Source organism: Oxyura jamaicensis, chromosome 20 (assembly GCF_011077185.1).
Source record: "Oxyura jamaicensis isolate SHBP4307 breed ruddy duck chromosome 20, BPBGC_Ojam_1.0, whole genome shotgun sequence".
Lineage (NCBI taxonomy): Eukaryota > Metazoa > Chordata > Aves > Anseriformes > Anatidae > Oxyura > Oxyura jamaicensis.
Genome location: NC_048912.1, coordinates 4,789,440 through 4,857,765, shown reverse-complemented (window position 1 = coordinate 4,857,765; position 68,326 = coordinate 4,789,440). Strand labels below are relative to the sequence as shown.

Here is a 68,326-nt window from a genome sequence, read left to right as displayed (position 1 = left end):
TGATGCTTCCTACTCCCTCTCCACCCCAGCTATGCCTTTTTTAGTAAGAGGAAGGAGCTCAGCCCTCTTTGCCTGCAGTGCTCGCTGGCTGTGCAGTCAGGAGGCAAGGGCTGGCCTCGCAGGGCCGCAGGGTGGCAAGGCGGGGCTGGGGGCTGGTGGGGCTGTTCTGCCACGACCCTGCTTGCGCTAACGGGACGGCGTCCTTGCCTACCTGGACGTACGCTGGCTTTTCCACAGGATTCCTGCCTTGTCTGGCACCTGGCACCAAGGAGGCTCAGGGATCCGACGAGCTTTTCATGATGCGTGGTGTTTTTTTTTTCCTTCATCAGCTGCTTGCTGTCCGCAGGTACTGCGTAGCTCCAAGCCTTGCAGGAGGCCAGCTTTGGTTCTGGCTGCCTCACAGGGACAGGAGGGCGAAGCCCCTCTGCTTTTTTTGAACCCAGAACAGAGTTCATCACAGGAACAACCCCTCTCTTGGACTATTTGCAGCTGTCCCCAGAGGGCTGAAGCTCCAGGCCCCTTGGCAGCAGCTGCACCAGGGGCACGTGGGGCAGAGAGGCCAGGAGAGGGCCTGCTGAGACATGGGGGGGCTGGGCACTGAGACGTGAGGGGGATGTCTGCACTGAGCGCTTTGTGACCTGGGGGGGAAGAGGTGCTGCAGAAGCAGCTCCTGGGTCTCATCAGGTCCAGGACCCAGAAATGGGGCTGGTTCCCCAGCCCAGGGGTGCGGGGCAGTGCCTGCCTCCTCCAGCCTCCCTCCCCGCTCCGTCCTTCTCCCACAGGTGCTTTCTCAGCGTGCTGCAGCTCCATCTCCCTGGTGCTGGACAGGAGATGGGGAAGGAGCAGCCCTCCTTCAGCCCTTGAGGCAGAGGTGATGCCCTACACCCCTTCCTGGTGCTGAGCACAGCTCCTGAACTCATGTGGCTTTTTATCTTTCTAATACAGCTTTTAAAAATACACTGGGGGGCTCCAGACAATCCTCTGAGACCCTGCTCACCACAAGTATTTCTCCCAGAGCAGCCCCACCATCTAACAAGAGTGGTTTTTTTTTCTTGCAGCAATGTGGACACGGAGAAGCTGTGTGGTGAGTCAGCCGACCTTCCTCGGGGTGGGCTTTGTCTCCTGCGGGTCTGCAGCGGGGTTTGTGCCCACCTGGGCAGGGCAGGGCAGGGCTGGGTGGCTCAGGGGTGCCAACCCTGCGTGTGAGTCCCTCTGGGGAGCGTATCCCAGGGTGTCTGTGCTTTCCTCCAGGGAGGAGACGTTTTGTCAGGGGAGGAGCAGAGGGCTTTCCGCCTGCTGCCAGGCAGGAGGGGTGACCCCTGGGAGAGGGACGTGAGTGCCCCGAGCAGTGCTGGGGGCTGCTGGCACAGGGGAGGCTGGGAAGGAGCTGCTCTGGGAGCTCACTGTGGTCTTCTCTCCCACTTCAGATTATTTCTCAGCGTATCTTGGAGAGTACAGGAACGTGCTTTCTGCACTGGAAACGCTCAACTCTGCTGTCCTGGCAGCAATGGACAAAACCAAGCTGGTAAGGACGGGGCAGGAGGGTGATGGGGCAGGTGGGGGGGTAACAGAGGTGAGCTCAGCTCCCTGATCAGTGTTAGGCTTGGGCTGCAGGAGCCACAACCGTGGTGCCTCCCGGGTGCACCGGGATGCCTGCTGCAAAGAGACGTGACACGGGTGGGTTACAAGAGGGTCAGTCCTGCTGCAGGCAGCTTGGGCTCATCGCAGCCTGTGCGCGTACCCGTGGGGACAGGAGCTGCTGTAGGGACAGGGCTGCTTTGGGAAGGTGCCAGACGGTCAGAAGGAAAGAAATGGTGAAATGCACCGACTGCTGGCTTTGTGCTGTGCCCATCCCTGCTGCGAATGCCTTCCCTCTTCCTGCAGCTCGCGCTGGCGGGAGGCAGATCTGAGGCTGCTAATTAGGCCGAGCAGCGTCCTGCCTTGTGAACCTTCCTGCGGGCACGCTGCAGGGCAGGGGCTGTGGCACCCAGCGCTGCAGCTGACATACGGCTGTGGGAAACGCTGCAAGGGCCCCCCGTGGGTACCAGCATCCTGTTGGCATCTGGAGCGTATGAAATGGTTCAGCTTTGTGTCTGGGTCCTGCTCTGTTCTGTGACTGTGGGAAGGGCTGGCCCTTTCTTTCCCTTCCGTCTTACTGATGCTCAGTGTGAGGCGGATGAACCTGTGGGACGTGCCAGAGGGAGGTTCAGGGGGCAAGGACGTGCCTGTGGGAGCAGGAACACGAGCAGGACCTTGCCCTGAGCAGCATGGCCCCTGGAGCAGCAGGGCTCTTGTGGCTGAAGCGTGAGGTAGACGTGCCTGCGCTGCTCTTCTCTTCTTGGCAGAGGTGGGAGAGGGAGCAGCGGGGCTGAGCAGCGCTCCACATGCCCCTGTCTCAGCAGGCAGGTGGGGGTATGGAGGCTGCAGCCCCAGCCCTGCACCACCTGCAGCTCTGGCAGGTTCCTGCTTTGGGCTGCGCTGGGCCAAAAGGCTGTTTGTGAGACCCTGGCGGGCAGCAGGTGACCCGCCGTGCTGCCCGGCGCTGCTGCGGGTGGCAGAGCCAGCGTGTCCCTGCCCAGCAGGGCGGCCGCAGCTCTCTGCTGGCTCTTCGTGACTTCGTTAAGAATCACCTCAGTTCCAGGCAGGGTGAGTGAAGCACCCACAGCTCGAGTTGTCCTGAACTTCACAGGAGGAAGTTTGGACCCAAGTTTCCATGTACCTGCTACGAGCTGTGTTTTTCTGGGGGAGTTACGGCAAGGCTGAATCGGCCATCGTGAGGAAGGTGAATAGGGAAGAGGGGCAGCTACCCGCCGAGCAGAGAAGCAGAGGAGGGCCGGTCCTGCTGCTGGCTCTGCCGAGCAGCCCTCAGTGGTGTTTACATCTCTGTAAAGCCACCCGGGATCTTGCCCCCTGAACCTCCCCCTGGCCGTATCCAGCCTCAGCAGCGTCTCCCTGTACAAGTTTATTAAATGCAAGTCCAAGGGGAGAATGATTCATCTGGAGGGAGCCGTGCTTTATCTGAATTCTTTTCTGCCTTATTTATATATTTATTTTAATAATGAGTTCATTGTATATTCATGCGTTTCTCCAAAGTACAGCACAATTAGTGTCTGCTCCGCAGCATTGGCGTGATGTATTCATTCATTTAATGGTTCCTGCTGTAAACATCCCAGGGAGCTCCGTTATAATTACACGTCGCTCTGCAGCCCTGTTCAGCACGTACCTTGAACTAATCATTTTCTTAAATTAACTTCTCATTTTTATCTCCTGGCCCTTTCCTTGGGCTCGAGGAAAGAAAAAACCTGCACTGGGTTTGGTGTTTAGGTTGTAAGACCTTGGATGCAGCTGCTAGGAAATGGAGCTGGGCAGGGACTTCAGGTGTCACTGCCTTGCCCTGGAAAAGGGGAAGCCGGTTTCCCCTACTGAAACATTTCTGCGGACTTTTTTTTCTACCTGTGATGGCTCTGCCCAGAGCTAGGAAGAGGAGGACAGGTCGGGTGGGCATTTGCAGCACTGCTCTCACCCGTGGCTCAGCCCCAAGCTCCTGGGTGCCCCGGTGCAGGTGCTGACCCTCCCGGGGCTCTGCTCCCTGCACTTGCCCGCTCAGGCAGGCTCTGCACTGGGGAGGAGGCAGGAGAAGGGCAATGCTGTGGCTCTGTAGCCATGGCTTGTGCTGGAGCTGTGGGAAATCTGTCTGTGCTGGAGGCTGGCAGAGATACAACGCTGCTTCCTTACCTGCTGTGACCTGGATGCACACCCGTGTTTGTATTTCCAGATCAGGATTGGTCTTGGGCTATTCTGGGGTTATAGGGTTGGACGGGAAGACTTTGGCCAAAGCTCACACCTCTCAGAGCCAGAGGAAAGGACAGAGATTTCCCATCCTACGTGTCTGCCTGCCACCTCTGTTAATTCAGACTCCCCTAACGGCCCTGGGGCTGAGGACCAAGAGCTGCGGTTTGTCAGAGGAGCAGCCCTCCTGAATGAAACCTCACCCTGGGGGTTCTGCTGGAGGTACTGAGCGCTGGGTGCTGAGCAGGCTGGAAGGGATCTGCCCACTGACGTGGCCCTCTCCATAAAGCTCTGCTCAAGGAGCAGGGCTGCGGGGTCAACAGAAGATAACTTTCATTCCCTGCCTGGTTTTCCCCAGGCTGTATTTAAGAGAGCTTCCTGTGATGCCCGAGGAGGCAGCGATACCCGTACCAGCTAAAGGAAGACGGGCATCTCCAGCGTGGCCTGGCTCTCACCAGTTAAACCATGGCATCTCTTGGTTAGGGCACCAGCAGCTCCTTACCTCTGCTGCCAGAGGATTGCCCCCCCCCCCCCCCCCCCCCCGCGCCTACACTGCAGCTGTAGAAAGTCTCATGTGCATACGAGCCCACTTCACAAGACGAAAACCAAGCAGAGCGTGAGGTGCTGTGTTAGCACAAGGGAAGCGCTCAGGCAGCGTCAGGACAGTGCTGCGGCGGGGTGAGGCAGGGAAACACGGAAACCAGAGCTCGGGGAGTACGCTGAGGCCGTGCTGGGAGCCGTGGTTTGGAGCAGTGCCGCTGAAAGTCCTTGCAGTGGCCGGGATTCCCACCTCTCTGCGTGCCACCGCTGTCGCTGCGGGCCAGGAGTGCCGGTGTGGCTCAGCAGCGTCGCTCAGAGAGGGCTCGGTGCCCTCTGCCAGGCTGCTCGGCCCCGTGCCTGCAGCACACCTTGTCGCAGCGCTCCCCAGCAGCCTGCGAAGCACGGGAAGTGGGAGCCAGGTTCATCCTCGCCGCCTCCGAGGCTGCGCTTCCTGCAGGAAGCAGTGCTTGTGTCGCTTCTTGTGAGTCCCCGGCTGGCAGAACAAAAGCAAACTGTCAGTGGTTTGTGGCCGTTCTTCATTGCTGAAGACATGGTAAAGGAAGATGCCTCTGCAAGAAGAGGTGTTTTGTTTTTGTTTTGTTTTGTTTTACCAAATTCCATCATTTCCTTAGGTATTGTTAAAATATAACTGCTGCTAGCTCTGCCAAATATGCTGAATGTACCTTATTCCGTGGCTAAACTTTGCGGGTAGGGTGTAACAGTTTCAGAGTAAGGACCCCATATTTATTCCCATAAATATGGGAATACCTCGGGAAGCAGTCTGATATTTCTCTCAGGAGCCCATGTGCTAGAATCTTCTCATTCCCTAGCTTGCCGTCGCTGCACGCTAAGCTATAAATACCTCTCCAAGTCAGATGCTCTTCCGTCTCCACTGGCAGGAATTGTGTGTTCACCTATTCCGTTCTGTGAGCATCATCACGAGAAACTAATGAAACCTCTCAAAGCACCGTTGCAGCAGCTCTTGGCAGCTCTGGGCTTTTCAGTTGGGTCACCGGAGCAGAAATCCCGCTCTGCAACCAAAAAACTTCTCCTGTGCCTGCCGAGTTATTATTTACAGCTTTCCGGGGGTCTTTGCCGGGAGCAAAAAATGCTGCGTGCTCGGTGAGACACGGTGTTACGGAGAATGCGTTTCAGGGGGTTGGAGCTGCTCGCTGCACTACCCGAGGAGGGTTTTGCTCTGCCGGGAGCTGAGCGAGCACAAAGGAGCTGCACTGGGGAGGGCGTCGGTGCCAAAGGGCGAAGGGGAGGGCAGACGGAGCGGCAGGGTCCCTGCCCGGGGTCCGCAGCCCTGTGCCATCCATCGTCTGCAGGTGTGGGACAGCCCCGGGGGCGTTTCTGGCCCCCCAGTGCAGAGTGAGGGTGAGGATAGTGGGGGGATCGGGGGGGGCAGTGACTTCATTTCTCCCACGTAGGTGTCGAGCCTGCCCTCTGGGGCGGGGGCTGCTGGCCCCGTGCCACCCCTGTCCCCCAGAGAGCCTGGCTTGGAGCCCCAGCCCCAGGAGCGGGCTGGCCCCAGGTGGGGCCTGGGCCTTGCACCGCATTTTTGGCACCGGCGTTAAGAGTGAAGTCCAAGTGCTTTTACACAGAACTTCAGGAATTTGGGATCCTCGGTTCTTCTGCCTGTTGCAGGGAAACAGAGTAGGAATTGGAAGTGTTTGACCTTAATAAGGCAGTCGCATCACTGGAGGCTGTCTTGGAGAGGGGAGAGGGAGCTCGCAGTGCCTGGCGCAGGGGTGGCAGCCTGGCTCCTGCGGCGGTGGGCAGGGGTGAGGATGCCGCAGGGCAGGTGGGGTGGCTCAGGTCCGGTCTGCCTGGTGGTCTCCTCGAGGAAAGGGGTTGTCCCCTCCTGCTGGATGTTCCTGCAGACCAGGCAGCTCTCCTGCATCAGGTGGGGACTCCCTCCGTGGCCTCCTACCACCCAGCCGTGTCTCTGGGAATGCTCACAGCAGTGCACCGTGGCTTCTCTGTCCCTCGAGAGTCTTAAATGCTGGGCACGGGGCCTGGCCTCAGAGGGCTGCTCCCCTTTGCCACCTCCGTTCCCTGTCTGACCCTGTGCTGAGCTGAGGCACCCTGCTAATGCCACAGCAAAGACCGGTGAGCTCTCTCGTGACAGTGCAGTGAAATCTGCCAGCTCCCCAGGGTGCCAAAAGGCCTTTGTACCAAAACTGCCAGCCGTGAGTTCAGGTTTCTGGTTTTCGTCAGCTCGTGCTCTGTACCCGGCGCTGAGCTGCCGTGGTGTCAAGGTCAGGACCCACCTCTCGGGGTGAAGTTGCTGTCATACAAGCACCGTGTTCATTCGTTCTCCCCAGCTCCCGTGTTCTGCCCTGCACCCTCCCCTCACGACAGATCCCGCTGCCTCTTCTCATCGTGCTGCAGAGCCCCTGCCCCGCGTGCTCCTGCGAGCCCTGCTGCAGGCCGGGCAGCACCCCAACAGGCAGGAGGCAGCAGAGGCTGCCCTGCCCACCCCAAAGCCCCCCCTGCGGCTGGGGTGTTTCCACAAGCAGCCTTCACCCGCGGGCTCGTGCGTGTCCATCGCTGCTTCCCCACAGTTCCTGGCCTCCCCTGGGGCCGTGCCCCCCGGGCTGTGGGTCAGGCAGAGCGGGGCGGCAGCCTGCCCTCCCTGCTGGGACCTAAAAGTCTGACACCAAAAAACTTGGTTGGCATCCACCCCGCTGGGGCCGGTAGAGGTGAGGCAAACCCTCGTGCCTTTCCTCAAGCCCTCCCTGAGCCTGCCTGCTGGCACCAGCAGCTGAGGACTTGTGTCTGCAAGGGCCAGCCCCGTCCAGGTGCGTCTCGGCTCCCTCACAGCAGGCACCTGACGTTTCCTCCCCGCTTCCCCGCAGAGGTACGAGACCTCCTCCAAGACTGAGCAGTTCCTGACCCGCTTCCTGCTGCGGGAGACCATGCACCAGCTGCAGTCCCTGCAGGGCTCGCTCGAGTGTGCCGTGGACACCATGGAGGAGCAGGCGGGGCGGGAGAGGTAACGGGCGCCCGGTGGGACGCGCTGCCCCTCCAGCACCCAGCGCGGGGCCGCGGCGCGGGCAGGGCTCACAGGACCCCTGGGAGGGACGGCGGGGAGCAGGATCTGCCCTTTGCAACCTTAGCTGGCCCCGCCGAGGAATGGCTGCAGCTGCCCTGTTGTGTTTTATTCGTTCAGGAAGGACATAAAGAAGCCGGAGACCTCCGTGGGCCTGAGGGCAGGGAGGCGAAGTGGGCGCAGAGGACAGAAGAACGTCTGTCTGTCCCCGACGGACCCCTACTCCGGGATGCTGACCACAGGTACCGCGGCCTGGCCACCCCCGGGGCTGCGAGGGTCGGGGCGTCCGCCCCTGCTCCGCTGCAGCCCAGGCTGGGTGCGAGAGCAGCGACGTGGGGCAGGGGGGTCTGGTCTGCAGCGGGGTCAGGACCGGTGTACCCAGAAGCGGCCACCCTGACCACGGCAGGATTTCATCCTGGGCGGTGGGAAGAGTTTCAGGAGAAAATTAGTTTCTTGGTTTCAGAGTTTAGAAGCTTTGGCGGTTTTCTGAGTTTGCAGCAAGCCTTCTGCCTTCCCCTGCGCAGGCGTTTGTGTCGAAGCTGACAGCCAGTGGATGGCCCAGATCGCCAGGCTCCAGCAGCTCATCGAGAAACTGGAGTGCAAGGTGCGTGGGGGGGGGGTTGGGGGGCTGCCCCCCGCCTCGACGCCTCTCAGGTCAGCACGAGGACCTCTCCCTGGGACAGCGGCCCAGGTGTGAACGTCTCTGGGGCCGTGCCCGCCTCACACCGAGCCGTGCTGGGCTGTGGGTGCCTCTCGTTTGGCTTTGTTCCCCAACGCCTGCAGCTAACGGTGGTTTTGTGAAACGCAGAGCCCGCGCCTGGAGCCCCTGAAGGAGGACGCAGCGTGCAAAGGACGAGATGAGGTAAGTGCCGGTCCCACCTGTGTGTGCAGCACCTGGTGTGCACGCGGATTGCCTCTCACACACCTCTGTGCTCCGGGACGGGCCGCCTGCGTTAGCTGCTGCCTTTGCTGTGGGTGGGAGCCTTGCCCAAGGCACACGTGGCTTCTTCGGGGGCCGTGGGTGCTCACGAGCAGGCCGAGGAAGGCAGCCCCCTGCTCGGGAGTGCCCAGAGCTCCCGGCTTCTCTCCGAGCCCCTGCAGGCCGTGCACAGCCCCAGCAGGAAGACCCCAGGGCCCAGGTGCCCCTCTGGGCTGGCAGGGGACACGGGGACGCGCGGCAGTCCCGGAGCAGGGCCCCGGCACCAGGTGGAGCACGAAGCCCCGACCTTTGCGGGCGCCGTCTGCTCTAACGGGGACATGCCCAGCTCGGCAGAGGACACGTTGGCTCTGTTCCCGGCGTGGCGGTGCCAGCCCCGTGTCACTGCCGTGCTGCAGCGGGGTGGGAGGAGGGCAGGCAAGGGGCCGGCTCTGCCTGCGGTGCCCCCCCCCGCCTGACCGCCTGTCCCCCGCAGCACATCCTGGTGGCCAAGAGGCAGATCTCGGTGGCGAAGAGCGGCGTTGAGGAGTTCCGCCAGGCGTTCAGGTCCTACACCGAGGTCACCGCCGGGCAGAGCAACTGCCTGCAGTAAGTGGGGCAGGGGGCAGGGCTTGCCCAGAACGGGGGGGGGGGCCTGTCCCTGGGGCCTGTAACGCTGCACCCCGACGGGCAGAAGGGCTCTTTGTAGAGCAGGGTGTCCCTGCTCGGGGGGGGGGGATGCAGCACCGAGCAGCACAGCCACTTGCACGTGGGGCTCGCCCAACCTCTCAGCACTCCTGGGCTGCAGGGAGGTGCTGTTAGGCAGGGGGGGCTCCCCAGGACAGCAGGGCCATAAGGACAGGCCTGGGGAGAGGGGCCCTGGCTCCGCTTCTCCCATGTGCCAGCCCTGGGGAATGAGGGGCAGGGCAGCCCCTCGTCCCCCGCGCTGGTCACAGCGGCACAGGGTTGGGCTGGGCAAGGAGGGGGGGTTACACCGACAGTGAGGGAGGTGGTGTGCACGTGTGAAAGGGCGCAGCATTGCTCCAGCACTGAAGGACTTAAGAGGAGATAGAAGTCAGGGGAGAGCTCACGTCACGGCATTGCCTCATTTAAAACGTGTGCAATGCTGGTGGGGAGCATCCCTGACCACCTAAAGCTGCCCCCCCCCCGCGTGAGGCCAAGGCTGTGCCCCCAGCACCACTCCGCAGCCGGGGCAGGGCGAGGATGGAGCCCCATGTTGGGCGTCGTGGCCCTGCCAGATGCCCCTGGAGATCACGCAGCTGCGCTTGGAGAGGCTCTCTCCTTCTCCCACGGGAGACTTCAAGGCACTTGCAGAGGGAGATATTCGTACTGTTCCCATTCAGAAGTGTCAGCTTCCAGCTCTTCAGCTCCAACCGTACAAAATTGCATTTCCAGGCCAAACAAAAGGAAGATACTTGTTTTGACATGTGGCAGAGAGAATGATGGTTTTCCTGTGGAGCTGACGGGCTTGTCTGTCGTGAGAGCTGCCCGTGTGACAGCCGGGCTCCCTGGTGGGACAGAGCTGGGCTGAGGTGTGGGGGCACTCGGCTCAGCTTCACGCCGGGGAGCTGCGAGGCACGGTGCGGCATCGCAGCCCTGTGCGTGGGGACGCAGCCCCCAGATTAACAGCTGTAAAGCTCCCGGCTACAGGAGCTGATTCGGGTGAGGGGTCCCCTGGAGCAGCCAGCAGTTGTGGCTGCGCCCAGAGGTCGCTGCTGCCCCTCGGGATCCCGGTGTGGGGCTGGCGTGCGGATCTGCACCCCTTGCTCCCAGGCGTCCCCAGCTCAGGGTTGCTCCTGTCCCCGCAGCGTGTCTGCCTGCAAGCTGACGGACGAGGCCTGCTTCATCCTCTACGAATTCTGGCAGGACGTGACTTCGTGGAGGAGGTTGGAGCCTTTCCTTTTGCGTGGTGGTGGTGTGGGTCTGGGTGCTCTCAGACACGCTGGGGGGTGGCTAAAAGGGCTCCCCTGGGACTCCCCAGTGGATCCCGCTCGCCCCATTCTTGCACAGCCTGTGCTGCTGCTTGCACTGCCCTGCCTGGCACGCTCGTCCCGGTGCCCCAGGGACATTTGCAGTGGAGGGGGATGAAAGCCCAGGCAGGGGTGGGGAGCGGGGCAGAAGCAGACAGCCTTGTGCTGGGGCACAAAACCTCTCCTACAACGGAGGGGCACGAGCGAGCCCTGTCCCCGGGGCTGGAGCAGAACGGCCTCCTCGCCCCGTGCTGCCCTCACCCTGCACGCTGCCTTACAGCCACCTGCAGTCCAGCTACAGCAAGACTTTCCAGCGCGCCATCATCAGCTTGCTGGAGTCCCCGGAGCTGCTGACCACCATGCTCTTCCCAGGTGAGCGGGGCGCGAGGTGCCGGCCGTGCCGCACTGCTGCTCCGAGGGGGTGCCTCGTCCCACTCGGGGGCAGGAAATTGGCTTGGGGGTCACTTACATCGTGTTTCCTAGCATGTTCTCTGGCCTGGGTAGCCAAGCAGCTGGGAGCATTTCCCAGATGTGCTGAGTCCCACTGACAGCAGCCCGAGCCCTGGCTCGAGCACACTTCACGCCTCATTTTTCTTCCCCAGATCCCTGAAACCCCTCTGCGAAGTGCTGGCCCTCCTGGGCCACTCCCGGTGGCTGTGCCCCAGCTGCATTTTTAAGGCTGAGTGGTGCAGAGGCAGGGGAGAGACCCAGTCAGGGAAGATGCATGTTCCCTGGGGTAGCAGCAGCAATCTGACCAAGACGTAAGGAACGGGGAGAGCGTCGAGAGAGATGAGACCAGATCGAGCCCCAGCTTAGGGTGTCTGTTGGGTTTACTGTCAGCACCTGTGGAGGTGGGCACTGGTGCTTCAGAGCCCAGTGCCCACCAGAGAATATCAGTTCTTGCTGAGCAGGGCAGAGCCGTGGTCTCCATCACTCCCAGCTTACCCAAAGCACCCCGTATGATGCCCTCCTGCCTGCCGCTGCCCCCTCACCCCTCCCCTGTATCTCTCCCCAGCATCCTGGTGGATCATGAACAACAACTGACCCCGGCGAACAGCAGCTCCCAGGACGCAGCTGGCACGCAGAAGGATGCAGAGCCCCCTGCACAGCCACCGCCTTCGCTAGCGTTTGTCACCTCCGCCTCCCTGCCCTGCGTCCTGTGCAGCGTGCTCACCTCCTGCAGCCTGGGGGCTGCCCCTCAGCTCTGGCAGTTTTACCCTTTTTGCTCGTTTCGCGTAATTTATTTATTCCTCTTCCTCCTGGTGCCAAGGACAGCGTGCAGGGACGGGCTGGGGGACATGGCACGGCAAGGGTGGCTCTGGCCCCGTCACATCCCTGTCCCTGACCCCTCAGAGCCACCCGTGGGTGAGCAGTGGTTTTGTCCAGGGAGCTGGGCTGGCTCATGCTGTGAACAGTGTTTTATAGGAGAAAAGAAAAGGATTCAGCAAAGGCAAGCGGAGTGTGTTTCTGGACAGGAGTGCCAGCCGCAGCCTGCACAGCCAGTGCTGGGGTTTTGGGCAGCCTGTGGGTGTGCTCCCACCCCACGTGCCAAAGGCTGCGTGCCCCAAGGCACAGCCGTGCCCCAGGCACCCCACAGCCGGGGGGATGGGAGCGGGTGAGGGTGGCGCCGGGGCTGCCACCCGCTGCCTGCGGGGCCGCCACCTCCCCTCCAGCTGCCCCCCTTCGTCCTGCAGCTGAGTGACCCTAACCCAGAACTGGCCCCAAGTGGGGGACACGCAGAGGTTGTAGCCTTTCAGCTGAATGCCCAGCGGGGCGGCTTGGGGCATGCAGGGAGCCAGGAGAGCCCCTCGGGCTGGAGCAGCACAACGCCCGCCCCATCCTCGCCTTGCAGAGCAGGGAGGACAGGAGCTGCCCTGCATGGTGTGCAGCAGCTGCCACTGAGGGCAAACGGGGCTGGGCACCGCTGTCACAGACCTGTGCGGTGCCCAGGCAGGACGCGCAGTGCTGTCCTCCTGCCACCCTGCCCAGCTACACACGGGTACCTGCCCCCCGTGCTCCCTACCCCCCATCTTTTCCCACCCCCCAAGGGATGCTGCAGCCCAGCAGCACCCCCAGAGATGCAGCGAAACGTGAATTGGACCGGTTCTCCCCAAATGCACTCACTCTGGGGCTGAAGGGGCAGTGGGGCGCAGCGCTTGCTTCGGGGGCGGGGGGGCTCTGCCTGCCGTGGCCACGCAGACACGTGCATCGGGTCACTGGGGCCAGGCTGGGGGCCAAGCAGCCCCCTGGGCGTAGGAGGTGATGGACGGTGGCTCCCTGCACGGCTCGGGGTCATGCGGAGCAGTGCTGAGGCTGGGAGCTGCCAGCCAGCACCCCGCCACGCTGCTGCAGGGGGTCACCAATGCTGGGAAGGGCCTGAAACCCCCTGGGATTCGCCCCGTGCTGGTGGGTGGCAGCAACCAGGGGCTCCCTGCTTGGATGGGGTGCAGGAGGGGACCCAGCTCATCCCTGGCCACAGAGACGGGGTCAGGAGAGACCCTTGGCAGGGGAATAGCAGCAGCTGCTGCCAGCTTGCAGCCCCAGCAGCCCAAACCCCCACTCGTGCCATCGAACCCAGCTGCTGCCCAAGCAGGTAGGGAGTGCGCAGCCTGGCCCAGCTCCCAGCTGGGCCCCACCCTGCTCATTTGCCTGATTACATCAACGGCCTCTGATTGCCCCAGCCAAAGGAGCAGGGTGCTGGGAGCAGGGGGATGGCCCCTGCTGGAGCCATGCATGAAGAGACCAGGGGAAGGTTGGGGGCTGGAGCTGCTCACCCCTGATGGACCGAGGCAAAGTGCAGCCAGAAGCCCCAGGGCAGCTCCTGTGTTAACTTGGCTCCTGCTGGGCCCGGGGCTACGTGCAGCCACCCCCAGCTTTGGGCAGCCCCGTTTCCCAGCCCAGAGCTTGCCCTCAGCGGCACCACCCTGCTGCCAGCCCCCCATGACCGCAGCACCCAAGCTCCAGGGCCCCCCGGCTGCCAGGACCCCCCCGGCCACGGGCAGTGGTGTGCTTTGTCCCTGAGTTCTGCATTTATTTCAGGAGGGTGGGGGCACTGCTGAGATGCTCCCTGCTGCTTCTCTCAGCCCCCCAGTGCAGAGGGGCCAGGCTCTGGGGTCCCCCCATTGCCCCCCAGGTGCTGGGGAGCAGGCAGCAAGGGGTTGGCACTATGAGCCCACCCCCGCCCCCCCCCAGCATGCTGCAGGCTCCTCTGTGCCCCAGCCCAACAACGTGCTCAGAAAGAACAGGCTGAAAAGCGAATGGAAAGAGAACCAACGTTCCCCAGTACCTGACTCACGTCCAGCTCTGCAGAAACCCCGGCAGCTGCCTGGGCACTGCCATAAAGCGCTGGTCCTGTACAGAAAGGGCGATGAGGAGCTGTATGATGAATATAGTCTTTTTATTGACTACTTTTGAGTAGAACAAACTAAATACATCTGTAACAGTTTGGGTTCCTTTATACAGTACATTAAATAAGTTATGCACAGGAATGAAGTAACAAATTCCTATTACAGAATTAAATGTCAAAAAAAAATAGAAAACTCAACCCAACAAGTCTTCTTCCCATGTCTGAATTTCACATTGATCATTACAATTTTTTTAAAAAAGCAATCGTTCTAATCATGACCGTTAGTACTTCATTCATTTACACTGGGGTTAATTTTAATACACAGCCAAAGTTGCATGAGAATTATGGAAGACAATCTATTTACAAGCAATTTATCCCAGCACTGCACTGCGCTCGTTCCTTTCTCAGCCGCTCTGGCAGCGCCCGGCCCCCGCTGACCCCCGGCGTGCGGCCAGGGCTGCAGGGAACCGCCGAGGCGCCGCAGCCCCGTGTCAGGTACCTGAGGCAGCTCCGAGTTCTCGTGCGTTGTGCTGCGGACACGGGACAATCCCAGCTGCCACTTGAGAGCTTTCGTGAAAACCAGGAGACTTGGTGGCTTTTTTTCAGACTAAAACCTCGCCGATGCAGGACTCACCCACTCTATTCCCCGACAGCAGCTTCCAAAACGCTCCCCGAGGGACAGAGCCGGTTCGCTGGGTAACTCGGTTATCCCTGGGCACACCACGGACAGCCAGCAGGCTGCTACACCACGGCAAACTCGGTGCCTATTCATTACATCTCTATTATTCACCTCCAATTGAAAAAGTGATCAAAAATAATTTGGGAATTACTTGCCTCATTGGGCTCCAACCCAGCAATCATACCAAAACAGTCACGGAAACACAGCTCTGCTGAATAGATGGTTTCCTAGATCCCATTTGTGCACAGCATGTGCAATCAGCGTGCATCCCCGAGGGCACGCTCCGATGCCTCCCATCAGCGGCGCCGCCTCCGAGGGGAGACCTCAAAGGAAGCGCCGGAGCCGAGCCCCGTGCACCCGGCGCCCCGCAGTAGCCGTTCACGGGTCAGCGCTCTGCAGGCTGCCCCCGAGCCCCCCGCCGCACCGAAGCAGGGGCTCTTCTCCCACAGCAGCCTCCTGGGGCTGGCGCTGGGTCCCTGCTGCACCCCGCGGTTTTGGGTTGGGCTCTGGGTGCCGACAAGGCGGGGGCAGCTGCACGGGGCCCCCGGGAGGGCCGCGCGTCCCCGCGCACCTCCAGTGGGGTCAGGGATCCCCGGGGTGGGTAGGAACCGGCACAGGGTGCCGAGTCCTGCAGGGTTTGGCACGGGGAGAGAACGGGCTGTAAATAATCCGCTGCAATCACGTTGGGATCTTTGTGGTTAAAAACCCCACCAGTAACTCTCAAACCAACAACTTCCATGCAATGAAAAAATGCTTCCTGCACAGCAAAATAATGGTAGCCAGGTGGAAAGAGCAACAACCGCCCACAAGGAATCCAGGCTTGGTCTGCACATTTTCACTCAGCAAAGGTCCAACCCCGAGTATCGCGCAACTGCCTGTCCAGTTACAGAGAGGGATTAATAACGGGCCCTCCAGAAGTGACCAGCTGTACTTCCCTGGTACTGGCATTTGGTTTAGAGCTCTCCTCAGCAGATGTGTCCTCTCCTCAGCCTCCGCAGCCTGGAGCCACCACCCGCCGCAGGCAGAAGAGAAGCTCCACCATCCCCAAGCAGCGACGTGTTTGTCATTGCACTAGAGAATGAGATGCTCTTGCTGGAAAATCGGCTCCGGTCTGTTCGAAGCAACAAAGAGCCAGCACGGCTAACTGAGCAACCACTGTCTGGGAGCAAGATTAAAAAAGAAAAGATGCATATTATGGAAAAAAGGTAGCTGAATGAGGAGGCAGTTCAGACACCTCAGGGGAAGAGCCTGAGCGTGTTTGACCCTTGAGAACACGGCTCCTTGGCTGGGCACCGCTCACTCTGCATTTCCTGCCGGCGCTCCGTGGAGGCCAGGTTCCCCCGAGCGAGTGCCCGGCCTCCCCCGGGTCCCAAGCGATGCTCTGGGGCGACCCTTCGGAGAGAGCAGCACGGAGGCACCTTGAGCGAGGCCGACCCAAGTCCTTTATGAGCCTGAAAAAAGGCAGAACGAGATGGCAAAGCCCAAGTGCCGGTGCTCCGGAGGAGGCGGCGTGGATTTGTCAATCATGTCAAGTGACAGAAGTTTCTGTGGTGGTTTTTTCTTTTCCAAAGTAAAAAAAAAATAACTCGGGAAAACTAATCACATGGACAGAACCAAAACTTCCCTTTTAGAGTCCGTTCGTTTCTATTGCTGTCACAGATGCAGGAGTGGAGGATCGAGACGTGGCTGCCGAAGTCTTCTCGAGGGCCGGGCTGGCCACGCCGTCGATGGCCTTGGCGGCTGCGGAGCGCCCCGCGGGCAGAGCCAGCGGCTTGCTCTGGCTGTGCAGGCTTTGGCCGCAGATCCGGTGGTGCCTCTCCCAGTCCTTGTGCTGGCAGAAGGAGCCGCAGTACCGGGCGATGTTGCAGCCACTGCATGTCTCGCTGGCCTTGCGGCCGCAGTTCCAACAACTCTGAAAGGACCCAAGACACCACACTTCAGAACGGGTTTGGTTTCCAGAGCTGTAGGGCAGTGCTGACTCGACAGCTCTGGAGGGGACGTTCATCCCCCTCTGGCCCGGATTTAGTAATGTTAAGCTGAGCAATCCATTAATTCTTGCTACTTCACAGACCTTTGCCAAGGGTACTAACCCCTACTCCTCTGCCCTACAAAAGCCTGCCAGACTGCGCTGCACACATCCTCTCCCCTAGATCCACCCAAACGCACACAGGAAACAGCAGGCAAGGACTGAAAAACACGCCACAGATGCTGCTATTTGGTCTTTTTATTTCCTGTTTTAAGCAGCTCTATTTTGGTACCGCTCCCAGCCAAGCGCTCTCCGCGGGGATTACAGCGCTGCACAGGCACCATTTGCTCTGCACCCTGCCTAGCTGCACAAGAGGTCAGAGCCGGCTAATTTGGAAAAGAAAAAGCCCATTTGAAAGCCTCCCAGCCAGGTGGAAGCGCTGCCAGCGCGCAGGCTTCAGTCTGGAAGAGGAGCAAAGCCCCTCTGGACGGCGGGGGAGGCGTCAGCTGGTGGGCTCGCAGCCCGCGCCGCTCGGCGCGAGCACGGGGGCAGGGGGCCAGCGCCGGGAGCTGCGGCCGCAGCTGCTCCGAAGAGGGGAGCGGGAGGATTAGCTTCCCTGCAGCTGGACCCGGGCATTAGCAAACGCCTACTGGGAGGGCAAGTTCAGCTGTGAAAGAGCAGCCCCTGCCAGAGCCCCGGGCCTCTCTCACCCTGCCCAACGGGGCACATTTCGCCGGCTGCCGCTGCCGCGAATGCAAGAGGAAGGCTGCCGGGGCAGGCAGGCGGCACGGCGCGCCCCACGCGCCCACCGACAGGGTCTGCGCCCCCAGAGACTTCGGGGCTGCCAAAGAGCCCGAGCGAGCTGGTCGGGAGCGGGGAGCTGCTGGGAGAAGCAGGACTCGCAACCAAGAGAAGCCCCACGGCAGCCTACAGTAACTGGGAGAGCTGGGACACCGCTGTGCGGCTCTGTACACTTGGAGCAGCAGCTTCAGTCGTATTGCCGGGGTTCCCCGGCACACCACAACACGCGCCAGCTTGCGAACGGGGCCCCTGGGGAAACGGGCCAGGGATACGGGGTTCACGGGGTGCTCACTCGGCTCCCAAGGTCCTGCACTGCTCCCACCCACCCGTCCTGGGGACGGACGGACAGGAGGAGGACGCTCCTCTGGTATTCCCCTACAGAGAGATCATTGCTTATCTCATTCCTTCCCCAGCACTTCCACCCACTCCCACCGTGTGTTTGCTGCCTGCTGCATTTGTCCTTCAGCGATTTAATAACGGGAAGTACCACAGCACGTCCACCCCTGCAGTAACACCTGATGCCTACATGGCTCCTGCCGTGCGGGGTGACCTGAGCGTCCCAAACCCCGCGGGAGAAGGGAACCGGACTCGCTGCCCACGAGGCTTGAAGCAACACGAAGCCCTCACTCCCATCAGATTTTTGGTCAGCAGGGACAGAGGCAAAGCCCAAAGCGTTTGTGCAGAGAAATGAAAGCAGTAAGCCAGCCACAAGTGGCTGTGACAGCGCAGCGCAGGAATTAACCGAGCAATTTGTGCTCAGTCCAGCTGAGATCTCCAAAACTTAGTGAAATGTGCTTCCAGTTAAAGAACAGTGAGAGTAATAGTGAATGACTGAGGGGTGGCAAGGAACTCCCTGAGGCACCCACTCAGCAGGTGCCGCTGCCTGTGACAAACCAGGAGCCGGCCGTTCCTTTCTGAGAGGCAAAAACCTCGTTGGGTGTCACCAGCCGTCTGCGGGGCAGGCACAGCTGTCCCACACACAGGTTTCTCCCTGATCTCACGGGATCAGAGGAGCAGGAGCACTGCGGGGCCTGGTTCTGGAGAGAAGCTAACACACGCTGCCCGGGCACGTGTTTTGGGAGCTAACACACCGACAAGGTGCAAGGCAGTAAGCACCATGCTGCTCAGCACCAGCGCAGGGTGTGATTACAGACCATCGAGAGCTGGGTAATTCTGACCTCTCATGGGACCCAGTTTCTACCCTGCGCTGTTTTAAAGCCCGCAAACTGCAATTCCTTATCTGCGCCCATCAGGTACTGCACAGCAGCAGATTTCTGAGCGAAGTGGCAAGCCGTATCCACCAGCACCCTTTTCTCTTTGCTCTCAAAATGCACGGAAATCCCTGGTGGCTACCTTGTGGCCAGCTAACGCTGCCCAGCTGCGCCCTCCCGCAGCCGCACCGCACCCAAGGGAGCCAGAGGCTCTTCCAGAGGGGAATCAGTTTAGGCTGATTCCTCTGCCAGTGAAATAAAAGTTAAAGTTTTCTTTTTTACAGTATCAGTGCATCCTTTTAGTTACTGACTGGAGAGAGGCTTTTAAAAGGGAAAAAGGATGAGGGACCTGCAGGCTCCAAGCCATCCCTGGGCAGGACCCAGGGCCTTGGTGAGTCCCTGAAGCTCCCCGCTGGGGACGTCCCCGCAGCTGGACCGGCCCTGGCACCGTACCTCTGTAGACTCCTCCTGCTCGTTGATCACAAGGAAAGCGTCCTCAGTCGCCTGGCGCTTGGCGTCCGCAATGGTCTGCTCCATGCGAGCCCTCTCGGAGGCGATCATCTCAAACGCCTTCTGCTCGGCCTCGGCCACGGCCTTCTGCACCTCCGACATGGCCTGGCGCTTCACCTCGTTCACGGCTTCTTCTGGAAGGGAACAGCAGCCTCAGCAGCCTGCCCGAGCCTCGGGGGGACGCCAGCCTGGGCACGACGGGGGCACGGAGCTGCGGTGCCGCGTCCCCTCTAGACTTGGGACACCCGCGGGTGGGGGACAAGGGCTCGGTTGGCGCCGCTGCCACGGCTGCTCCCGCCAGCAGCAGAGCCAGGCTCAGCCCGGCGGGCTCACCGCTGACACCGTACGAAGCAGCACCCTTGGCAAAGCCGGGGCCGGGGGTGCGGGCAGCCAGATGTGCACATCCTGGGGCTTTCCTGCAGCTGGGCTCCTCCAGTTGCTGCGGAGCGACGTGCAGCATCTGTGTTTACCTCAAAGGATCTGGCAGCGTCCCTTGCCAAGGTTCCTAACAAACACTTACCAGCTTTTTTCCATATCTCTTCAGTGACGTAGCCCGTTCCCGACCTGCTGCTGAACTCCCGCAACGAATCTGTTGGAATAAGGAGCAGAGGAGGGGTTGGCAGAGCCCCATCCCGGCCCACAGCCGGCCGCGGGGGGGCTGGGGAATGCCCGGCTGTGTCTGGGGACCTGGCACGGACGTCGGCCAGGCAGGGGAGGGTTAACGGGCTAAAACTTGAAACAAAGGATTCCTACAGTTAGGCCATTCATCAAACACTTAGATGATAAATTACAACATTTAATTAGCGCCCTGCATAATTTATGATGCAGTATAACCCATTTCCATCTCCCGGTGCTTTATAACAACAAGCAGTACTTATAAATACACGCCATCAAACATCTGCACTGCCCACTGACTTGGAACATCAATCTATAGGAGCAGCCGTTTACATTAAAGGCAGCACTTTCCATTCCCAGGGGCAATTCAAAGACTCGACTGGATGGACAAAGCGTCCTGCAGGCTCTCTTGCAGTGAGAGGTGTATACATTCCCCAGCACCCGTAAGCCCCCAGGGAGCCACCGTGACAGATGGGGACGCTCATCCGAGGATCTAAACACAGAAACCTTGTACTGTCTTCTATCCACAGCCCTTTTTTTAACACTTCAGAGGAACTTTCTGAAGGCTCAGATGGCACCGGCGGAACGAAAGCTGATTCATGTCAGGGGCTGGGAGGTTATTTAAGCTCGTGGCAGTCTGCAGCGCGCCCGGGGAAGCTTCCTGACATTTAACTGCACCTCCTTGCAACAGCGAGAGTTTGGGAATTGGCCCCGGGTTCCCAGGAAGGGAGAAAACATCAACAAGGCTGTGATAAAAACAGAAATGGTATCGCCTTCAGCAGCACGGGGCTGTAAGTATCTGGGCTGTGCTACACCCAGGTGCTGCAGGGCTAGGGGCTGGCTGTGCTCCTTGGGTCCTTACCCTCAGCAAGCGGCTGGCGCCCAGCGCGCTTGGTTCCCCTCTCCCTGACCTCAAGCTCTGCACGCTTTTCTTATCCTCGCCGCTCTTCACAGTTCTAGAATTGTTCTCAAAGAGGCCTTCAAGCTACTGCAGAATTTATTTATTGTTAACCAAAGTTGTTACCTCCTTTCTGTGGAACTTCCGAAGCCATTCATAATTTCAAATCTGAAATTCAGATCGTGATATTCCCAAAGCAGGGCAAGGGCTGATTTAGAAGCAGGAGGGTTTTTTTTTTTAATTTATTCTTCCTTCCATTTACGCACTTGCTCCCACACTGAAGTTTCCACATACACAATCCTCCCTGTTGCTTCTGTTTAGAAGTGCTATGACTGAAATCAAACTGAGTTAAAACCCTAAGGGTAAGTTAAGATTTAAAGCTGCGAACTGCAAATGCTCACTAACATATTCTATTTCAGTCGCTTTTGCTCGTGTACTTGTTATTGTTTTCCTATGAAATACTCATTCTCACTGCCTGAGAACTATCAAAACGTGTTCAATTGCAGCTAAATCGAAGCTGGACCCAAATTCAGGTGCTCTTTTGACATGCAGGAAGCTTCGCTCTCTTTATGTCACATATTCGACTCGTTTGTATTACAGCAAATCGACATTTGAGCTTGACATCGATTATTACTGGTAGAAAACATCTATTTTCCTTACTGAATGAATGGTTTTTTATTCCCAGCATTTGCAGCAAATGCTTTTGGATGGAGATGAGAATTCCCATCCAAATGCATAAAATCAGCACGTCGAGCTTGGATTTTGTGAAGGGTAAAAAGCCCTTGAATATTGGAGGGGGAAAAGTATCCAGTGGCAATGAAGTTAATTGGCTCACGACAGAAAAAAACTAAGTGTTAATAACTTGAGCTACAGGTAGCAGTAGCTCTGACACCAGCCTTCAGTATTCTCAGGATTAGCAGGTCGTGCCCTTTAAAATCCTTTATGCAAGACAGGCTGGAAGCAGAAGAGGAAGGGAACCAACAACTTCTCCTGCCCAGCTGGGTTCTCAGCCTTGGAGGATCCCGGTGTCGAGCTGCACCTGCTGACCAAAGCCAGCCGAGGAAGATGCTCTCCTGGCACCGGCAGAAGCTGCTGCCAAAAAGTGCCTTCACACTTCAGCAAGCGCTGCTTCCAGGAGCTCCCACACGGTCAATGACTCGTCTCTCCGCAAAGCTTTGAGAACAGTTACGCACTGATCTTTTTTTTTTTTAATTCTTCAAGGTCAGAAATAGTTTGGGTTTCAGTGACAATTGTGTGTTCTTGACTGGGGAGAGTAATGGCAGCTTTTCATCTACAAGGTAATGCTCAAAATTGCCACCATGATAGATGAATTATCGCAGAAAGTGATTTACCAGCGTGAGTTTTTCCCTGTAATTTCGTTAAGGGAAGTCAAGCTGATCTTTTCAGTATGTTCTATTTAGCAACTCATTATCAGTCTAAAGAGTTTTAGAGCCAGCATTTGGTCACCACGCTGGAAAGAAGAAATCATTACCCTTTTTTTTTTGTAAAGTAAAAAGTTTACAATTAACATGGAATCTTTTGAAATTAAAAATTCCCATATACTCTTCTGTTTTCTTCTGCATAGCAGGTATTAAGAAATATCAGCGCGAGGCACAGAGGTGGGGCTTACCGCTGCCGATGGAGTCGGAGCTGCTGGGGCTGTGCTGCCTCGAGACGAGCTCGCCGCCCGCCTTGCGCGTCTCGGCCGTCTCGCTGCAGCGCCTCTTCCAGTAGTTGAGCTCCTCCCGGTCCGCCTCCTGGCAGCGCCGCAGCACGGCCATGGAGCGCCTCGTCTTCTCCACCATCTCCATGATGCAGTTCAGCGCCTGCAGGGAAGGACGGGCTTTCAGTTTTTCTGCCCGCCGACGTGGGCTGCTCCGGGATTTCTCGTTGGAGGTACCCGGGGGGCTGTGCCGGGAAGGTGAAACGCGAGGCCGTGCAGAGGAACGGGCTCTGAGCGCGGTGTTCCCGAGGGAGCAGTGCCCAGCCAGGCAGGGGAGGTGGGTCCCGTACCCGTGCAGGGAGTGGAGGTGAGCCTGGACACAGCACGAGCTGGGAAGGAGGTGGTCACACCCCCACCGTTTGGCTTTGGTCAACATCAGGTGTGGCTGATGGGGCCGTGCTCCTGAAGGTGGAGGTGAGAGCAAACCGCTTTGCTAAGGGAACAGTGTGTCCATGCAACACGCTGTTGGCTGGGGGCATGTTTTTATGACTTTTATGACACCTGTCTCTGACCTAGAGGAATTGGGCTTGGTACCAGCTCTACACAGCCACATCCCAACTCACAATATTCAGCTCTGGGGCTTGACACCCACACAAAACATCAGCTTTTGGGTATAAGCAAGCACGGGGTCCCTCTGCGTTTGTGATTAAAGCTGAATTTCAATCCCCTCTCTGTAGGGAAAACGCTCCAGTGAAGAGCTTGGACCAGCAGCCTTGCTCAGTGCAGAGTCTGCCAGAAGTACCAAGTCTTGTCCATACCCAGCTGTGACCCATAGAAGGCTGGCAACCCAGGAAAAAAAGCTTTTAAAAAATAATGATGGGGTTGGTTATTCTGCAGATTGCAAATACTTGCTGCACATAACACATCTGCATGCTTGTTGGTCCCGTGCTGGCCTGGGCAGCTGCAGAAAAGACCTTTACAGGGACAAGGTTGGGCTTGATGGCTCTGAGAGCCATGCTCTGAAGGAGAAACTCCCCAGCTCAAGCACTGAGTCCAGACTGGGTTTGGCTTCCACTGACCACGGGCAGAAGAAAAATACCAGGACACTGCTACTGCTCCCATGTGCCCTCCCCACCATCGACCTTCCTGTGGTGGCTGGTTCATCTGCTCGGAAAGCCTGGATATGGTATCAGCAAGAAGAAAACCACAGCCTGGGGCAGGCGAGTGCTGGGTTGTGTCGCCCAGAGCTTCCCACAGCTCCCAGTGTTCCTTACATGATCCAGATGCTTCCACTCATCAGCCCACTCTCTCTCTGTTAAGCGGTGGTCCACCAGCTCGTCCTGGTACCCTCCATTCAGACCTGCAACAAACCGCAGCCACAACAGTGGTTAGATGGACCAAGTGCTTTCCGAGCTGGAGAGGTCATGTGGCCCTGAAGCAATAAACAGAGCCGTGTTTCTGACCATGTATGGCTGTGATTTTAAGCACTTCTCAAAGAGGAGGCTAATTGAATACTCGTGCTTTTACCCATGTTGTGTCACCATCTCACAAGTGCTACAGTCCCCTCACAGGTTCGGACCTGACTCGCTTGGGAGGGCAGTTCCCTTTTTATAAAGCCGTAGGAGCTCAGAGCTCGTGATTCAGGCTGCCCTGCTGGAAACAGAGAGCTCACCTACACACCCCCACCAGGGCTGGGGACAGAGGAGGGGGTCAAGCTCCTTTCTCTCCAGGCTTCACCCATCTCCCGGCTGAGTCACCTCTGAAAAGTTCAGTTCTGTTTCCATGGTCTTCGTCTCTGCCTGCTGGGTTGGCTACGCTCAACACAAACACCGGGTCCTTCCTCCTCATCCTCGGTGGCTCCACCCTTTATACACACAGAGGGAAATACCACCTCTGCCTCTCAACCTTCCTGTTTTAAACCTTTCAATGTTAGAAGTTTCCTCTGAATTCCCTACTCTCATCTTCCTGTTGGGGACGTGCCTGGAATTACCCAGCTTCGGGTGGGAGTGGCTGAGCAGGGGCTAACCAGGGACGGACAGCTCAGCTCCATGCTGGACCTCGCAGCTCCTACCACCCGTCAGACCCTCTCACCGAGGCTGCTGTGCCTGTCCCGAATCTCCCTGTGCTCCAACATCTTGCTGGGGTCTCTGTACAGATGGGAGGTGGCGATGTCTTCCAAGGTGTAGTGCTGGAGGGGCGGCGGGGTGGGGTGGAACTGCCCGCCGGGGTTCATCAGGGGGATGCTGAGGGCCGGGCTGTGCCGCGGCGCGGGGCTGATGGTGCACACCCGCTTGGCCGGAGGCTCCGTCGGCAGCGTCTCTCTCTCGAAGCTGTTGTCTTCTCTTCTGCAACCACACCGACAGACAGGATTCGTTAGCACGGCGTCAACGTACTCAGAAAGGGAAAGATGCAGATTTTGGGCAATGATGATTTTACTGGGGGGTAAGAGCAGGAAGCTAAAACAAACACGCTCAACTTGTGAACATATCCACGAAATGACCTCGTTAAAAAAAGTTCAAAATGCCTGAGTGTTGTGATTCATCCTTCCAAGCATGACCAAATTAAGATTTCACAGTTTTTATAAATTTGATGTGTGCTCCACATAATTACATAACGACTTTTTCTTGGAATAAAAGTAGTGAAAATGAGCTGTATCCCTCCTAGCACTGACAGTGCCGCCGCTCTCCACCTTCCCAGCCCAGGCATTTCAGTGACCATCTAGTGAACTATTCCCTCCAGGACAGAATCTGCCTGAAAGCCCTCAGAAAGGATCCCCAGCTGAGTTCTCAGTGCAGGAGTACCGTGAGGAGAAGCTACAGCCACGGACAGTCAGCACCATCTCATTAACATAATTGGTATGAGTGCTAAGATCTTGTGGTTTGGTCCCGGATACCGCTTCAAATTTTGTTTCACCTGTGCTGCTGTCTAAAAACCCGTCTTCAGGAACTTGGCAGTGGTAAAGGCTCTTCTTACCTGTCCGGGCTGTGCCTCTTCCCGTTGCCGTTCACCTCGATCAGCAGCTCGGAGGAGTCGGCTGGGGAGGCGGTGGTGGTGTTCAGCAGGATGTGCTCGTGCTGCGCCAGGTACTGGGACGGCGTCTGCTTGGCAGCCCGGGCGCAGTGCAGCAGCTCGCGCTGGAGCAGAGGGAGGTTGGCCTGGAAAACAGGCAGGGCTCTGCTTCACGCGGGCTGCACGGGCATTTGCTCCATACACAAAACCCCTCAGAGCAATAAAGGAAGGAGCCTGGGCCCCCCGCTCAGTGTGATCCCTCCTGCACCGTGCAGATCTCCCTGCGTGCCCTCAAGGGCCGAGCACGACCCGAAGCTGGCGCACGTGAAAACAAAGCGCTGGGGGAAGCGCTGCGCGCTTCCAGCACCTAACTGCTCCAGGCACGCTCCGTGTGCCAACACCCCAAATATTCCAGATCTGAGCACAGGCAAATAAGCTTATAGGATCAGAAGGCGCAGCATGGAGCTTGGTTTGTCTCACTTATCCCTGACACACAAGCAGACATATGTGGCACTCATTACAACGTTAGCTTCCCGTGAGCCAGTCGCACATGGCGATCGCTACGGTCTGCGCCGTCTGTCTTGGACTTCAGCGAAATTGTTCTGGTGCTTGAAACGAGAGCTTTGCTAGTAGTGACACGCTGCCAAGTAGCACAGACCAACACACAAATTGTTAGCAAGCCCCATCAGCTCACTGTCACCTTCAGGAAGGGGATCACAAACGGCCTTAGGGGGAAGTTCGTCGCCTCTTGCAGCTTGCAGTGAAATTCCTCAATTGTCACCGTTGAGTTCTGAGAAAAGAAATTAAGAAATGAAATGACAATTTGTTCTTATTTTTAGATGCTTGGGAAACAGCTCAAAATGAGCAGAACTGGAAGGGAGACCGCATCTGCCATGACAGGACCGACAACGTTTGCATCGGATCCCGCCTAGCACAGCCAAAAAGACTCAGGTCAATGGAGCAGAAAGATCTACCACACCAGGCAAGGGGTGAACGTGGCACGCAGCCAGGCGCTCCCAGCTCTGGGGTGGGAGGCAGCAGGACCCAGCTGCCACCTCCTGCACCCTGCCCAGGTGGCCTAGGGCAGGCCAGGGGAGCCAGGCAATGGCTCCAGCTGCTCTGAGCTGCTCTCCTTCCCTCCCTTCCTTCCTCCCTTTCAGCTCAGCTCGTCTGACCGATCTGCCATCCTCGAAGTCACCGCCAGCCTGCTGCTCACCCCAGTGGCACGGGCTCCCCCACGGCTGTTTAGGCTGTGCGCTCCCTGGACACGCAGCTTTTGATACGCTGCACCTACAAAGCTCGTCCCTGCAGCAGTAATTGCTGTCAGGGCTGAGAATGATGAGCAGGGGAACCTGAACGGCTTTTAATTTCCCCTCCAAAGTGGTAAGCTAAGATACTGCCTTACACCCATGGAAATATACAGGGCTGCCTTCTTTCAGAGGCAGCATTTTGCATCCAGTGCTTAAGTGCTGTGAAATCCCGAGGCTGCATACAACCCCGTTTGTTCTGCCCATGCCAATCTGGGAAGCAGAAACACTCCATGCCTGCATTCCAGCCCCATTTGCTGCACGCTGAGCCTCAAGAGCAGGCCTGCCAAAAAGCAGAGCCCAGCTCAGGAGCTGTGCTGGGTAATGGTGCAGCTGGGCAGGTGGCTTGGTGCTGTGCTCCAGGGCCTTGGCTAGGCTTGCACGGGGATTGCACAGCCATTTCTACCAGTGCATTTGTGAATCTGCAAGTCTTGGACGCAATCCTGCAGCAAGAGCCATTCTTTTCTTTTCTGAAGGACGCTTTCAGCTCTCCGAAGACGCAAAGGGGCAGGAGGCTATACATCTACTGCTTGTGCATGCACGCACCACCACCGACCTCTGCTATTGCAAATCCAAGGGCAAAAGCTGCACAGGGGTTATTTACCAAGCCCCTTCCTGTCTTTGCACCCTCAGACTGTCCTAAGCACGAACATGACTGAATGACAGCTTGCACAGCCACTCATTTCTTTGTTAACGCAGGCGAAGCAGCAGAGTATCAGAAGCTGAGGCCTCCAGCTGCAATAGCACATGTCCCATCTCGGACAGACCTCAGCCAGAGTTAACACCGCAGTGCTGGTGGGGCTGCGTTAAGCTGTGCGGGACAGCCCATGAAGAGGAAAGAAGCCTATTAAATACACACCGTGCCCCGCACCGCCTGGCAGAACTGAAATGCTTGAAGCATCATGACATTCTCCACACACTCAGGACTTAGAACTGGACTTCTGAAAAGGAGCAGACGCAGCCACAACCCCCCCTCCCCCCCACGGCATTTCCAGAAGCCCCAGAATTCAGCATCGCCCTCTTTCCCCTCTAAAAGATGTGCCTTCAACGCCCCCACAACGTACTGCAGGAAATAGGATGGGGCCCTGGGCATGGCAGGCTCACCAGTTACCCACAACGCGGCTTTTTGGAAACAGCACACAAGCCGTTGGTTTGCAGTCAGAGGCGCTCTCAGACAGAGCAGCTTTCAACTTCCAGCTACCAACTTTCCAGAAGTCGTAAATCCCTTCTACTCTAGGCTTACAGGGTGCAAGGAATAAAATGTTTCCCTAGCAGAAAACTACAGCCTCCTCTGAACTGTGTGGGAGTTTCACCTACAACAGCAAACCAGGAAGCACAGCACAGCCAGAGCTTCCAGCAAGGACGGCAAAAAGCCCCAGACATGCAGCTTTAGTCCAAAATCTTCTAGGTTTCCTTAAGCTCAGCTGCAGCCGGGCTCATGTCAAAGCAACGCAACCGGCCAAAGAGCTTTTGAAACCCACTGAAGACAAGAAAAAAAAAAAAAAAGCGAGTTTACCAGAAAGCATAAACATCGCAGGGTCGTGCTTAGTCAACAGCCCTGCTTGTAAAGACACACACGGTTGTGCAACGCCGGCACGTGGCGGCTGCCAGGACCCCATCACTACGACGCTTTTGCCACGGCCGAGCCCCCCGGCCGCCGTGTGGCTGTGCCTGGCGGTGCTTACCACTAAGGCCAGGACGAGGGTCCGGACCTTCTCCCCGATCTCTGGAGAAATGTCATTGCCAAACTGCTGGAGGGTGGTGAGGAAGCGCTTCAGCTTGCTGAGCTGCCGGGCGCCGCACGTGGCTGGGAGCTGCTGGTTGGTCAGGGAGGAGGAGGAGGAGGAGGCAGGGCCGTTGCTAAACCGCTGGGGTGGCGACGGAGCCCCGTTGAGCGTCGGGGGGGAATGGTTTATCCCGTTGGGCACTGCAAGGCAGAGACAAAAGCGTTATCGGAGTGAGGCGGGCATGTCCCCAGGGCTGCTGTTTAAGAGGATGGAGATGGTCACCAGCAACGCCCCGTCCCTTGCTCGGGGCGATGTTCTGTGGGGGCCCTCGTGCACGAGTCCCCCTCGTCCAGCTCCGGTGTCCCCCCAGAGTTAGGGTTCGGACGATGACAGACCAGGTGCCCCTCGGTCTGCGTTTGAGGCAGCTCAAGGGGACGGGGGTCAGGCTGCACGAAGCTGATGCCACGGCAGCCCACATCGTGCCGTACGCTCAGCCCAAGGAACTGAACGTGCTTGCTCCCAAGGTTTACAGCCCTCGGCAAGAACTACCAAGCAGTGTTTCTCTGTCTGTGTCGTGCAGAAAATGACCCCAGCTGATCCAACAATCCCTCCCAGCCGCATCGCTTACAGGCAGCCCGCAGTGCTCGCCGCAGCCTGGGACCTGCTGACAGGCACCGAAGCTCAGGTGCCGCGGAGGGCTGGCGGCACGTCCTGAGGGGTGCCTCCTGCCCCGCGCACCCAGCCGCGCGCCTCTCCAGGCACTCACAGGGCGTTTCGCAAACACGCTTGTTTTCCCAACCTGGTCCCATCTGCGCCTTCGCCTCCTCTGAGCAGAAAGCATGTTGAAACAGACTTCGGTTGGGGAAGTTTGGGAAGTCCGCAAGGGATTAGAATAAATTGTTGACATCCCCACACTGCCGTTGTGCAATCTGAAGTCGTGTCTGGGAAATGGAGGAGAGCAGCTGTGCGCTTGGGGCCCAACTCCACACAAACCCAGAATTTTAGAGGTGAAAAGTACATCTAAGTACAGCTCTAGCTGACACGCTGGGTTATCCTTAAAAGCCCAGACCCAAACCCTTTGTGAACACGAGTGCTGAAGGACACCGGAGCCATTGCTCTGCCAGAGCTGCCCTCGCACCCTGGCATGCCCGGGCAGGGGAAGGCGTTTGCTGCTCCTGAAGGAGCGCAGCACGTAAAAGACGCAAAAACTTCCACCGTGGTTTCACAAAGATTGCTTCTTGGCTCTTCCAAAGAACACCACCGGGTAGGGGGTTTCGGAGAAAAATACGGGACGTACTCGAGCAGTTAAACCGCCCTGGGGCACACCGAGGCTGTGCAGGCTCCACACACCTGGACCTGCCGTGGGGAGCCCGGGGAAGATGAACCACAGTCAGTTAAGATCCAAGGGAAAGATAAGGCTGAAGAGACCTTCAAAGCTGGCTCGTGCTAACCAAGGGGTGAAAGGCTTTTCTGGGGCATAACAAAGACACATCCCTTTGTACGCACAGGGACGAGGAAATGAAGGTAAATTCTCGTTGCAGACTGTGAGGACAGAGGTGTAAAGGCAAAACGAGCTCGTGCCTCCTGTTATGGATCAATGCCACTCGAGAACTTCTTGTCCACACCGGCTTCCCCGAGCCAGTAAAGGAGCAGAGATGTCCTGCAGAGACACTGCTCGCACCCACAGGATTAGCACCACGGCGTGTACCAGCAAGCACTGAGCGAACTTGAAAGGTAATGACAAATCCTCATAGTGAGCATTTAATTCATGATACAAATGTTATAAATATGGGACAAAGCCACCCAGGAGGAGCTCCTCTCAAGCCGAGGCGGGCTGCTCAGCTCTGCGCTCTCTGAAGCCTGCGGCCGAGGCGCTTTGCCCCATTCTCTGTTTCTCTTCCTCTTTTCTTGCCCAGGGAAGAGGAGGAGAGCACAGGCTGCTCTGTGTGCAGGCAGGAAGAAGCCGGGGCTGCAGGGGCAGGGAGCCGCCCAGGGCAAGAGGCAGCGGTTGATGAACTCGGGCGCTGCTGCGGTAGCCCAGCAGGCCGGGGCTGTCTTCAGATGGACGCAGCTCCGGTAACTGCTCTCAGCATTTTGAGGCTCACCCTGCCTGACCCTCTTGCAAACGGGATTACCGCAGAGCAGCTGGCAGTTATCTGATCCTGCCTATCTCCAGGATCTGCTCAGCCACAGACCACGGAGCCGTACCAGGTCCTGGGCTCCAGATGAGAAAGCAGCGCTGAAGCAAGCGAGTGCGGGGCTGGGGAGGCGGCGCACAGACCCTGGTGGAATTACAGGTGTGAGGAGGAACGGAAAAGTCATCGCCTAGGGCTACACCATTAAAATCTGCTTTAGGTACCGAACAGTCTAAGGCTTTCCTTGTTTTTCCAACCCTTCTGTTACTGATTTGCTGCCTGCATGCAGGCAAAGCCTTCCTCTAGTGTGCTCCTCCTCGCTTTCCCACGCTGCGGGCTTTTACAGGGCAGGGTAAGCGCAGGGTGGCTCTGACCAGGACCCTTAGGCACGGCTGAGAAGTTAAAAAGCAAGAGTAAACTTTGTCATGGGTTGTAGCTCTCATCTCTCTTGAAAAGAGGCAATTAAGTCATCTGGAAACAGCAGATTCAGGCTACTTGGACCTTAACAGTGTGTCAAACAACCTGATTGGAAAAATTAATTTCTGTCACTTTGCTAATGGCCTTTTTCTGCCTCCGCAAAAGGAGAGCCATTAAAAAACCCTCAGCGTATAAAGCTGGGGACAACGTGTCTGGCGGGATAACCCAGTGATTAGCGTTACTGCCAGCATCACTCAATACATTAGTGAGTGTCCTGAAAGAGAGGCTGGATTGTAAATCTGCGCAATCCCCCGCCAACACGGAACTGTGAGATATCCCAGACACCGCTGTGGATAGCAAAGCGATACAAAAGCAGCTAGGGAGACCGTCAGCACGGGGAGTAAAAGGCAGGCAGAGCCTGAAAAATCCCTACGTGCCACGTGTGGGGGTAGGATAACTTCAAGCCCAAGTGTTAAGTAAAATTGCTTTGCCCTGGAATAAGGCTTTTAAAAGATGACGGCTTAAATGTTGTGTAAGGGGGCAAAAAAAGAGGGTGTGCTCTTTCTAGGATGTGAGAAAAAGGCCGTGTGGGGAAGCCACCTCCAAGCAGCACCCTGCTAGGTGAAGGAAGCTGCTGGCGTGTGTGAGGCTGCTCTGCGGCTGGGCAGGGCAAGGATGAAGTGTAACAGGCAAGATTACAAAGCAAACGTGGAGAAAAGAGAATTTGGATGGACAGCAAGGAATTTCTGAGGCTGGGAAATTAAAAGACGAAAACTTTCTAATCTCAGCTGCAGAAATGCTGTCTGCAAAGCAAGATAGAGCAGAGTGGGAATTAACTCCTCCAAAGATAGAGTGAAGAGCCCTGCTCTTGGCTCCTTTGAAGCCAACCTGATAAAAGACTTCAACTTCTTAAGGAGTTTATTGCAGAAATCAAGGCTGCACCTGCAAGGAGAGTGACTTGAAGCAACTGCAACAGCACTGGGGCCAAAGCAGGAGCTGCCAGGTGTGGGGGGGGACATCACAGACCCCATCTCACGTCCTGCATAAGCAGCGAAGCAGCAGGATGCCCCCAGCCCTCGCTCCATTACCACTGCGCGGCACTGCCAACGCTCGCCATGCTGGCTAGCGGCCCTGGCAAAGAGCTGAAACCCCAGCAGTGACTTCTACACGCCAAGTTCCCTCCCCGCTGGATTTAGTCTCGGGGACAAGCAGTGTTACTGGCGTCTTACGTGCGGCTGGGGTGAAGGACACGGGCCGGGGGCCGCCGGGGTTGACGGGGGGCAGCGGCGGCATGTTGGGAGGAGAGGATCTGGACTGAATCTTCACTTCCACAGGCGATCCGGGCATCACTGGCACCCTCTTCTCACCAGCAACTGTACAAAGAGAACGTGGTAACGTTATTGACAGTCACAGATGAGGATTTCCCCACCGAGCTCGCAAAGCAGAGTTGCCGTGGTGAAGGTGAGAGGAAGGACAGCCACACAAGCCTGCCCGGCTGCTCTGCATGGAGGAAGGGGCAGGGTACGGACCTGTGCAGGTGGCCACACACCCGGGGTGCAGTGGACACCCCAAGACCCTGACAGACAGGCTCAGGATGCTGATGTTCACCATCAAAGTCCCTCGACCGTATTTTCCCACCCCTCAAGCCCCAAAAACACTTCCACAAACGTTTTCCTGTTTGCTTTGCTTCCCCCTGTCCTTTAAATCCCCTCGGTACTCCCAGGTACGCCCACCACGGACCACGGGTTGGCTGCACGTTTGGTTTTTAAAAGCAAACTCACAAATTGAGTGTTTGTGCCCCTTCTCTCCCTCGTGAACGCCGAGCGCAGCCTCCCCGCGCTGCACAGACGCGACCGCACGCGCACGCATGAGCAAGCCCGCGCGGCAACGCAGTTCCTGGCCCAGAAGGAAGCGGCTGTGTGCCTGGAGGCAGCGCCAGCCCCTGCTGCAACCACAGCCCCTGCTGGAACCACAGCCCCGGCCCTTCGCCTCCCGCCTGCTGCCAAAGGCTGGGTGCCCGGGCAGCGCGCACCGCCCCGTGGCTGCTGCGCCTGGCCCCGAGATGACTTCTCCAAAACCACTGCCAGGTCCGAGCTGTGAGGCGGGCGGCATCCACGCTAGCAAGCTACCGAAATTGTCAAAGTGTCTTGAAAACAGCTCAGCACAAGGCATCTGCAGTCGCTCTCCCGTGTGGGGTCTCCGGTGCCTAACGCAGCTCGGCTGGTGGCTGCACTCCTCGCTCCAGCATCAGGCCCCAAATTCACCCTCGGAAGGAAACGAGACAGAAATAGGAAATATGTGCTAATGCAAGCCTTTTGTTTTTGTTTTGTTTTTAAATCCAGACAGAAAATCCTTCTGACAGTATAAACGAAGCCTGAGCATCTCCGAAGAGCAGCCAAAACCTCCCCGGGAGGCACTGGGCACCGCAGCCTCAGCTGAGCAGCGCGGGGCCACCCGGCGCGAGCCATCCCTTCGGTAACGTGCTGACCACTTTCTGCTCCTCCGAGCGACGCCTGTCTCATTTGATTAGCTCACTAACGAGTTGTGACTGCGTTCCAGCATGCCCTTCACCAAAACGTTGACAGGTTTCCAGCATGTCCATCTGTGCCCTGGTTTGGGGGCGGCGTGGGGAGGGAAGGGGCTGCCAGTTGTCTTCCCCTTCCCTCCCTTGCGTGCAGCCCGGAGGACGCCACGCTTCGGGCCACCTGCTTTTTGGGCGATGGAGCTGAGGGCCCAGAGGAGCAGCTCGATGCGGTGCAACCATCAGCACCCGGCACTGGCCAGCAGCAGGAGTCCAGCGGGAGAGCTCCCCTTTGATCCAGCTGAGAAGAGACGAAACTGCGAGGCTTCGATGCTTCCAGAGGGTGAAATGGAGCGATTTTCTTAGACTGCAGTTGGCAAGCGGAGACGTCTGGACCTGCAAAATGGGTTTGAGCTCCCAGGAAAGCAAACGCCGCCGCTCAGCACGCTGCCAAAGGAGCTCGCAGCGCGTCACAGGGACGGAGGCAGGCAGCAGAGCGACACGTGCGTGCCCCTCCCTGCCAAGCAGGGCTTTTCTGCCCGGGTCTCCTCCGCCGCGTGCAGCTCTGCTGGCGAGCTCCCCGCCGCGCGATGCCCCTGCCGAACGGGTGCTGGTCGTTCCTAGCATCTGCTTGGGGCTCCTGCCCCTTGCGCAGCCCACATCTGAGTGCTTCCAAATCCACCGCTGGAAAAACCAACACAGGGCAGCCACCGTCCTGACCTGCGCCGGGGACAGCTGGCTCCTGTAGCTAAGGGCAGGCGATGCCTCTTTAAAGTGCTGTTAGACAGACCGCACGCCGTAATCAGCTGCTGGTGGCCTGGGAACGCACCCATGCCACACGACACCGCTGCTTTTACAAATACCTATCCGCTGCGAGAAAACCAGCTCTCAAATTCTGGCAGCTCCTACGAAACGCTGCGTTCCCACAAAGAGAAGCACTGAGCGGGCAGCGAAGCCTTCTCGGGAACACCGGCACCAAACCTGCTCCTTCGCCGCTCCTGACAACGAAGCTGCCGCCTCCGGGAGCGCAGCCGCAGCGAGCTGGCAGCCGCTGGCCAGGAATCTGCTGGGCGAGGCACGAGCACCTGCCTTGCCCCCGCGCGCCGTGCACGAGCTGGCTCCTTTACTTCCCTTACGGCGCGTCCCCGCTAAAGCCAGCGAGGTAACAAAGTCAGTTCCTTATTCCTAGTGGGGTTTTTTCCTGGTTGCAGGGCTACCTGGGGGAGGCAGGGGCAGCGATGAATGCATGCAGAGGAGCCGTGTTTTCCTGCCACCTGAGCACAGCTGGAGTACCTGGGCTGGTGGGGCTGGCATCGCCATCAAACCCGTGCCCGTGGTGCTCCCACGGCAGCCGGTGCGTGTCTCCGCTTCAGCCTGCCTCCCAAGGCCAGAACTTGCTAGGCTTCGCTACCGCGAACAAAGCGGAGAGATACCAAAGCCACGGGGAACCGCAATTAATTTTATCACACCAACGTACTAACGACGTTAACACGGTACCGCCAACTGCTCAGGCGCGTTTGGTCCCACTCACGATTCGGCACTGACGTGCCTCTCCCTGCCACACGCATGCACAAACGGCCTTGGTACAACCAACAACACGCGGCCGTAGGCAGACCACCAGGCTCGTGCGCACAGGTAACGTGCCAGCGGGTGGATTTACGGCAGGGGCTGGAGGAAAACAACCCCCTTCTTTCCTCCCACCCTACGCAAGAGGAGCAGGATAGCCAGAGTCAGAGCCTGGTCTGAGTTCGCTTGCTCCACCGGGGAAGAGAGAGCAATCCTTCAGGTCTCTCCTCCCTCCTCCTAACGCAGTCCTAGGGCACGTTAAAGACGGCGCCGGAGCACCCGCAAGGAGAGCAGAGCTAATTAAGTTAATTTGCAGCGGCGGCGGGGGGAAGTCAGATGGAGTTTGTTCCCCCAAAATAAAGCCAGTCACCACCGCGCTGCTGCACGAGGCACCGAGCGCAAGCCCCGGGAGAAGCCAACACCTCCTCTTCCCGGCGCGCTGACAGACAGGCAAGAAGCAAACAGGCCTGTTAAATTTAAAAGCTTCCTGCTAATGACCCGGGGCATCTATAAACACAGATAAAAACCATCTTTCTAAAACTCCCCATTTGTAGCCCAAGCACATCCGTTTCATGAGAGTCACGAGAGCAAAGCAGACCGTGGACGAGGACCCCAGACAGCCTCCCGTTGGCCCGGGGCTACAAAGGAGCCAGGGGGTCTGTCCCTGGAGGCACGACGCCTTCCCCAGCTCTTCCTTCCCCGTTTCAGCGATGGATATATTTACTTGCTCACCAATGGCAACATCCAGATGCACAGAGGACGTGAGAAGCTCCTCAAAACGCCTGCAAGTCCCGCCAGGACGTCCGCCAGCCGAAACCGCGCTTCGGTGCCACGGGGGCAATTTGGGTCACACCGCCAAGAAGAGTCTTGTCCATGACCGAACGCTCCGAGTCTCAGAGCAGGACGTCTGCCTACACTGGAAACGTTGAGGGGTTCTCCATCAAAAAGGCTTCCCTCCAACCCCCACCGAGACCTCGGTGCCGGCCGCGCAGCCACCCCGGGCTCCTCACAGCCGCCGTCCCTGCCGAAGGGGGCTGGGCTGGAAGGTTTGCTCTCGTGGCGTCTCCTTCTGAAACATTTACAAATGTTGTGTTGTTATTTTTCCAACAGAGCCTGCAGGACGCAGATTGAGCGTGTTTATGGCACAACGCTTTTGCCATCGCGCTGCCAACCACCGAGGCTTCGCAGCGCCACGCGCTAACGTGGCGCCCAGAAACAGCAAACGTCAACTTGGGAAGAGGATGAAGCGGCGTGGCCACGCGGGGCAGGTGGGAGAGCCGCCTTCACGGCCCGGCAAGCGCTGGAGTTCCACACGGGGAGATGATTCACTCGGAGCAAAGCAAAACCCGAGCACGGAGATGCTGTTTTAGTCTTGGCTTGGTGCGAGAATTTCATATTCTCAAAAAGCTGATGAAGTCTGAGGAGCAGATTTCACAGCCATCGGAGCTACAGATTTCCGATGCTGCAAAGCTTCTGGCTGCATCGGGGACAGCTGGAGGCATATTTAGGTTTATGCCGCGCGCCCTACATATCGCGCGTCCCAGTTACGGACCCAGGTGTACACGAGACCACGAGGTCCCCTGCGTGGGGAGGAGGAAGAGCCAAGCCGCGCAAGGCAGGGGGAAAGCCGGGGCTCCGAGCGGTGCTCGGGGAGAAGCCCCACTCCTTGCTCACCAAGGGCTGAGCTCCCTTGAGCTGTGCAACACCGGGACATGCCTTGGAGCAGGCAGTCTGAACACCCAGACAGATTTCACTGGGTTTATTTTCTTTAAAGAAGTCTTCTGGCTATCGTGTTTAGTATAAAGAGAGTGTTGCTATGACGGGTAACCTCAGAAGAATGGCTAACATTTGCTCCCATTGTAAACTGTATAAAGAAGCCGCTTTATTCAGCTCCTTGTGCTCGCGGGCTTGGGAAAAGGAAAAAGGCACGAGTAAAAACAGTCACACGTTAGGGACTACCTCAAAGACTCTGCAACTGGGATTAATTCTTAAATGCCTTCAGCAACTAGAGAGCAAACTAAGTAAAGAAAAGAGAGAAAAACGCTGCGTGATGGAAGCAGGACGTTACCTTCCCCAGCAAAGCAGGGCCAGGAGGAGCCCGAGGACAGCCACGGGTGCCCGGGGAGGCAGGCGGACAGCCCAGCGCGCCCGGCGCTCTCCTCTTGGCTCTGCAGAGCGATGCCAAAGCAGAACCCTTGATCCGGCGGCACCAGCTGAGCCCCGAGTTTGCAGAGACCAAAGGGCACAGGAAGAGAGACAGCCACCGACAGGACACAGAGAACGCAGAGCTGCACACAAATTTACATAGTAACGTTTATACGGGCACCACTAACGGCATCCAGCAACCCCGTGTGAGCACGGCGAGTACGTGCTGGCTCTTAAACCCTGCTGCCAGCTCAGAGCAAAGCCTTTCCTCCTCCTTCACACGAAAGCGACTTAGTCCAGCGGCTGAGTGTTTGGAGGGCGCACACAGCACGGACATCGGTATCTCCAGGTGTTTTTGATGCAGGTGTAGGATCCCCTCGGCTCTCTGTCGCCAGCTCAGGAGGCAGGAGGAACCTGCCTGCGCTGGCACCGACGCTGTGGCTCCTGCCAAGAGCCGCACGGAGCCTCAACTGTTTCTCACGAACCCCTTTGGTAGCGGCAGGCACTCTAGCTTATCGTGCTCCAGCTTTTTGGAGAAGTCAAAACACAAAACACGTTGGAAGAGATAAGGAAGAAGCACACTGACTGGGACACGGCGCCGCACAGCTAGCTTTTTGCTTCTGCAGCTTGCAGGATGGAGAGAGCAGCCTCAAAACGAGACCCCGTCAGCACGGCCTGGGCCCTGACAAGGTTTTGCTTTTAGTCGATGTCTTCTGACCACATCCCTGCCCACAAAGGGTTTGTCGAGGGGTTCAGAGTCGGGGCTGAAGTAGGTAACGGCTTCAGGCAAAGAGCAGAGGTTTAATTGGAGCCTTTCATACAGAATAGGCAGAACGTGCCCCATACCTAACAAGCCACCCCAAAGAGCCACTCCTCGCCTCAGAACGAAGAGCCCCAGGTTCAGCCCTGCCTCCCCGGCTGCTGTCCCCGAGCAGAGCCCAAGGTCAGGTCTGGCACGACAAAGCCGTCGGGCACGCGGGTGCTCGCTTGGAGCCGGCCACGCAGGCGCCTTCTGGAGCCCACTGAAAGGCAGAGCCCTCCGAGGGCAGCTCGGCCCGTCCTCAAATATTCATCAAAGCGGGTGAGATGAGCCACGCTCGAGATGTGTCTCCATTTGCAGCGGCCCTAGCACCTGAGACGACCGCTCAGACTAGAGGCATAAATTATAAAATGCCTACAGGTCAGCCAGGCCAACCCTTCTAGAAACAGCCCTTTGAAGCAGAGGCTCATTCCCTCCCCTCATTTAAATGGGTAAAGGGCCCAGGTTTAGGATAAAGCAACACAAAGCTTGTCTAAATGCTAACAGAGACCGTTCGCAAAAGGGAAGCCGAGGACCCCGGTGCCCTCTCCGGTGGCTGGCGGGACCCTGCCGATGGTCACGGGGAGTTCCTTTGACGTAACCGAACCTCAAACGTTGTCCTGGAGAAAAGGCCGGGGAAACGGCCCCAAAACCTCCCTTCCAGCCCGAACGTGTCTGTGATTACCCGGGCCCGCTGCAGCCGGCTTGCTTTGCAGGGTTCCCTGTTGATAATCTGAATGCAAACAAGAGGCAGCATCAGCGTAACCTGACCCGATAATGTAAATAGGGTGAAATGAAATATGGTTCGCCACCTCCCCAGCTTTGGCGAATGTTTATTTTGAATAACATGCTTATCTGCTCCAACTGCTCACCATCTGTTTTCAGTCTCCACCAAGCTAATATTTTTCACATTTAGGAACTGCGAAATGGGAAGAATTACATTTAAATTTTATTAACATCTTTCCTCTGCTCTAAGGTTGCCTTTCCCTCCCCTTGACAGCTCTAAGCCATCTGCAGAGCACCTTTGCGGCTCTCTAAGGCTTGCAGATAACCTCTCATCTGCATGCAAAGCAACAGTGCCGCCACTCCGACTTCCAGCAGACGCTGTTCACGGCTGCTCCATCGCAATCTCTCCATCACCTGCTTCCAGGCAGCTCCCCAAAGCTCACAACGAAGTCACGTCGCCTAGGAAAGACCCGATGTTTTATCTTCTTGCGGCATTCACCGCATCAGGCGGCGACGAAAGGGAAAGGCAGAGGATAAGCATCGGAAACGAGGCAGCTGACGCAGCAGCCCCAGGAAGACAAGGACTGGGCTAAGTCCTCACCGGGGGGACAGGGAGATGGGAGGAGGGAGAGCGAAGAGGTCTGAAGTTCGGAGGTTACATTTCTCCACAAATACTGGCATCTATTCGCATCCAGGGTGGCTTCCAGAGGTCTCCACTTGCTCGAGTCAATAAATGAGAACTTACAGCCAGAACTGGGGGACACGAGCATGAAACGGGTCAGCGGCAACGCTGGTCAGCTGGGTCCACCCGCTCCTGTCCGCCTGCCTCCGCGCCGAGGCGGGGAGTTGTATAAGACGATACTCCAGCATCTGTTGCAGCGGGTAACTTATGTTCCTGCGGGGATACTTCCTCCACTAAACGCGATCAGCCTATTTTTACACTGTTTTGCTTGGGTTTAGAGCACATCTAGGCTCCTGATCTGCGAGATGCTGTGGGAGTGGAGAGGACTCGGCACCTCGCAGGAGAGCCTCGCGTCGCTCAGGAGGGAGCTGCTGAGTCTGGGACAGGCATTTTATAAATCAAAAATAAACGCGTGTAGCTCCGTTGCCATCCATTTCTCTCCCACACACAGCTGTTTCACTTTAAATCTCAATTCAACGCGAAGCTTGGATAGGAGAACTTGAAAGAGCAAAGTATTTTATCCTTCGCAACCAGTCCAGAAAGCAGTTAATAAGGGAAATAAGATTAATAATTTATTCCTGAAGGCAGACTGCAGATCGTTATCTGTCTTGCCCTTCAGTGATTTTTATGAAAACCTATTAATGTTCCTGACTCCACAGACTCATCGGTAGCCCAGGTTGGACTTTGCAGCAATTCTCCTCTGCTTTGTTCCCAACCAGACGAGATGGATCCATACCGGAGCCAGTGGTGCAAACCAAGGGCTGCAGAAATCCCCCCCACGAGCTCTTACCGCATCTAAAATCCCCCACAGGCTTGGTCAGGGCCCCCACATTCTCGTAGTCTTGCTTCTGCAAGGAAATAAACCAGCACGGTACCCCCGGTATCCCCACACCACAGAACAAGCGGACACGTTGCCCAGGGACATGATTTAGCAGTGGACTCGGCAGCATTAGGTTGATGGCTTTGTGATCTTAAGGGTCTTATCCAACCTAAACGAGTCTATGATCCTACGAGTAAGTACTAAGACCGTGAAAGCTGGCCGAGCAGCCACCCACACGTGGCTCAGCAGCCTCCTGGGAGCTGGGGCCACTTACCAACACGTCTCAATCCTTTCCCTCCCTGCACGGCTCGCGCCCAAGCAAACACATTCGGGGACTCGGATATCAGGAGTTGGCTCCGAGCTTCGGCTCCCTGGCACCAAAACCAAGGCAGCAGCCAGGATTTCGCCTTCAAGGTGGAAAGGAAAGCGCTGTGGGGATCAGGAGAGCGCTCCCCCCCGAGCCAACCCCGGCACGGCTCAGCGCACCTGGCCGCGTTATAACCGGGGCCTCGTCGGAGCCAACTGCGTTCGACCAACGCCCGAGCCGCCCGCTGGTTAGCTTCATTGGTTGCTGCTAAAAGAGCTGGTCATTCTTGCATTCGTTTACTGCTCCTTTTAAAGTCACAAAATCAAGTGGTTTTGGGCTCGGAGCAGAGCGCCGGAGGCTGGCGCAGGCTCTCCAGATGGGAACATCTGCCTCTCGTTTGCCACGGGGAAGAAAACACGAGGAAGATTAACGGCTCCCGAGTCCGGCGGAGCCCAGACACAACAAGTACAAAAGGGATACGGTTTAGAAAGTCTCAGAGCAACAGCTCGGTGTCAGGTTTTTGTTTTGTTGTTTCTGAAATGACCATTTTGTGGGACTTATTCATACAAAGAAAGGTCGTGTCTGGAACAAAGAGACCGGGTTTCGCTTATAGCAAATGCTGCGCATAGCCAAAGCAAGAACTGAGTAACCGTGCTTCTGGGGGTGATGTACAGCACTTCGACCATCTCTGCCAAACCTTTGGCATGAGGGCGTTAAAGAAGTTGGCTTTAAGGGCTTGTCCCCCAAGGCCTGCTCTTTCCAGCCTCCGTTCGGCAGCACCGAGCGTGCAAGGCGGCCTCTGCGCCTCAAGGCCAAAGCCGCCAGCTCTGCTGCCCGCCCCATGCACAGCACCGGTGTCTTGCAACCTTCCTCCCCCTCCTTGGTGCTCCTCAGGAGCACGTCTTGGTTACAGAGGTACCCATTTAAATGAACCCCCGAACCCTTCTTACTAATTAGCGGCCTGGCTTTTGGTATCTATTCAGTGCCCGCCAGTTTTAGCAGGCTTTCAGCACAAGCCCTCGCTGGGAAAGTCAGCCTGTTGTACAGGGTGCTAACAGCTCGAAATCCTCCTCCTTTCACCCTCCAGTCTGTGCAGGTAGGACTGGAGTTCAACAAAACAAAACCTTCAGTACGGGTGAGACTGCCTTCAAAACTTTTGCAAGTACTGCTTTTTAAACAAAGCTGTGCTAAGATCTGCTGGAGTTTAGAGAAAGCCATTTGTTAGGAGAATTCCCCTGCGTTACACAGAACAACTTTGCACTACAATTTGCGGCGTGGAAATGTTTTTGCTTCCTGCTTACATGGAACACTACAGACCAGATAAAGATGCAACTTTCATCCCTGTAAATGGGTGACCCAGAAAGGAGAACATTCTCCACAGCGAGCTCAAACTTCTGTAAATGTTTTCCACCTTTGCAGAGGCTTTGAGACCGCATTTCGGATATGATTTTATCTAGCACACACAAACCCTTTTAAAACTTGGACCGCTTGCCATTTAACAAGCGGCTCCACCCTTCTCCTGCTCTCCAGATGGAATACATATGCGCTGAGCTCCATTTTGTTACCTTCCTCTTCAACGCAGCAGTATCGGAGAAGTGACAGTATAGCCCAGGGAGCAGCATTTAATTGGCATCCTCTTATTACTAATTAGCTCTGAGGGGCTCTCCACAGCTCCTAATGGTCAATGGAAACGTATCCGCTGATTTATACGGGCTCGCAGCAGAAAATTACAAGATGCTGGTGCAGACTTTGAGGAGCGGCCCCGGCAGGAGAAGCAGCCCGCGGAGCAGCCCGCGTGGAGCCAGTGGCACGGAGGCCGTCGCCGGCTGCAGGACGGACTCACCCCAGCATGGGCACGACGAGCAGGGCGTGCACAACATCGGCAGCGCTCGCTGCTTGCCATCCATCAACGAGGAGACGTGGACACGGCAGATGTCAGCTTCGCATCTCACCGCTGCTCCAGCTCCCTGCAGCTGCCCCACCTCACTCTAACAAAACAGCCCGGGGAAGGGAACCTTCAGGCAGCATTTCTGCAGCAGCAGGGCTGTGATTTTGCAGCGCCCTTCTGTTCCCAGGCGGCTGAGCTGCGGTGCTGCAAAATCATGGCCACAGCTACGAGGCTGCAGCAGCGCTCGCCGCCGATGCGGCCCTTTCTTTGTGCAGGGCTGCTGCAAAACGTTCGGGTGAGCGCTGAGAGCGACGTTCCCAAGCCAAGCACCTTGCCTGGTATGCACAGGCTGTAGCAGGGAGCATCGGACAGCTCATATATCTTGCAGACAGATCCTGCAGCCTCCACACTGCGAGTCTGGTTCATTGCTGGAAGCAGAAAAAAGCCACGATGGTCTGCTCTGAGCTACCAGGCTGCTGACCCTTCTTTTTCACTGCCCAATGTTTTATTCCCCAGATCTTAATTTTAGTAGGAAAAATAAAGTTGGGGAAGAGAAAGTGATTTTCTAGCCAATTCTGTAAGACATTTAGCAGATGTTGAGAAAGATGCTGTTTCTAGGTCACTGCAGTGAGCCCTTTTGCTTACGGGCTTCCCACCAGCGGTCCATCGCTACGTGACGAATCCTTGCCTGCCCAGGATCAGTCATCCGGGGAGCTTCCTTGGGGAAAAACCTCATGTCAAGCAGGGTCCATTTCATTTGCTGGTGCATTGTTAACCTCCGCGCTTGCAGACATGCCATTTCAAATGAAAGAGATCGAGGTCAAAACACTTGCCTCTGCATCATGACACGTGGCCACCGTCCCAGCTGATGTTTGCAGAGCTGCTGCGGGTCCCAGACAAGCCTGTGCCTGCTTTGTAGAGGATGAAGCAGAGAAGCAGGCAGCCCATGCACCGGCACGAGGCTGTTCTGTTTCTGCAGAAGCTCCCACTCATCCTTAAGAGGATCTTTCTGACCAACACATCCAGCATAGCAAATCCTCATGTCCCAGCCCCGATGCTCCTGGCTGCAGACTGCCACCTAAATCCCCCCCTGACTTCCAGCACACCATGAGGGAAGTCGCTCATAACCAGAAGGGATTTAGGGAGCAAAACTGCAGGTCTTCAGCTGCACTTCCAAGTGCAGACAAACCGGGGGGAGCTGGGGGGGGGCAGCTAAAACACCCCAAGGATGGGCAACCTGGGCACAGGCTGGGCAGCCCCAGAGGCAGCACGCTGCAGGGCATGCCCATGCAGGGCCTGGGCTGGGAGAAAGCTGCTGAGGGCAGGGTTTATGGGGTCTTGTGTTCTCCAAGAACCCAGAAATAGAGAAGAGCAGCGGCAGGCAAACACAGGCCTCCTTCAGAAATGGCACCCCTTTCTATGGAATTGTTTCTTACCTGAGCGTCTCTGAGATTAGATCGTGCCTTCACAGTGATTCTGTCTCGCTGGGGCAGAGTTTTCCTTACGTGCATTTTCTGTAAGTTGCCCCAGCTCTCAGTCCTATCCTGCTCTGCCTGAATGAAGAGGCACAAGAGGCACACAGTGCAGACACACCTTACAGAAGTGTGTATCCTACACACAGCAGGGGCATCTCAGAGCACCTGGAGGGTTAATACTACAGGAGGTATGAGGGGAACAGCCTGAACGTTACCAGAGGAGGAAACATTCTCATTTAAAATAAGAGGATGGATTGAAAGCCACAACCAACTCTTCTTAAAGTCAGCGAGTAATTGAAGATTTCAGAATTTTTAAGCCTAATTACCAAAGATCCACAGGAGGATGGTTTAAGTCAGACGCTTCAAAACAATGACTGAGGATTGCATCCCTCTTCCCTTCCTCATTCTCCCAAGCTCTGCTGCTCAATGATTTGGTTCCCATCATTATAAATCAACCTAAAGAGCCACCACTGACTGAAAAAATAGCCAGTACTGAGCAAACCTGGATTGCCTGTAGCACCACGGATGCTGCTGAGCATGCAGGGACCTGAAGCCAACGAGAATGGGCCCGGCAGGTCTGGTGTCTAAGGGGTGAGGGTGTCTGATGAGTAGAAAATACTCAGACTGAACAATATAGGAACTAAGATTAAAAAAAGTCCACTCATATGAGACACACCCAGAAATACCAGCACTCCAAGCAGCACACCAGTAACTGGTCAATAGCACCAAGGAAAAAAGCACAAGCACTTCTTAAAGAAGTGAGAAGATCTCAAGGCAGAAGACCACATTTAATCAACTAGACCACAGAGAGGCAAAAGTAATACCAAGGATGCCTGAAGCTATTACCAAAATCCGAAATCAAACTAGAAAAAGCCAACCTGTTTGTAAAGCACAGAGCAGGGCAGGTGTGAGTCCTGAGGCTCATCGTGGTCAGGAGGGCTGGTCAGGTGAAAACAGAGGTATTCTGTGCCAGAACAAGAAAAAACATCCAAACTCTGCCCAGAATGAAGCAGCCATAGAAGAACATGGGAAAAATGACTGGAAGAGCCCTGTTGGGTCCCTGGAGGATGACAATGGCCTGCTCGGTCCCAAACGCAGGGCAGGGCCCGACAGGGCTGAGGCGCTGCCGACCAGCCCCAGGGCTGATGCTGCGCCAAACGTTTCATGGAGACCTTGTTTTAGGTCACCAGAGGCCTGCAGCGTGCTGGAGGGGTGCAGAAGTCATTTCCACCCCTGGCGTTAACCATTTCGTGCAGGTGCCCATGTCCCAAGGGAGGGCCGCAGGCGTCCCTCGCCCTCTGGCCAGCCGGGGCTCTGTCCCTTTCCCTGAGGTGCCTCGTCCCCTCGGGTGCTGAGCATGGTACCCGCGGCCCAGCCAACATTCACTCCTGATCAACGACAAGCACAGGATCCCTGCCAAGAGGGCATTTGTGAGGAAAAACTCCTCAGATCACCACACAAATCACTCTTCCCTTCTGGGCACCCACAGGCCTGTAAGGCCTTTTGGAGCCAAAGCCCTGTACAAGCAGACCGACACCACACAGACACGATCGGCACAGGCTGAGGTCTCCCACGGGCAGCCCCGGTGGCTTCAGAGCTCCCCAGGGGACAGAGCAAAGGGTGGGCTCGGCCCAGCTCCCAGGGGACCAGGACGTACACGGGGTGGCTGCCGATGCACTCGTTTCCAAATCATCGTCCTGTGACACAGCGCAGAAAGGGCTTCAGGCGCCTGGGTCTGAGGGTTGCCACAAACCAGTCAGCAGTAACCTGCTCGCCAACAGCTGGAGCGGCGACAGAGGCTAAACAAGAAGCGAGACCACCACAACTGCAAACTGGGAAAGAGAGACGGCACCCCACAAACCAACAAGTGGAAGCAAACAAGCAAACAAAAAAAAGTTTGTTTTTAAACTGCTATCCTCCCCCCAGTCACAGCACAGCCTGCGACACGGTGCCTATAAATTCCCTCTAATGATGCGGCAGCCAGGCAGGGACCCATCTGTGCCTGGGCACAGGTGAGACTTTTCACTATCATGTAAGTGCAGGCTGCCTTTCAATTACACTCACCAGCCCATTAGGCAAATGAGATTTGCATATGAGAGGATAACTAGAAAGTCAAAAAACAGGCCCTGAAGTAAGGTATGTTTTATACCCTACATGCAAGCACTGCCGGCCGCCGGGTCTGTGGGAGGACAGGGACAGCAAGCTCGCTGCTCAGCCCAGGGCCGTGCCTGATGCTCTTTGGGTTTCTGCCGGGGTGCTGGTGTACTTGTGAGGACAGGCATCATCTGTGTGCCCTGCACCCCCATCTCCCTAAAAATACGGGCATTTCTGCAGGGCTCTGCATTGTTTTTGGGTCCTGTCCTGCAGCGGGCTGGAGAACAGATGAAAATACCACAGGCTCAAAAGCATTTAAATAGATTGCACCTGGGTTTCAGTCCCGCACTCAGCCAGCACCGCGTACTGCCCAGCACTGAGCCCCAGGACTATTTCCAGCACCACAAGGATGCACAACCAGCGCACGCTGCCCGGCGGTATGGGATTACACCAGTGTCCGATGTCACCGAGGGCACTTGTGTGGAATAAACAGTCCTGCTCAGGTGATCCCGAAGAATTAATCTGCCTACAAGTACTTTTTTTTTTTTTTTCCTGGTGAGTTTATGCAAAACAGACACAACCCAGCTCATCTCCCAGGATCCAGATGGCACTTGCAAACCTTGTCTGTGTATCAAATGTTGTTTTTTAGATCAAGTGTCCCTGGTTGACAACACAGAACTTCATGATGCTATCTTTAGAGAGGCTCTTCTGCACAGAAACACCCTTTGAGCATACGTTACAGGGAATATGCTAATGCAGCAGGGTGTTTTCAGCGGACGGAAACGTGTCTGCTCCTGGGAGCCCACATAGCCCAGCACACACCGAGCCTGGCTGAAGATGAAGGGTAATCCAGCCCTCCCGCGAGCACCGAGCCCCTGCGGAAGAGATCTACCAAAAAGTTAAGACTGTAGAGAAAGGTTAACTTCCTATGCTGCAGAGATGCAGGATGAGCCGCTGGCAAAGGCCACATGCACGCAAGAATTCTGCTCACCCCAAATCCTGCTAAATGACTTAAAGCAGCTGAACACAGACAGCAAAATCCAAGCTTTTGTTCCTTCATTTCTCCTGGAGGGTTGGAGATGCCTCCTCCAGTTTGCTATGCACCTAACTGCAAGGGCCCAGTAACAAGCTGGTGATTTACTTCCCCAAAGTCCTTACTTCCTCCTCCAGATTTCACGTAAAGATAAAAGCAGCTCAAGCAAAGTACTGTTTTAAGCACTGCATCAATACAGAACAGAACTCCAAAACTTTCTGTTTTATGTACTCCTGAGATGGTAACGTTTTCCTTGATACAAAAGTAGTAGTAGCTGTTAAAAAACACCCCCCCAAACCCTAACCTTGAGTTGTTTTCTATGCTCCTCAGCTCCAAGATCAAGAAAGCAATCATTACCCGCATGTGAAAACGCCTGAAAAACCAACCCCGACCTGTACATGCTGCCACCGGGCAGCACGACAGCATTACAAACGCTGGGAGAAGACAAAGAGGCTGCAGACACAGGAAAGGTCACGGCCCAGCTCATCTCCCAGACCAGAAGGTGACACCAGCGGCGGCTGAAATAACCCGTCTCACCCGCTGCTGAAAAGAACATTTCAGAACAGCGACATCAGGTAAAGCAGCTTCTTCTGAAAAAGAAAGTGATCCGGGAGGTAGCTCCTTCCATATTGCAGGCATTCACAGTAAACACCATATGGCCTGTTAATTTAATTAGGGAGAAGAAACCCCCGAAGTTTGAGATTTGACTTTGAAGGGTTTAAAACAAGTCTGAAGAAAATTGCTCAGGATACTGCGTGTGGTTGTTTTACTGGCTTCATCCATCCTGCTGACCCTCACCTGGCGACTCACCTCAAGGGGATTTTTTTGTTTGTTTTCACAAGCCCGCTGCCAGATGTGCACAACCTGCGCCACGCTGGGCAGCTCGGCCAGGGTGGGGCTGTGTCAGGTCGGAGGCACGTGTGGCAAGTGATCCGATTGCTTCAGTTAAACCCATCTCCTCAGATGCCAACCAGGGTTTTATTCTGAGTCCTACTCACAAGCCACGCTGGCGGAGTCCACTGTCAAGGCAGGATGCTCCTCGGGGCGGACAAACGGCAGGGAACCTACGTGAGAGGCACAGCCTCCGGACAAGCCTGGTCCGTGCCTGTTCGAAACTTTGCACTCCTAGTCGTGAGGCCAACCAGCCAAGCCCCAGCTGCTCCCAAAGACATGGACATGAATAAACGCTTGCCTCAGCATCTTCCCGGCTAGCAAGAGGGATGCTTTGCCCAAAGATGCTGCGTTATCAGAACAAAAAGACTTCTCTGTTTTTTAACACACCTTTCCTGGGGGAAAATGAGAATTCCCTTCTCAGACTTGGGCAGAAAGCAAGGCCAGAGGTTGACCATCCCAAGCAGCCTCATACGGTTCCTCCGCTGGGAGGGCCAAATTCTAAAGACTGATCATAACCTGGAAAAAAACTGAGAAGGAAAGTAAAAACAGCCTGTAACAATTTTCCTCAGTCCTGCTTCAATCTGGACAATTACCAGTTCTGAACAGGTTGCTCTAAGGAGAGAAGAGAACATCTACGACCTTCTCCAGACAGAGATTCGGATACATTTATGGGTGTCAGATTCGGATACATTTACGGGTGTCAGCAGTGCAGGGGCACGAGCTGCCCAGGGCATCACCAGCAAGAAACGATGCAGACCCCTGGGGAGGCGGCTGCTGGGGCACTCCAAGGCAAGGGCAAGGTTTGTATCAAACCCGCTGATCCTCTACGGAACAGCCTCTCGGGCTGCAATGGCTGAGGCTCACAGGGCGTGGAAGGGCCTCCTTCTCCGCTGAGCTCCAGGCGCTGCACCCAACAGCTCGTCCAGGGCGCTCTGGAGAACATCAGCCCCCCGCGAGCTGCTCAGCCAGGAGCCATCAGCCGCAATGCTGCAGCTTGAACAAACTCCTCCTGGGAGACCCAGCGCGGCCCACGGGACACCCAAAACTCCTCCGCAGGAGCACACAATCCATCCTCCTTCTGGACCGTCCTGGTTTCAGCTAGGAACCACCAGGCTGCCCCAGTGCTGCTCTGGAGTGAGGAACCCAGCAGAGATTTGGGGTTTGGGTCCCACGCAACCTGCTGCCCTCTGCGTGCATTGCACTGAGGGGAAAAACCACGCTCCCAGAATTTTGCAGCCTCGGTTTGCTTGTAGCTTCCCTTCAGCTCCTCCCAATGTTTGACTACACCAACAAACGAACAACCCACCTGTTCGTTGGTTTTTTTTCTTCTCCACCCAGACCCACGTTGGGATCTGCTCGTCTGTTTTATAGGTGCGGCACGACAACGTGCCAGCGAGACGGGTTTCCCATTTTCTGATCAAAAAAAAAAAAAGGCAAACAAAACCCAACAACAAAAACACCGAAAGACCAACAGACTTTTTCCTGCTAGCAAGAGACCTCCTCTCAGGACACTGCAAAGATTTAATTTACTGCCACTTGCCCTCTGGCTATTTTACATTTATGGGGTGGGGGCTGAAGAAAGGAGGAAGGCAGGGAGAGGGTGTAATTAGCTTTCCTTGTAAAATGTTCGTCCCAGTTGTAACGGTGCCGGGGATGCAGAGCCTATCGGGGGCTTAATAGATTTCAGGGCATTGTTCTTTGGGAGTGCTGAAGTGTGTGCGGGGTGGCCGCGAAAAAAAAAAAAACCCCCAAAAAAATCAATAAGTGGATCCTACTTCTTGCCACAACCCCATATGGAAGTAATCAAGCACGAGGGTGGCAGCTGGGGCCAATAACAGTCACCTGCAGTTGAGGGACATGGGGGTTTCGGATGGGTTTTTAATGCTAATTTCCTTGGGAAACAATGAGGGAGCGAGCGGGGCGCAGCAGACGAGGGCGGATGAATAGGGACCAGCCGGAACAATAGCTGCACCTGGTGCTGGGCGCAGCGGCACAGAGCCGGCACGCGGCAGCAGCGCACGGCACATCTGTTCCCCGCACAATAACCCGCTCCCCCGACGCTCCGCCAGCATCCTAAGCGAGGCGAGGGCTTTCAGCGCGCCCGGCTTGCCGCAGAGCAACAGGTTTGAGTCGCGGCGAGGCTGCGGCGGGCTCCGCGCGCATCCTCCTCCTCCTCTTCCTCCTCCCCACCTCGGCCGGGGTGGCTCAGTGGGGGACCGTTATTGATGCCTTGGGGAACCGGGTGGGTTTTTTGTCTATTTTTTTTTTTTCGTCCTGTTTCTGTACAGGAAACCGACTCTTGGACCTCCCCCAGGAGCAGGGGAAACCCAGCAGCAGGTCTGCAGCGGTCCTGGTTCTTCAGAGTGGTCTCGGGGCCGTCCCCCTTCACCCCCACACGTCCCGTCCTGCCTCTGATGGGAAAGACGGGAGCCCCACGGCTGGGAGCGAGCCTGGGGAATTCAATGCACATTATCCTAAAGCCTTAAGCTTCACTTATAAAAATGCCACTGTACCACCCCTGTAAAAGCCACGATAGTTACACGTTAAAAAGCTTTGAAACCTCTGAAATTGCTGTTGGCCCTTCGCACATAAACGGCTGACACGCGGGGCGGTGGGAAGGCCGAGGTCCTGCCCCGCAGACCGCTCGCAGAGCCGGGAACCAAACACGAGCCTCTCCGCTCAGCTAAAGGATTGCTGCTCACCAGTTCCTCCCGGCTCCTGCTCTCACCAGCCGCTTGGTTTTCCAGCTCCCACCAGGAGCAGTTCCCCAAATGCCACGTCAATTTAGACACAAACTTTAACGGGCTCCCAGAAAGCCGCGGGGATGCTGGCCCCAGGGACCGCGCTGGAATTGCTCTCAAAAGCCGCTTCATACCTAGCCCCTGACAAGCAACCCAGTATGGAAATAGTCACTGGATGCTGGGATAAAGCAGAGCTTCCCATCCGACCCAGAACAAGTCAGCTCTTTTCTTAGGGCGTAAACCCAACCAGCAGCGCATTATGACCACCTCCAGTTCAGATTTAAGGCACCAGCCAGCATTCCCTTAAACCCCTTTCATATGCCCGAGTCCTCAGCTGACTTCATTCAGCTGTCCAGCTGTATTATAAACATTGTGCGTGCACGTCAAGCCAGTCGTGTTTTTTATCCAAACCCTAAAGAAAAAAAAAAAAAATCAGAGCTGGAAAAAGCAAGAGCCACCTGGCTTGCCCATCCCAAGGCAGCAGTGCAGAAGAGCGCTGCCCCCTGCAAAACTGCGCTCACGGGGCAGCTTGGGCAGCGAGGAGCAGCCCTGAGAGCCCGGTCTGGCTTCTGAGGTCAAACCGTGTCCTTTCCCTCTTGAGTCCTGTCCCCCAGCAACAACTGGTGAGAGCCAAAATCCCCGGGGAGCGCCGTGCAGCAGCGCCCCGTGCTCTCTGAAACGGAGGTGAGGCGATTTGGGACCGGCACAAAAACCCCACCAGCAAGGCTGCGGCAAGAAGGGAAAGCTGGGGGCACGGCTTCTGTAAGGTTAAGAGGAACAAAACAGGAAGAAACCCAAGAGCCTGACCACAGGTTCCCTTCGGTTTTGGCTTCGGCGGGCTGAACACCCCCTGCACGCCCGGCAGATGCAGCCTGCCGAAGTCGGCAGGGGCCGTCGCTGCTGTCACCGGGCTGGCAGCACTGCTTTGGCCACTATTAAATGGGCTTTCTGCTCCTTTTCCTAGGGCACTCCCTGTGTAACGCACTCCTCAGGTTAACCATTTATTCTCCTCGCCGTTAGCGATTCTCATTCGTCCTCAGAGCCTCCAAACCCCTGCCTGGCCGCTCTCTGCCCGAACGGCCCCGGCTTCGCCTCTTGCCCCTGTTCCACATCTCGGCTCCCCGGCTGCTGCCTGCCGGAGGCACTGGGTGCACCGGGGCCCTCAGCCATCCCGACCGAGCCTAGGCAGTACCCGACGTCAGACGAGACTTCTCCAGATGAACACTGAAAATCGCGTCAGGCAGCGGGCAGCTCTGAGAACGGCTTCGCTCGGATGCGCTGCCCCATCCCCATACAACGACCACTGCCAGCCACCGAGCTCCGCGCCACCCCCTGCCTCCCCACCCACACCCCACCTCCCTCCCTTTAGTTGTCCTCTACAGGACCTGCAAAGGAAAAAAAAAGTTCTCCCCAGGCAAGAAACCAGCCAAATTAGTTGTCGAATGGCCAAACCGCGCCGTGCCGATGCCGGCACAACTTCCGTCTGCTTTGAGACCCCAGGAGCAGCTGCTCCCGCGCCCTGCGCCGCCGCGTCGGGGAGCCTGCAAGCTTGCTGCAGCGGGGCTGCTGCCGGAGCACGGATCTCGGCTTTCAGACCCGCAGAGCCTCGCCGGAGGTTTTCTGCTTTTCTTTCCTCCTTTGTGCTGGTGCGCTGTGAGATGCTCAACTCGCGGAGCTGCCGCCTGCCTGCTCCCCAGGGACACAGGGACACTTAGCGAGCGTTTAACGTGCCTGGATGCAGACTCGTACTATTATTTAAAAACAAAACCTCAAAAACCAACGGCAACCAACCTGTATCTCAACCCCCTGCGAACTCCAAGAGGAGGAAACCCTCGAGGAGGGAGCGCGGCGCTCCCCGGGGAAGCCCTGCCACTTGGCACAGCCAGAACCAGCCTGGACAAAGCAACAGCAAGCGCACAAAAGAGGAACCATCCGGCACGGAGCACCTAGCACACCGCCTCTCTTCCTCTCCGCTTCCACAGCGAGAGACACCCCTCCCCACCCCCCCGGCACGTTTTGGCTCCCCAAACTTTGCTTTGGGCGCCCCTCCCACGCCAGGCAGCGCTTCGGCCCCGCGCAAAGCGGCGCCGCAGGGGCAGGAGCAGCCGGGTTGGCTTCCCGGGGATATTTCGTGGAGCAGCCCCCCAGCCCCCGGGCAGCGGCTCGGGATGCTCACATCCCGCGGCTCCCGGGGGCTGGAGGAGGGTCTGCTGCCGCCCGACCTTCCCAAAAAGAATTGGGGGGGGGGGGGGTGGGAGACAGGGGGAAGGGCAGGTTTAAAATACGCCTGTGGGGTCGAGAGATTGCAGTGGAGTGAGGCAGGATGCGAGGCGCAGCAGTCTGCAGCCCGGCAGTGGAAACGTCAGGGCAGGGAGGTCTGCTCCTGTACCACCAGCTTGATCCGGGAGATTTACATGCTGGTAGCATCACTTGCTGCTGGAGGAGCGCAGAGACAAAAAGGAGCGTTCTCTGACACAATGCAGAGCCCCGCTGAAAATACGGGGAAAAAAATGAGGAAACCTGGGGGCTGACGGCAGAAACCTGGCTCTGCAGGATTCCCCCCGGCTCCAGCACTACCCTGCACAGATGAGAGGCAGACCAGGCGGAGCGGAAAAAACACATTTTGCCACAACAGGCAAAAACCTCCCCGGCTCTCCGTTTCCCCAGGAAGCACCGAATCCTAGCCTCCTGCTCAGGGAGATTAAAAACGAGAAAAAAAGGAAAAAAAAAACCCACAAACATTCCGTAGCGCCGCAGAGCGAGCCCTGGCGCAGCTCTCCCCCCCGTGAGCTGGGTGCTCCGCCAGCTGCGCAGCCCGTGCAAGTTTTCCCCCGCCGCAGCCGACGCTGCCCCCTCGGCCCTACCTGCGGTGGGGTCGGGGCGCCGGCGCACCCCGCAGCGCTCCGAGAGCCCGCGGCACGGTGAGGCCAGGCAGCCCGGCTGCCCCCCCCCCCCCCCCCCGTCGGGTTTAAAAATAGATTGCTTACCCTAAGCGGCAAGGTTAGCGCGATCCAGCTGCTGTCGCATACACCTAGTTTCTTCGCAGTATAAATAAAAGGGCTCTTCCTCCGCCGCTCTTAATCTCGGAGCGCAGGCTGAGCCCAGCCTTCCTTCTCCTTTCATTAGCTGGACATGTGTCAGGTCCCTCACATCTGCGATTTCTCACCGCCTGGAGCCGCCTGTCCGGTTCCAGGGAAACACAGATGGATCCCAGATGGGGAGGTCCTGCCAAGCAGACCAGCTCCCACCTTGCCAAACGCCCCGCTCCAGGCGCGCGCCCGCGGCCGCCTGCCTGCTCCCTGCCTGCGCCGCGCTGCCCGGGCGCCTCGCCAGCTGATGTCACCCAGCGCGCACCTCCCAGCGCCTCGCCGCCGGCTCACACCCGCGCCTGCGACCCACCGGGGTGTTTATGGCCGGCGACAGCCGGGGGGCTCTGCGAGCGGGCCGCCCCTGCCGGCGGAGATCGCCCTGCACCGGGCTGCGCGGCCGGGAGGAGCCTTCGTCTTGTTTTTTTATTTGCCAGCCGGAGCGGGGTAAGCCGTTGGGTGAAGCAGCGAATTAATTTTCGGAAGGTTTCCCCCGTGCGCGTAAATCTCTCATGTGAAGTCCCCTGCAAGCCCCAGCCGCGCCGTTCGCGGCGCTGGAAAGCCGGCATGTGTTAGCAATTAGGAGCAACAACAAGATAACAAGATACTGATGTTGCAAGGGTACCAAATGAGGACTGGAAAATTCAAAGGAAGAGCAATTAAATGTGTAACGTGTTACTCAGATGGAAGAGGAAGTGTTAGAGGAAAATGTAAATCCTAAATGTTTTATACGTGGAGTAAAGCCCACGAGGGATTTTACAGCGGTAACAGAGCAGGCTCGTAAAAGAAACCCTCTGGACACCGCTGCATTCGACCGTCCCCCCCCCTCACCCCGCTGTAACGCCCAGGCTCGGCAGCTCCGCCAGCGACAAACCCCTGCTAGCCCCGGGCAGCCCCTGCCAACGCGCAGCGGGGCCAGCAGCCGCCCCGCACCGAGCCACCAGCCCCGCAGCAGCACCGACCTCGGCGGGCAGCCCCCGGGAATAAAAGAACCCCCCCCCCCGCACGCACACACACACACACTGCATCCTCCGCCCAGAGGCCATGCAGACGGCTGGGGAGGGGAAAGGATGTTTGCAGTTTGCCTGCAGCAAAGATCCTGCTCTGCAGTCTGGGCAGGGGAGCGCACGGGCACGTCGCAAGACGTCAGGAGGGATTCACCGCGCCAGCCTGCCTTCCTCAGAGCCGCGCAGGTTCTGGCCTCCCCGTAATCCTTCTGACACCTTTGCAGGCGATGGCAGCTCTCCCTCCGGCTGCTTCTTTGAAAACCAGACACCGAGGTACCTTGCCAGGACAGCAACAAACTACAAGCTCGCCGCTGCCAAAGCAGAGGGACGCCAGTTTCTCGAAAGCCCGGCGACCTGCAGCCTGCTGGTGCGAGCGTGGCAGGCCATTTACCGCCTCACGACCCCCAGACGCTCCTGGGTAGGGCACTCCCAGCACCTGGGAGCTCACCGCGCTCACCAAGCCACATCCACAGCAGCCCCCCCGCCGCCGGGGGGCCCCCCCCCCCCCCGGCAGCTGCAGGCACCTCCTCGTGCCGCTCCCGAGGCACGTCACCGAAACATCGCAGCCCAGAGAGTTCAGCTCGCCGGGGCTCCTGACACTTGTGACGAGGGTTGCGCAAAATCCTCCAGCTCTCAATATTTCATAAGCCGAGATGGAAAAACCATCCCTAAATTAGCCAGACAATGAAGCGAGACAAAAAAAGAAAACCAGGCAGCTCCCCTCGCACCAGAATGAACGCCGCTGGTTTCCTACGGCCCCGGCTGTGCCCAGGCGATGCCCGGCGCCTCGCGCTGTGCGGTCCCCACCGGGCAGCGCCGCGCTCACGCCGTGCTCCGACGTCCCGTATCGGGGGGCTCGCCTTGCAGCTTGGCCCCAGCACGGCAGGGACCAGGGGATGGGACGGGAGCAGCCCCTTTGCTTGAGGCATCGCCGTCAGGCACCGCCGCTCCCTGCCCGCTCCTGCCCCAGCAGCACCGAAGCGGGCAGAAACCCGCCTGCGGGTTCAAGAGGAAGGGCCGGATGGTGGACGGGATGGGGTCAAGAGACGCAGCCTGGGAGCTGCCAGGGCTCTGGGCCAGAGTCCCCACAGAGGGCCTGGAGAGGTGGGGGCTGCCCTGGGGCTCAGTTTGGGACAGGTCAGCCGCCCCCCGGCCCCCCGTCGCTGTATTTTATCGGCCTGCGGACGTCTGGCTTCACCTCGCCGTCCTCAGCTACCACAACAGCCGGGCTGGAGCTGCCATTTGCCAGCCCGTGGCCAAATTAATCCTTTCTCTATTTTCACAACCTGTAGTTTGAAACCTCAAAACTTCAGGCCACCCCAAGTATTTTACGGGCTGCCCCGAGGAGCTGTGGGTGCCCCGTCCCTGGGGGTGTTCATGGCCAGGCCGCTGGGGCCTTGGCCAACCTGACGCAGCGGGTGCCGTCCCTGCCCACGGCAGGGGGCTGGAGCTGGGTGGGCTTTGGGGTCCCTCCCAGCCCGAGCCGTTCTGTGATTTCAAGTACAGCTGCGATTTGCCTCTACAAACCTTGGGGAAAGGCTACGTGCTCCTTGCCATGGTGCCCAGAGGCCAACACGTACAAAACCCCAGAGCCCTCAGGAAAGACGTGGCCGGAGGAGCAGGATCAGGCCGACCCCTCGGCTCAGCCCCCCGGGAGGGACGACGTGCCCTTCCACCCCACCTTGTATCGGCTCTCAAGTCGTCGTTACTGGAGCTGGAGGAGGGTGGCGGGCAGCAGCTCGGGAAATTGCTTTCCCCGACTCGGCGTTCATCGGCTTCTGCTTTCTTCTCGTGGGAACGCTCCATGGAAAGAACGATGCAAACGGAGTTTGAACACTGCGAGCTATTGATACCTGCTGCTAAGTGTGGTTTTTGAGGAAAGTGAGGAAATCTGAAATATTTTCCCAGTTTCCAGCGGAATTTTTATGCCTCTCACGGCCCATTTCCACAGCAAGCACCGGGGACCCCAACTTCTTGTGGTGTCTCCTCAGTCCCACCCGCACCTCGGGGCACGCTGCGCGTGTGCTTTCTGCCTGCTGCGTTCTTACCTTGGAAAGCAGCTTTACAGGCCCTCGTGGCAGGCCTGGAAAGCCTTTGCCATTTTAAGCCGACCGCTTTCCATCGTGCAGAAAATAAATCCAAATGCACCGAGGCAGCCAAAGCCATTCATCAGGCTAAATGGAAACTGTAAATTCACGCTAACTGGAATCCGATGGAAACCAATTGGGATCCTCCTCCTCCTCCTCCTCCTCCTCCTCCTCCTCCTCCTCCAGGCTCAGGTTTGGCAGGCGAGTCAAACGTTTTCTTGCCTTCCTTACGCCGTCCTTCCAGGCGGCTGGAGCCAGGCCGGGAGCGCTCCCTTCGAAGGATGCTGGAGGAGCTCACTGCCTCGCGCTGCCCGGGGACGCCGCTCGGGCTCGGCAGGCAGCGCGTGGATCCCCCCCGGAGGCCCCGAGCGGAGCTTAGAGCTCTCCATTCTCAGCAAATTTATCACATTTAACAAACATCCTCTTTTCAATACCGCCATTATTTAAATTAGCACATGGCAGATTATGTTAACGAGCTTAATTTGTCAAGTAAATCTCATCATATTGCCTACTTCAGCAGTGAACGGGAGCATTGGTACCATTTCAACACTGCCTGGAGAGGGGGAAAAATGCGCACCAAAAGCCGGCCTTGACTGAATTAGCAGACTTTACACCCAGAACTCTGATCAGACACTGAGGAAAAAACAACGGCAGCAAAGCTTCGACAAATTAGGCACAACCTAATCAAGCTATCGAAACTTTACTTATGGCCACTGATTGATGGCTTGGGGGGGAGGGAGACAGAGAGACCTGAGCGCCCGCTGCCTTGCTCCCGCTGTGTGACCGCATTCGTAAAGAAGAAACACCCAGGAGGTGATGTCACGTCATTAAAAAGGAGGGGGGGGGATGGAAACAACCCAATTCCCCAATCTAACACCCTCACTGATTAGAAATCCAAGTCTCTGCAATTGTCACGGGCATTTAAAGGAAACAGAACTATGGAAAAAAGGAGTAACGCTATTTGGAGAGAGGAAAGCCCAGCCCGCAGAGGATTAGGCCTAGCGCTGCAGCCCTGTAGCTCGGCAATATTTTCCAAAGGGCAAGGTCAAAAGGTACAAAATCAACAGCGGCGCCGCTCGCCTCCGGCGGTTCATTAGGTGCCCAAGGTTCGTTAGGTGCCCGAGGTTCGTTAGGTGCCCGTTGGAAGCTGAGCCTCAGGCTCAGGCGAGGCGGCCACCACCCTGCTCGTCCCCCAGGCCCAGCCAGCTGCCCGAGGCCGGCACTTTCAGTGGACCCCCCCTTTGGGGAGGGGGCTCCAACGCCTGCCCCAGCCCCGGGCTCCTGAAGGGGATCCCAAAGGCCGGAGCCGCGGCGTGGGCGCTCCCCAAGCAAGGCTGGGGAGCAAGCAAGGCGCTCCCCAAGCAAGGCTCCCGGCCCAGAAAGGGCAGCGTTCGCAACCACAACCACGAGGGTGAGGAGGGGGAGACCCCAAGCCCCTTCCCCGCAGCTCTCCGTCACGCTCCCCGTCCCTCCCGCCACTATTTGCTTCCCTCCTGCAGGAGACTTCTCCCCCAGGAGCTGCTTTTATTTCCTTATCTGGGGCTGCTTTCCCGGGAGCCTTTTTCGCCCTTTACCACCGGTTTTCCTTCCCTCCAGCCCCTGGGGACGGCTGCATCTGCGAGCGCTTCCCAAGCTTGACTCGAGCGCGCCGCTGACGTATCTCACGGCGCACACTGGGTGACTCTGCCTGCGTCCCAGCCCCTCAAACGAGGTGGCAGCTCCGTGTCCCACTGCCTGGCCACCTCCTGCTATCGACAGGCACCAAAGGGGTTTTATTTCCTCGGAGATGACTTGTCACTAACCTGGTAACCTTGATTAAAAAAAAAAAAGCCAAAAGTTTCCCCGCCACACTGCAGCCTCCCTAGGAGATGCTTAATAAAATTTCCTCAGTTCTGTTTTGTTCATTTTACCCAACGAAACCACGGGCCGAGGGCTCGGAGCGGGGCTTCCCGGTGGGATCCAGCCCCGTTGCTGCCACAGCTTGGTTGGCTTTGTAGGTTTAGAGCCGAGCGGGGCTCCCTCCCTTCCCGCCTCACTGAACAACCAAAAAAACCCCACGTTTTCAACGGTGACTTCCCTTTTGGTTTCTTGCTTTTATTTTTTCACCGTTTTTCTTCCCCGAGCCTGTCTTCGCCGGCTCCTCTTCTGCTGTCAGTTGCCTTGTGGGACCGCTAGACCCGTAACAAGCAGCGAGGTTTGGGGCAGAAGAAACAAACAACGGACAGGAAAAAAAAAAAAAAACCAACCCACACACAACAAAACCAGCGCAGCCCTTTGTGCCTGGCCGGCATTCCAAGCTCCCCGCTCCTGGCTCCACGAAGTCTGATTTAGTAGCACTGCTGGGAGCTATTAGTTTACGAAAGAACCAGCACGCCCACCCAAGCGCAGACGGCTGCGAGAGGCTCCCCTTACACCGCTGCCATGTGCCTCTCCTCCTGCCCGGGGGAGTCGGAAAGGTTGCGGTTTCGCTGCGGGCAGGAAGCCAGCGAGAAACCAGACCGGCGGAGAGCGCGGAGGTCAGGCGGAGAAGGGCTGGATTGCATCCACGCCCCGACGCTGCCACATGAGAAAATATTAATTAATGGGAAGCTTATTGAGGGAGCGCAGCCTCCACCCGGCTCGTCCTTCCCTCCTTTTACCCTGCCCGATGCCTCCATTCCTTCTCTTGTGCATTTTGGTGGCCTGTAACCATTCTTCCTTCCTAGACCCCTGGCCTCCTTCCACTATTGCCCTTCTTCACCTTATTTCCGCCCCACTTCTCCATCCTGCTTTCACCACCTCCCGGCTCCCCGCCTGCCTCTCCCCCTTCCCACGGCGAGCTCCAGCACCCCAACGATGCCGCACAGCCGCCTGCTGCCTGCCTCCGCCACCCACAGCACCCCAGTAAGGGCAGCGCCCCAAAAAATCAGGGGCATGGGGACCCAGGAGGACGTCCTCCCTCCCTGCACCGCTGCTCGTCCCCCAGCAAGCTGCGGCGCCTTTTCCTTGGCGCGTGGAAGAGCGAAGTGTGGAAGGTGAGCTCACAGCGCGAACGGCTCGTGCTTCCCACCAGCTCTCCTCTTGGAGGCAGAGAGAAAAGCACGGTGAAGTGACACGGGTGGTAACGTGCGGAGCCTCTTAACAGCTGCCAAAATTTGCCTGGCTCATTATCCAAAACCATCTGCTTGGGACGCAGGAGTCAACTCCCCGACCCCGAGGCTTAGCTGCGCAGGAGAGGCAGGGGAGAGGTGAAGGAAGGAAACAAGCGACGAAGCATCACTAGAGCCATTGGGGTTTGAGATTCTCCAAGTGGCTTCTGTTAGGATTGCATCCGTATTTGGGTACCTACAGACAAGGAAAATACGTGATAAATAAAAAAAGCTTGACTTGCAGAGATGGAGAACAACCTGCAGGTTCCCTTCACCTGCCTCCAGCGCCTTCGGGGTGTTTGGACACAGGCCGAGGAGGACCAGACGCAGGGAATGAGGACCCAGCGTTTTATTACCTCCATCCTTTGTCAGAAGCACAGCCTGTTTGCAGATTTACAGCTCATGTCAACAGGAAGTTCATGTTTACAAGTTTCCAGGAAAAAAAAGCCAGCATTCCTGTCCTATGCAATCGCTTGGTGAGAACTCTGTCTCCCATGGGAGTTCTCCGACTGGTATGCTGAACAGAAACAAGTTTTAGCCATCTAAAACACCCAGACAAAGAGATAAAGCTATGAAAAAAAAAAAAAAAAAACGAAGGCCAGAAAGAAAACAACAATTCAGCAATTTAGCGGAAAATACGCAGCAAGACACTACAACCACGGCTGGCAAAACACTTCTTAGCATCTGGGATTCACGCTTAATAAAAACAGAAGAATTTTAAGAGAGTGAAAAGCTGTATTCAGGCGCTAGCACGAGCTTTTTCCTCCAGCCCCAAGTCCCCTGTAAGCTCCGTGGGCACCCTGGGGACGGCTCTGCGGCCTCACCGCCATCCTGAGGCCTGATGAAAGCGAGGGGCAGCAAGGACTTGGGCAGCCTACAGGCGGTGCAGCGCCGCGGCTGGCACACTGAGCTTCCACCCCGGCTGATTTCACGGCCACTTCCCCCTCACACGGCCACGGGTGGAGAGCAGAGCTTCGAACAGGGAACCCCGAGCCGAGGACGCCGTTTGTCCCCTTCGGTAAGCAGCAGGCAGAAGCGCTCCTGTCCCGGGGAGCCGGACTCCAAGCCCTCCCCTGCCCTCTGGGCAGTACCAGCCGAAGGGAAGCAACAGCCCAGCCCTCCTGCAAGAGTCACCCAGGGGCAGCCGGCAGGATGCCGAAGGACCACGCTCCGACGGTAAGTACTGATTTCCCCCACGCTGCACGGCTCACTGGATAGGGTTACGAAGCACCCAGGGTGGGTTCCGAGCTCCCAGGCGCGTGTTGTGCCCAGGGAGGTGTCTGCCTTGGCAAACGGCCATTTTCCAACAGAAGAGCGATTCCCTCCGAATATCCTTCACCGGGTTCACCAAACAACCTCGTTCAACAGAACCACAGCGCTACAGAAAACCAGGGCTCAGCAGAACAACGCTGCTTCTCCCGGGAGATGGCTGAAGAAAACCAGGCCGAAAAAAAGCGTTCAGGATTTCACATGCGGAAGCTAAAAACCAGCCCAGCTAAGGAGAAGGCCTCCAAGTGCCAGAGGCATCAGCTCCCCCCCGCAGACCCCACCAGATCTGCACCCGAACCCCGCTGCAGCCGCCCCCGGCGGGTTCAGGGTGCCCCAGCTCAGCCAGAGGCACACGTCCCCGCTCGCTGCCGCGCACCCGAGCGCTTCCACGCCGAGGCTGCGCGACAAAACGCCCGGCTGGATTAGCTGGACGGCAGGGAGGAAACGAGGAGAAAGCCGCCCGAAGCTCTCGGGGCTTCACTTCCACCCGAAGCGCTCTGCTACCTGCGCGCTGAGCCCAGCACGGCGCTGAAGAACGCTCAGGAGGTTCAAAGAGAGGTTCCGCCGGAGCGAGAGCGGCGTTTGAGCCGAGCGCCGCATCAAAGCGGGCAGAGGTCTTCCACCCGCCCCACTCACCAGGCAGACGCGTTCCGGCAACCGCCAAGAGCCAGAAGTGAGAACCCTGCGCGCTGGCGTTCGTTAGCATGCACCGGGGGGAAGAGGAAGAGGCCAACAATTACCTTCGATCCAGAACTCAGACGTACTAAACTCGAAACTTCAGCAGCTGTCACAACCTTGATTTTCTACACCACAAGGCGTTTAAAAAAAAATACACACGTCTCAGGGAAGGGAGCGCGAAAGGAACCCCTTAACTTAATACCCGGCAATAAAAGCTCGGAGGAGGAGATGAAAAGGAAACGTTCGCCAGCAAAGCGTCTCCAACGCGGGGCTGGATTTGATGGTGCACCCAGTTAAAAGGCAGCATTCCTGAAATAGTTGATTTGATTTGGCTGTGCTACTAACGAGAGGAAGAAGGAAAAAAAAAAAAAAAACTTCTCGAGCATCCATTCACTTCCTCTTCACTTCGTTAATCCCACCCAGAGCCCCCGCCGCCGCCGAGGTGAAGCTGTGTTTATTGCAGGCAATTTTGCTCCGGGGGTCGGCTCTGCCCAGGTGAAACGGCACGCTGCACGTCTTCTTCTTAACTTTTCCCAGCTGTGTTTTGCCGACTATCCCGAGCGTCCCCACCTGTTTCTGCAGACGGAGCAGCTGCAGCTGGAGGCAAACACCTGGCCCTGCGCAGCCCCACGCGGGCAGCAGGAGCGGGTCGCTGCTCCAGCAGCTCCTGCCCTCCCCGGGGCCACGCGCGGCTCCTGCGGCCGCTGACCCGGCTGCTCCCGGCCCGAGCGAGCCCAGACCCCGTGTGCTGATTTGAAGCCGAGCGGGGTTCGTTTGCATGAGGTTAGCTCACGGCAATACCGCGCGCCCTACGGAGCTGGCACCACCACGGGTCGCGGCCGGGGCGGGTGCACGAGGGCGGCGCGGTCACGGCGGGCTGACTCGGCAGCACGCCACCAGCACGGGGTGCCCCGGGCTCGCAGCCGGGCCCCGCACCCTTCTCCTGCAAGCCCGGATTCAACAGCGAGGCCGTTTGTAGCAGGAGTGCGTGAACAGCACCTGCAGCCAGCGGAGACCGCTGGGACGCGCGCAGGAACCCAGCCAACGCACTGCCCAAACAAAAAAAGGGCAAACAATTAAATCGTGCGAAGACAAAAGCGACAGATTCAGGGAATCAGTTCAAGAAAGCCCAGGGGTCAGCTGGCATTACCCATGGGTCTGGGCTCCCCAGGGCAAGAAAGACAGGGATCTCCTGGAAAGAGTCCAGCGGAGGGCCACAAAGATGGTACGGGGCCTGGAGCATCTCCCCGAGGAGAGGCTGAGAGACCTGGGGCTGGTCAGCCTGGAGGAGAGAAGACTGGGAGGGGATCTCAGTGTGTACAAATAGCTGAGGTGTGGGAGGCAGAGGGATTTGGCCAACCCCTTCTCAGCAGTCTGTGGGGACAGGACAAGGGGCAACGGCCACAAAATGGAGCCCAGGCAGTTCCGCACCAACATGGCAAAGAACTTCTTCACGGGGAGGGTGACGGAGCCCTGGGACAGGCTGCCCAGGGAGGCTGTGGGGTCTCCTTCCCTGGAGATATTCAAGGCCCGTCTGGACGCCTCCCTGGGCAGCCTGCTCTGAGGAGCCTGCTTTGGAGGGGGGTTGGACCCGGTGATCTCTGGAGGTCCCTTCCAGCCCCTCCAGTTCTGTGGTTCTGTGCCAGGTCCTTATGCAAACTAAAAGGTTTTTAAACAAACTGCTCGTCTGGGAAGACGGAAACGCTCCAGCTTCACACCCTCAGGATCACACCAGCAGCAGAGGCCGTGGAATGAGAGGAGCAGGCCAGGAAGACGGGACCTGCATGTGGCGAGAGGTGTGGGAGATGCTCTTCGCAGCCGAGCCCGCCTGAGCCGGTGCTGGTCAAAGCTCCCTGTGGGTCCCAGCCCCAAAAGCCCACGTCGCTGTGCCCGCTGGATGCTCGGCCTCCCCCTCACCTCGCCTGTTTCACAGCCCGCTCCTGCAGTCACAAGTTTACTACGAAAGCGGAGCGTTGCCATTTCCTTGAGCCATGCAGAACGGGTGAGCCCAGAGGGATCATCCCGCCTTAATGAGGAGACAACAGGGGCTTTGATAAAGCCTGCAAATTTCATAAAAGCCCTACGAAAACATTCCTTTGTCTCTGGGCCTGGACGACGGACCTCTGAATTTCATGTGTGGCTGCGTAACGCAGCGCGGGGCAGGGAGGGCAGGCTGCCCTTTCTCGTCCGCAAGGCACCGTAAAATCCGCAGCGCCGCTGAGGGCAGACTTCCCATGCCTCCCGCCACCTGCGTGCCACCCCTCCAACAAAACCCAGCTCGGAGGGGCCCGAGGACGCCGCGATCTCACCCAGCTCAGCCTCTCGGCGCGGCGGAGCCGACCTGCCCGCCGGAGACACCGCGAAACCGGCGGCTGCCCCCAGCCCCCAGCCAGGTGGCCGGGACTTCGTCACCGCCAGCGTGGGCCGCGGCCCAGCCAGCCACCGCTCTTCTGGTATTACTCAGCCTCTTCAAGCCTCTGCGAAACCGAGACCCGGGGCCAGGTTTTGCATTCAGCGTATGCGTGTATTTGAAAACAACTCCTCGGCGCAGCTTCGGTGCAGCCATCTCGTCGTGCTCACCGTACAGTCCTCTGGCACTGCTTTTCTGCCCTTGCGAGGCCTCGTTCCCGCAGCGCAGAAGTGACATTTCAACACTTTCTCTTACCCTCGAGCGTAAACACACAAGCGCTGAGGAAAAGCAGCGATGCTCCGACCTGACACAACCGGGCGTGCTGGGGGAGAATTCCTGCGCTGTATCGGTGACTGGAATTACCAGGGCTTTGCCAACAGCTTAACGAGATGGAAACTCGCGGTCCCGCTGCCAGAACACGTTTGCTGGGGTATAAACTATTTGCATGCCCTGAATATTTTGCCTCCGTGCTATAAAACAGGTGCAAAGAGGAGCATCTCCATTCGCGGGGCAGCCGCTCTGAGAGGCACGGCCACTTGGACGGTGCCGCTGGTGACAGATTTCAATTCCTGGCGTGCTCCATGCACGGAGGCCGATCTGTCCCCCGGACCGTCCTCACCCCGGCAGTGCGGGCTGACCTACACAATCACCCCATGCCGGAGAAACACAGCCAGCAGACAGCTGGCTCCTGCACGTCCTCACCCCGCCGAGCCCGCTTTTCCTTTTCTGCGGGGCGCCCAGCACCGGCCCGGCCCTCAGCGTCGTGGAGGTGAGGAAGCGGCTGGCTGCAAACCCTCCTGCAAACAGGGCAGAGCTCGGTGGGCTCTGCCTTTGCGGACGATGAAGGTTGGAAAAAAGCTCCGAGATCACCTGGTCCTGCCCCAAAACGTTCGCTGCAGCCTGGGCGGTGTCATCCGTGCTGGCAGAGGACGGAGGAAAGCAGCGGGTGCGGTAAGTAACATCCAGGAGCGGTGACTCAGCCTGCAGGCCGTATTTTTGCGAGCGTTTTTGACCATCAAAGTAGAACGCATTTTATTCCCTTAACTTTATATCTAACTTAGCCCTCAATTAGAGGTACAGGGCTCAAGGGAAACTGCTGTAATTATTGAATGGAAAATAAAACCTGATGCAATGGCGGCTGCGGTGACTGAGGACTTCACATTTAACTGGGAGAAGGCAAATCAAGAACCCCACGCAGAGGACCTGTGTTGTGCCATGACGCTCAGGCACCCATTCCACACGCGCTCTGGCGTGGGAAGAGCGCCCTCGGCATCTTTCCAGTGCCAGTGTCAAGCGGTACCACAACGTTACCGTTGTCAGTGCCTCCGCTCCTCGTTTTGGCAAGGCAGGACCTGAAAGGGCAAACCAAAGAGCAAAGCTCCCAACGTCATGGTCCCAGCGCTGTACAAAGCCTTGTAAAATAAATCATTTTAAAATGTTCGAATGTGTCTTGGGTTTGCAGGACAGCTGGCATGGGAAGCCGTGGGATTCAACTGACAGGATTTGTTTCCACCGTTGGACCCTCTCTTGCTTTCAGCCCGACTAAGCCGCTGAAAACACAACTGCACTGAAAGTTCCCAAAGAGCAGGAAAAAGCAAGCAGCGTTTCAGGCCGTTAACGTATCCAGGAAAGACTTCTGCAGGCTGGTGTTGGAACAGCACATCCCAAACGAGTAACATCAGAAAGGCACAGAGGGAGGCTTGAAACAAATGTCCTGTCAAGTGATGGGAACCATGCGAGAGACGCCCTGCTGTACGGAAAACCCGCACACATCCAGGAGGGAGAACAGCATCGAAAAGGGCTGTATTACAGCCCCGTGAGCTTCCCAAAGGAGGGGAATCCGTTGCAGTCTAGGATGCTCCCTAAGAAGATTCCATCCAGATCATTTCTAGGCGCCAGGCACACCTAGATCCCGAGGGCTGGCCACGCTGTCACAGAAAAACCCCACCCCTTGGGGAAAGGAAAAGGCAGTGATCAGCGTATTCTGAAAGCCGGTCACTCGTGGGCCAAGAACGGCAACCTAGGGGGTCAGGCCTTGTGCAGCCGAGGAGTAAACGCGCAGCAGCACATGGTGCAGGCGATTCACCAGCAGCTCCTTTTTGCACAATGCTGACCTTTGGTCTCTTGTTACCTTGTGGTCACATCCACCACCTCTACGAAAAAGCTGCTGATGGCTTCTCCACGTTCCTGCTCTCCTTTCTGCGTGCACGCTTATAGGTGAGGGCTAGTTTGGCTGAAGAAGTGGAGATGGGAAGGAAGGCAGCTGTGGAACCGTGCGTTTCCCACCTCTGTGTGGTGCTGAACGTACCTGGAGGTGACGCCCGCTGTTAGCAGCCGCTCCGTGTGCCGTGAAGGAATGCCTCCCTCCAGCACACCGCCTCCTTTTCCCCACGGCACAACGAGGCACGGATGGACGGCGGCAGAGCCCAGGAGAAGGATCTGCTCCTGCCTCTCTGCTTCTCCACCCGCAGCCTGGAACTGCTTTATCTCTGCGGTGGTCCCAGGGGTGCCCTCCCAGATCTGCTAAACTTCAGGGTTGCCGCTGATTTGACTTTGTTTGGAAACCATCCTCAGGACTGCTACCTTTCCTTTTTGTCTCCTGGCAAAGAAGTTATCTGATGGCTCCGCGATCAGGATATCGGGTATAACAACTTCCAGCTATGAATCGGGGAGGGAGAAGGGCATCGGGAATGCACAGAGGGCTGAAAACCTGGGCACATCAGCTTGTGCGCACGTCCAGCCACGGCAGAAACACCGAGATATCCTGAAGTAGATGTCCAGGCTCAAAGAGGAGGTAAGTGTGTAAGCTGGCACAAGTGATCTTAAGTTGGGCTTGAGGGTTTTTCAGTGCTCCCTCATCTGGGAGGGTCTAGGAGGAGGAACACGCCTCCGAAAGAACCTTCCTGAGGACGGCTGAGTTTCTCAGCCCAACGTCACGTACGGCTTGAGTCATTACTCACCACGGGCAGGTGATCCATTAGCAGCTGTACTGCGAACGAGGGAGCAAACAGCAGAAGGAAAGCGAAGAGCTAGGAAGAATTTCTGGCTGGAACTCGCCGCTTTAAAGTCTCCCCGTAAACACGGGCTGTGTGCTGAAAACGCCACGCTGGCATCGCAAAAGCGAAATGGGCACAAGGCTTCCATCCAGCTCGGGTTTAATTGGCAGAGACAGATCAGCTCTTTGAGAAGAATCCCGATGGTTGATCTCTATTTTGTCTTGCAGTGGTGTACAGTATTCCCCCTCGCTTCCTGCCAGAAGCCGTGCAAGTCCTATGTGCTGTGAAGTAATTACAGCCGCTCGGCCCAGAAATGGCTGCATTTCAAACTAAGCAGGAGATGGGAAAGCGAGGAGCGGCTGCTTGATAAATGTTTAACCTGCTTTCAGACCTCTGGATGGAAAGACGTTCTCCCAAACAAACGGTCGCTGTTTGCTTAACACCTGTCCCACTTGTCTCCACGAAGCCTTAGTGCTGCCCAGCGCCGCTGCCACCTCGGGGCCAGCCCGGCAAACCCAGGGCAGCCCAGCCTCAACGCGACAGCCGGGAGGGGGGGGACAGAGAGGCCACCGTGGGCAGGGCTTGGTCCCAGAGAGGCTGGGCTCGATCCCAGCTCCTTTTGCTGAACCGACTGCTCTTCGGCTCCTCGGAAAATCTGGCCGTGCCAGCATTGCACCCACCCAAAATCCGCTGCCTGACGTTTGTAGTAGGGCTGGGAGTCTTCGGTCTCCTGATTATCAGCAGAACAGCCACAATTATCCAAATAAAACTATTACTATATTGGGCCTTGGAGCATAAATAGAACTTAATGGATTTTATTACATCCCAGGAAGCACGAGTTACAGAAGGAGAAGTATTGCTAAGCGTGCATTGCTGCTACCTATCAATTTCTCCTAAACACTCAGCACTTAAGAAATATCCAGAGAAACACACTGCTTCCACAGCACAACTATTTCAAATTCCCCTTTCAGCTCGTCCCTTTTAGCCAACTTGCACGGTACATTTTAGCAGCTGAAAATTAAAGGGTCACAATATTGAGCCTCCAGGTATCGAGTTCACAATGGCAGTAGCAGCTGACACAGAAAGGGCACCGCTGAGCACGGCAGTCATAATTTTGCTGCCTCTGAGCTGGAGGCAGCTCCCTCACATGAAGTTTGTTATTTAACTCAGCAAGAAATGAAAGAAAATGTTACAGCCGTGGATTTATTCCTCACGCAGCCTCTTGCAAATCGTACTCCAAAAGCTGAGCCCCGCCAGCAGCAAGAGGCTTCAGCTCAGGCTGCGGCATCCCCTCTGATCCCGACAGCTCCCATTCGAGGGGCGAGGGGACGACCTCAGTAAGGACCGCTTGCGCTTCCAGCTCTTCTGCTGGAGCCCAGCTTCCAGAGACCGTCAC

General features: G+C 57.2%; 2 protein-coding genes and 1 long non-coding RNA gene across 9 annotated transcripts in view; 2 read left to right on the top strand and 1 right to left on the bottom strand.

Annotated features, from left to right (window-relative positions):
• The window catches only part of NECAB3 (N-terminal EF-hand calcium binding protein 3), a 24,653-nt gene extending 12,927 nt beyond the window's left edge, over window positions 1-11,726 (top strand). The window contains exons 4-13 of the mRNA XM_035343976.1: window positions 1,059-1,084; window positions 1,428-1,525; window positions 7,194-7,330; window positions 7,508-7,629; window positions 7,912-7,991; window positions 8,196-8,249; window positions 8,800-8,912; window positions 10,133-10,210; window positions 10,575-10,666; window positions 11,310-11,726. Of these exons, the coding sequence (XP_035199867.1) occupies window positions 1,059-1,084; window positions 1,428-1,525; window positions 7,194-7,330; window positions 7,508-7,629; window positions 7,912-7,991; window positions 8,196-8,249; window positions 8,800-8,912; window positions 10,133-10,210; window positions 10,575-10,666; window positions 11,310-11,338 (829 nt within the window). The 3' untranslated portion in view covers window positions 11,339-11,726. The remainder of the gene's footprint in view (window positions 1-1,058; window positions 1,085-1,427; window positions 1,526-7,193; window positions 7,331-7,507; window positions 7,630-7,911; window positions 7,992-8,195; window positions 8,250-8,799; window positions 8,913-10,132; window positions 10,211-10,574; window positions 10,667-11,309) is intronic.
• A 4,154-nt stretch (window positions 11,727-15,880) lies between these two features.
• CBFA2T2 (CBFA2/RUNX1 partner transcriptional co-repressor 2) lies at window positions 15,881-61,786 on the bottom strand. 7 transcript variants are annotated; one of them, XM_035343975.1, is made up of 12 exons: window positions 54,834-54,846; window positions 54,147-54,149; window positions 31,808-31,951; window positions 27,985-28,226; window positions 25,693-25,782; window positions 24,957-25,138; window positions 24,075-24,328; window positions 23,258-23,343; window positions 21,951-22,146; window positions 19,328-19,396; window positions 18,751-18,941; window positions 15,881-16,231 (listed from the first exon to the last, which is right to left on the bottom strand). In XM_035343975.1, the coding sequence occupies exons 3-12, from the start codon at window positions 31,923-31,925 to the stop codon at window positions 15,947-15,949; spliced, it is 1,713 nt and encodes a 570-aa protein (XP_035199866.1). In that variant the 5' UTR covers window positions 31,926-31,951; window positions 54,147-54,149; window positions 54,834-54,846; the 3' UTR covers window positions 15,881-15,946. The 7 variants fall into 7 exon arrangements, with proteins under 7 accessions (XP_035199866.1, XP_035199861.1, XP_035199860.1 ...); XM_035343970.1 differs by lacking the exons at window positions 54,147-54,149; window positions 54,834-54,846 and adding an exon at window positions 61,587-61,786; XM_035343969.1 differs by lacking the exons at window positions 54,147-54,149; window positions 54,834-54,846 and adding an exon at window positions 53,257-53,630.
• On the top strand, window positions 45,727-46,328 carry LOC118176769. Its single transcript, XR_004755514.1, has 2 exons — window positions 45,727-46,156; window positions 46,251-46,328. It is a non-coding gene; the product is annotated as an uncharacterized LOC118176769 (long non-coding RNA).
• Window positions 61,787-68,326: the final 6,540 nt, after the last annotated feature.

Excerpts from the sequence above, each read along its gene's own strand:
- CBFA2T2 (XM_035343970.1), bottom strand. The coding sequence starts at position 31,925 with ATGCCCGGATCGCCTGTGGAAGTGAAGATTCAGTCCAGATCCTCTCCT. Across the intron at positions 25,139-25,692 it reads TTGTGATCCCCTTCCTGAAG|GCCAACCTCCCTCTGCTCCA; the intron begins GTGACAGTGAGC and ends CCTGTTTTCCAG. Across the intron at positions 24,329-24,956 it reads AAGAGGCACAGCCCGGACAG|AAGAGAAGACAACAGCTTCG; the intron begins GTAAGAAGAGCC and ends GTGTGGTTGCAG.